This window comes from Diceros bicornis, unplaced genomic scaffold, assembly GCF_020826845.1.
Source record: "Diceros bicornis minor isolate mBicDic1 unplaced genomic scaffold, mDicBic1.mat.cur scaffold_238_ctg1, whole genome shotgun sequence".
Taxonomy (NCBI): Eukaryota; Metazoa; Chordata; class Mammalia; order Perissodactyla; family Rhinocerotidae; genus Diceros; species Diceros bicornis.
Genome location: NW_026691118.1, coordinates 295,122 through 367,210, shown reverse-complemented (window position 1 = coordinate 367,210; position 72,089 = coordinate 295,122). Strand labels below are relative to the sequence as shown.

The following is a 72,089-nucleotide window of genomic DNA, read 5'->3' as shown; positions in this document are numbered from 1 at the left end:
ACAAACTTGTTCCTGCATATCTGCATATAGGTTGGGATTAGAAAGTGCCTTCTCATAGGAATGTGAGATACCTTCTCAGGGTCCGAATGCCAATATGTTCCAAAACATTTAGGTTGGTGATGCTTACGAGCTGGAAGGAAGAGAGATTGGGCACCAAGTTATTTTCAAGAATAGGTGATATATATTTCATCTCTGCTGTAGTAATGATGGCCACTCATATTCAAACTTGCTCCTAGACATTTACTTACAAACCAGGATCAGAAATTGCCTTCTCAAAGAAATGTGAGATTCGTTCTCAACGGCCAAATTGGCATTATTTACCAAACCTCGTTTTGGGTTGTGATCCTTACGTGATTGAAGGAAGCGAGATAAGGCACAAAGTTATTTCCTGGAATGGGTGTTATACAAAATAAAGCTCACCTCTACTAATAATTGAAACTCATATAGCAACGTTTTGCTAGACATCTACTTAGAGCCTTCTCAAGGGAATGTGAGTTTTGTTGTCCAGGTGCGAAATGACAGTATGTTCGAAATCTGGTTTAGGTTTCTGATCTTTATGAGATGGAAGGAAGAGAGATTAGGCACAAAGTTACTTCCAGGAATGGGTGTTATGTGAAGTTCACCTCAACTGTAGTAATGATTGCCAATCATATACAAACTTGTTCCTAGACATCTACGTAAAAGCCAGGATCAGAACATTCTTTCTGAAAGCAATGTGAGACTCCTTCTTAAGGACTGAAATGGCATTATGGTCCAAATCAGGTTTAGGTTTGTGATCCTTACGAGATGGAAAGAAGAGAGACTAAGCACAAAGTGATGTCCAGGAATGGGTGTTACACCAAGTTTGTCAGCTGTAGTAATGACAGTCACTCCTATACAAACTTGTTCCTAGATATCTACTTAGAAGCTGATATCAGAGAGTGTGTTCGCAAAAGAATGTGAGATTCCTTCTAAAGGCCTGAGAGGGCACTATGTTCCAAACCTGGTTGACGAAGGTGGTCCTTACGAGCCGGAATGAAGAGAGTTTGGGCATGAAGTTATTTCCAGGAATGGCTGTTAGTCACAGTTTAGCTCAGCTGTACTAATGATTGCCAAACAAAACTTGTTCCTACATTTCTACTTAGAAGCCGGGATAAGAAGGTTCCTTCTGAAAGGAATATGAGGTTCCTTCTCTTTTTTCTTTGTGAGGAAGATCAGCCCTGAGCGAACGTCTATGCCAATCCTCCTCTATTTGCTGAGGAAGTCTGGCCCAGACCTAACATCCATCGCAATCTTCCTTCACTTTATGTGGGATGCCACCACAGCATGGCCAGACAAACTATGTGTCGGTGTGTGCCCGGTATCCAAAAGCGGGCCACCAGCAACAGAGGGTGCACACTTAACCACTACACCATGGGGCTGGACTCTATGAGGTTCCTTCTCAAGGCCCAAAATACCATGATGTTCCAAAAATGGTTGAGCAAGCTGATCCTGATGAGATAAAGGAAGAGAGATTAGGCACAAAGTGATTTCCAGGAATGGCTGTTATACATACTTTAGCTCCTGTCGTCATGATTGCCACTCATATGCAAAATTGTTCACAGAACAAGTTCCCTACATACAGGTTGGGAACACAAAGGGCCTTCACAAAGGAATGTGACTTTCCTTCTCAGGGCCCAAAATCACAATATGTCCCAAACCTGGCTTAGGTTTGTGATCCTTACTGGATGGAAGGAAGAGAGATTGGGCACAATGACATTTTCATGAATGAGTTTTCTACATAGATTAACTCAGGTGTAGTAATGATTGCCACTCATATACAAACTTGTTCCTAGACATCTACATAACCCCAGGATCAGAAAGCAACTTCTCAAAGGAATGTGATAGTCCTTCTGAAGGTCTGAAACAGCAATATGTTCCAAACTTGGTCGAGGAAGGTGGTACTTACGAGCTGGAAGTAAGAGAGATTGAGCATGAAGTTTTTTTCCAGGAATTGATGTTACTCATAGAATAGCTCAGTTGTACTAACGATTGCCACTTATATAGAATCTTGTTCCTGGACATATACTTAGAAGCAGTGATCAGAAAGTGCCTTCTTAAAGGAATATGAGATTCTTTCTCAAGGCCGGAAATGGCAATATGTTCCAAACGTGGTTGAGGAAGGTGGGCCCTATGATCTGGAAGGAAGAGAGACCGGCACGAAGTTATTTTCAGGAATAGGTGTTATTCATAGTTCATCTCAGTTGTAGTAATGATTCCACTCATATACAAACTTGTTTCTAAGGATCTACTTAGAAGCTGGGATCAGAAAGTTCCTTCTCAAGGTAACGTGAGATTCCTTCTCAAGGCCCGACATGGTATTACATTCAAAACCTTGCTTAGAAATGTAATCCTTCAGAGCTGGAAGGAAGAGAGATGGGGTAGGAAGTTATTTTGAGGAATGGTTCTTATATATAGTTTAGCTCAGCTGTAGTAATGATTGCCACTCATTTAGAAACTCGTTACTAGACATTTACTTCCAAGCCGAGATCAGAAAGTGCTTTCTCAAAGGAGTGTGAGATTTGTTCTCAAGGGCCTGAAATGGCATTATGTTCCAAACCTGATTTAGGTTTGTGATCCTTACGAGATGGAAGGAAGAGAGAAGCACAGCTCTATTAGTGATTGCCACTCACATACAAACTTGAACCTAGACGTCTACATACACGCTGTGATCAGAAACTGCTGTCTCAAAGGAATGTGAGATTTCTTCTCAGGGTCTGAAATGGCAATATGTTCCCAACTTGCTTGAGGAAGGTCTTCATTACGAGCTGGAAGGAAGATAGATTGGGCATGAAGTTATTTTCAGGATCGGGTGTTATTCAAAGAATAGTTCAGTTGTAGTAACGATTGCCACTTATATAGAATCTTGTCCTGGACATCTACTTAAAAGCAGGGATCAGAAAGTGCCTTCAAAGTAGTGTGAGATTCATTCTCAAGGCCTGAAATGGCATGATGCATGAAACTTGGTTTATATTTGTGATCCTTATGAGATTGAAGGAGGAGAGATGAGGCAAAAAGTATTACCTGGAATGGTTGTTATAGACAGTTGAGCTCAGATCTAGTAATGATTAACACTCATATACATACTTATTCCTAGACTTCAACATTCTGGACAGGATCAGAATGTGTCTTCTCAAAGGAATATGAGATTCCATCTCAAGGAGTGACATGGCAATATGTTCCAAACCTGGTTTAGCTTTGTGATCCTTATGAGTTGGAAGGAAGAGAGATGAGGCACAAAGTTATTTTCAGGAATGGGTATTATACACAGCTTAGCTCAGCTGTAGTAACGCCTGCCACTCATATACAAACTTGTTCCTAGACATCTACTTCCATTCTGGGATCAGAAATTGCCTTCTCAAAGGAATGTGAGAATCCTTCTCAGGGCCCAACAAGGCAATATGGTCCAAAACTGGTTTAGTTTAGTGATGCTTAGTGCTAGAATGAAGAGAGTTTTTACATGAAGTTATTTCGTGGAATGGGTATTATAAATCATTTTACTCAGTTGTAGTACTGATTGATGCTCCAACTTGTTCCTAGACATCTACTTACAAGAAGTTATCAGTAAGTGTCATCACAGAGGAATGTGAGATTTGCTCTCAACGACCAAAATAGCATGACGTTCTAAACCTGGTTTAGGAAGGTGATTCTCACTAGCTGAAATGAAGAGCGAGTGAGCACAAAGATACCTCCCGGGATGGGTATTTTATACAGATGAGCACAGCTGTAGTGATGATTGCCACTCATATACAAAGTCGTTTCTAGACATTTGCTAACAAGCCTGGGTCAGAAAGTTCCCTCTCAAAGGAATATGAGATTCAGTCTCAAGGCCTGAAGCTGCATTCTGTTATATACCTGTTTTAGGTTTCTGATCTTTATGAAATGGAAGGAAGAGATAGTGGGCATGAAGTTATTTCCAACAATCGCTGTTATAAATAGTTCAGCTAAGTTCCAGTAATCTTTGAATCTCATTTACTAACTTGTTCCTAGAGCTCTACTTAGAACCTGGGATCAGAAATTGCCTTCTCAAAGGAATGTGATATTCCTTCTCAAGGCCTGAAATGACAATATGTCCCCAACCTGGTTAAGGAAGGTGGACCTCATTTGCTGGAAGGAAGAGAGACAGGGCACGAAGTTATTTCCTTAGTTGTTACTGGCAAAAGTGCCTGAGCAGTGGTATTTTGTCTTTCCATTGAGAAGGCAGCCTCAGTGCAGGCAACGAACCAAAAGGAAGAAAAGGCACTTTCCATTATGATCCTCAAAAACTAAATGGAAATGTTTTTCTCCACAGAGTATGTTCATTAGATGGATACAATAGATATTCTATCCCAGCTACAGTAGAAAGTTTAAAAGCTCTCAGGCGTAGATGTTCCTTAAACGAACTTGTAAGCAGAGTTAATCAAGAACTTGCTGGCGTTACATGGGAGAGAATTCTCTTTTTTTTTTTTGTGAGGAAGATAAGCCCTGAGGTAACATCCGATGCTGATCCTCCTCTTTTTTGCTGAGGAAGATTGGCCCTGAGATAACATCTGTGCCCATCTTCCTCTACTTTATATGAGACGCCACCACAGCATGTCCTGGCAAGCAGTGCGTTGGTGCGTGCCCAGGGTTAGGTAACTGAAAACCCCAGGCCACCAACGTGGAGTGTGCACACGAAACCATTTGCGCCACCAGGCAGGCCCCAGGGAGAAAATTCTTAAGTAAAACTCATTAACAGCAATTTTGGGAGAGGCAATTTTCAGGATAGTCTTCTACAGATGCAAGCAAGAATTTTGCTCCAGACTGACCTTTCCTTTTACAGATGCTATAGATAATATCTCCCAAGTGTACTGAAATTTTAAAACCTCTCATATGAAGATGTTACTTACAATTATTGGGTACCTGTGTTAAACAAAAGTGTTCGTCATGATATGCTAGTGAGACCCTGAATGTAGTTTGAACTGCAGTGTATTCAAATTCTCAAGATGATCCTAAACAGCTACAAGGAGGAGTTTCTCTGAAGAGGCAACTGTCATCGAATGGATGGTAAGGATCATCTGCATCACCTGTAGTGATAGCTCTCCTAGTAAGATGATCCTGAAAACTACTGGCAAACTTGGTTGCTTAGTGGTGTTTTGTCATTCCATTGGGAAGACATCCTCAGTGCAGGCAATGAATGGCAAAGAGGAAAAGGTACTGAACCACATCATCCAAAAATCTACAAGGAAGAATTTTTCTGCACAGCGTACGTTCATGTACTGGATGTTATGGATATTGTGTCCCAGCTGCGGTGGAAAGTTTAAAAGCTCTCAGAGGCAGATCCTGGGGAAAGCTACTTGCAATCTGAGTTCAGCAAGGTCTTTCTTTCATTAAATAGGGAGAGAATTACTAAGTGAATGTTGTTAACTGCAAGGATGCAAAGGAAATTTTCAGGATAGTCCTATACTGATATTAGCAAGAAACTTTCTCTACAATGATCTTACTTTTTATAGATGTTATAGATACTCCCATCTGTACTGAAATTTTAAACCCTCTCATATGAAGGTATTCCTAACAGATATTAGCAACCTGTGTTAAACAATAGTGTTGATAATGATATGCTAGTGAAACCGTGAAGGTAGACTGAACCACAATGTTTTTAATGTCACTCATGAGTATGATTCTAAACAGCGACACGTAAAGATATTCTTCACACGGTACTTTCGTTGAATGGATGTGATAGAGTTTCTTCCCCGGTTGTGGTGACAATTTTAACATCTCATAAGAATGTGTTCCTAGCAGCAACTGGCAAAATAGGTTTACAGTAGTGTTTTGTCTTTAAGTTGTGGAGGAGACCTGAGTGCAGGCAATGAACTGCAGAGATGAAAAGGCACTTTGTAAGATGATCTTAAAAAGCTAAAAGGACGTATGTTCCTCCACAGAGTACTTACATGGAATGTATGGTGTAGATATTCTGTCCCAGCTGCAGTGGAAAGTTTAAAAGCTCTCAGAGGCAGATCTGCTGAAATCTACTTGCCATCTGAGTTCAGCAAGATCTTTCTTGCCTTACCTGGGAGTGAATTCCTAAGTGCAGGTCGGGAACTGCAATGGTGGAAAAGGCAATTTTCAGGATACTCCTATACAGATACAACCAAGCGATTTTCTCCACACTGAACTCTCATTTCATGGATGTTATAGATACTCTCTCCAGCTGTACTGAAAATTTAAAACCTCTCATATGAAGATGTTACTAACAGATATTGGCAACCTGTGTTAAGCACTAGTGTTCATCATGATATGTTAATGATACCCTAAATGCAGGCTGAACTGCAGTGCCTTTAAAGTCATTCATGAACATAATTCTAAGCAAGTACAAGAAGAGGTTTTCTTCACGGTATATTTTCATTGAATGGATTTGGTAAAGCTTCTTTCCGAGGTGTGTTGAAATGTTGAAACTCTCAAAGGAAGGTGTTCCTAACAGCTACTGGCAGAGTAGGTTTAGCAGTAGTGTTTTCTCTTTAAATCAGGGAGGAAACGTGAGTGCAGGCAATGAAATGCAAAGATGAAAATGCAATTGACAATATGATCTGAAGAAGCTAAAAGCAAGTGTTTTCCTCCACATGGTACTTACATGGAATGGATATTATAGATAAGTTCTCCCAGCTGCAGTGAAATTTTAAAAGCTCTCAGAAGATCATTCTTAAAGGATCCTGCAAGCTGAGTTCAACAAACGCTTTCTTGCTTTACTTTGGCGAGAGAGCTGAGTGAAGGCCATTAAATGCAATGAGGGAAAAGGCAATTTGCATGATGAACGTACACAGTTACACGAACGAGATTTTCACCAAACTTGTCTTTCATGTTATGGATGTTATAGATACTCTCTCCCAGCACTACTGAAATTTAAAACCCCTAAGATGAAGATGTTGCTTTCAGATATTGGCCACCTGTCTTAAGCAATATAATTCATCATGAGATGCTAGTGGGAACCTGACTAGAGTTTGAACTGCAGTCCATTAAAAGTCTCTTCTGAAGATGACCCTTAACAACCACAAGCTGGAGTTTCTGTGAAGTGTCAACTTTCTTTGAGTTGATCATAACAATAATCTGCACCACCTGTAGTGATCGTTCGAAAGCTCTCCTAAGAAGATGCTCTGATGGTTACTAGCAAAGGTGATTGAGCAGGAGTGTTTTGTATTTCCATTGGGAAGGGAGGCTCAGTGCAGACAATGAACGACAAAGAGGAAAAGGCACTTTAAAATATGATCCTAAAAAGCTAAAAGGAAGAATTTTTCTCCACAAGATACATTCCTGAAATGGATGTTATAGATATTCGCTCCCCGCTGCAGTGAAAAGTTTAAAAGCTCTCAGAGGGAGAGCCTCCTTAAAGATACTTCCAAGCTGAGTTCAGCAAATATTTTTTACCTGACTTGGGAGAAAGAGCACGGATGAAGGTTATTTATTGCAACGTTGGAAAAGGCAATTTTCAGAATAGTCTTATACACATACACACAAAAGATTTTCTCCATACCTGAATTTCAATTTATGGATGTTATAGATACCCTTTGCCAGCTGTACTGACATTTGAAAACCACTCATATGAAGATGTTACTTACAGATATAGGCCACATGTGTTAAGCTATAATGTTTGTCATGATATGTTCATGAGAGCCTGAAAGTGGATTGAACTGTAGTGTATTAAATATCTCTCCTCAAGATGATCCTAAACAGCTACTATCAGGAGTTTTTCTGAAGATTCAACTTGAATGGAATGGATGTTAAATATAATCAGTAAAACCTTTAGTAATACTTTGAAAGCTCTCATACGAACCTGTCCTTACAGCTACTGGCAAAATTGGTTGAGCAGTGGTGTTTTGTCTCTATACAGTGAAGGAAACATCATTGCAGGCAATGAACAGCAAAGAGGAAAAGGCAATTTAACATATGATCCTAATATCTAAAAGGAGGACTTTTTTTGCACAGAGTATGTTCCCGGAATGGATGTTGGAGATATTCTCTCCCAGATGTAGTGAATTGTTTAATAGATCTCAGAGGAAAAACCTCCTCAGAGATACTTGCATACTGAGTTCCGCAAACATTTTCTTGCATGTCTTGGGAGAGAGATCCTGAGTGAAAGTCGTTAACTGCAAAGAGGGAAAAGGCAATTTGCAAGAAGATTCTATATAGATGCAAGGATGAGATTTTCTCCACACTTGACTTTCATTTTATGGATGTTATAGATACTCTCCTCTAGCTGCAGTGAAACTGAAAAACCTCTCATATGAAGATGTAACCTATGATATTGACCACTTGTGTTAATCAATAGTGTTCATCATAATATGCTACTCAGACCGCGAATGCAGATTGAACTGCAGTAATTAAAAGACTCTTCTCAAGATGATCCCAAACACCTACAAGCAGGAGTTGCTCTGAACAGTCAACTTTTATTGAATGGATGGTAATGATCATCTGCACCACCTGTAGTGATAGTTGGAAAGCTGTCACAGGACATTGTTCCTAACAGCTACTTTCAAACTTGTTTGAGCAGTGGTGAGTTGTCTTTCAGTTGGGAAGGGAGCCTCAGTGCAGGCAATGAGCGGCAAAGAGGAAAAGGCACTTGAAAATATCCTAAAATGGTAACTTTAAGAGTTGCTCACCACAGAGTAGGTTCATGGAATGGATGTTAGAGTAATACTTGCCCCACTGCAGTGGAAAGTTTAAAAGCCCTCAGAGGCAGATCCTCCTGTAAAGTACTTGGAAGCAGAGGTCAGCAAGAACTTTCTTGCTTTACATGGGGAAGAATTCCTGATTGAAGGTAGTTAACTGCAGTGTTGATAAAGGCAATTATCAGGATAGTCGTATACAGATAGAAGCAAGAAATTTTATACATACTAGACTTTCGTTTTATGGATGTTATAGATACACTCTCCCAGTGTTACTGTAATTTTAAATCCTCTCATATGAAGATGTTACTATCAGATACTGGCAAGCTGTGATAAGCAGTAATGGTCATCATGATATGCTAGTGAGACTCTGAATATAGATTGAACTGCAGTGTAGTTAAAGCCACTTAGGAACATGGTCATAAACGCTTACAAGAGGAGGTTTTCTTCATGGTGTCCTTTCATTGAATGGATGTGATACAGCTTCTTTCCGAGCTGTGGTGAAAAGTGGAAACTATCCTAAGAAGGTGTTCCCAACAGCCACTGGCAAAGTAGGTTTAGCAGGGGTGTTTTCTTTTATATCAGGAAGGAGGCCTGAGTGCATGCAATCAAGTGCAAAGATGAAAGGCACCTTACAATATGATCCTAAAAAGCTAAAAGGAAGTGTTTTCCTCCACAGAGAACTTACATGGAATGGATGTTACAGATATTCTCTTGCAGCTGCAGTGCAAGTTTACAAGCTCTCAAAGGAGGATCCTGCTTAAAGCTCCTTGCAAGCTGAGTACAGCAATTAGTTTCTTGCCTTACATAGGAGAGAGAGCTTGAGTGACGGTCGTTAACTACAATGATGGAAAAGGCAATTTGCAGGAGGATCCTATAGACATACCAGCCAGAGATTTTCTGCACACTTGACTTTCATTTTATGAATGTTACAGATACTCTCTCCCAGCTGTAGAGATAAGTTTAAAAGCCCTCCAAGGAAGAGTTGACTTACAGCTACAGGGTTGTTGGGTTCAGAACGGGTGTTCTTTCATTATATTTGAGGGAAAGCCTGAGTGCAGGCCATGAAGATCAATGATTGAAAAGTTCACTCATCAAGATGATCCTCAACAATTAAATGAGTTTTTTTCCACCGTGTATGGTATTTCAATGGATGTTATAGATACTTTCTCCCAGCAGTAGTGAAAAGCTTAAAAGCTCTCATGGGAAGATCTTACTTACAGCTAATGGCAACCTTTGCTCAGTAAGAACATTCTCTCCTATACTGTGAGAGAGAGCCTGAGTAAATGTTGTGAGCTGCAATGTTTGAAAAAGTACTTTCCAGTGCAAATGCTAAATAGGTACAAGCAAGAGTTTTTATCCACACTGTGTTTTTCATAAATGGATATTATAGATATTCTCTTCCTTGTGTAGTGAAAAATTTAAGCCCTCTCATAGGAAGATATTCCCAACAGCTACTGGCAAACTGAAATCAACGATCACATTCTTTCATTCCATGTAAGAGAAAGCCTGAATGAAAGACGCCAACTGCAACCTTTGAAAAGGGACTTTTCAAGACGATCATAAACAGATTTAAAAAAGGAGTTTTTCTTCACACTGTACTTTCATTTGAATGGATGTTACAGATAATCTGTACCAGTTGTAGTGAAAAGTATAAAAAGTCTCATTAGAGTATGTTCCCTAGAGCTACTGGCAAGCTGAGTTCAGCAGAAATGCTCTTTCAATACATTAGATAGAAACCTGAGTGTAGACTATTAACAGGTTATGTGTGATATCAGTCGTGTGTCCTTTGTAAGATTACTCATATATTTATGTGTGAAATCACACCCATTGTTAAGAGTAACATCACATCAATAGTGACATCACTCCCACTGCTCTCTGAGATAAGTGACATGTAAATTGTGACATCACTCCCATTGTGTGAATGTGATATCACACCCAATGTTATGTGTGATGTGATACATTTGTTTATGGGTGACATCACAACCCTTTGTGTGTGCCAACATCCTCATTGCGTGTCACATCCCATCAATTGTGAGTGACATCAACCTTAATTGTCATATGATATCAAACCATTATTATGTGCAGTGTCACTCCCAGTATTATGTATGACATCACACCACTTGATTGTGACATCACTTTGATAGTGTGTTTGACATCACTCCAACAGTGTGTGACATCGCTCACATTTTGTATGTGATATCATTCCAATCGTTATGTGTGACATCACACCCATTTTGAGACATCACACACTTTGAGCAGGATAAAACTAGGTTAGCCTTTCACATCTCTCAAATTGTGTGATATCACTCCCGTTGTGTGAGCGCAGTCATATTGTTAACTTTGATATGACATCCAGAGTTTGTATGAAATCACTCCCAGGTTTCTGTGAAGTCTTTCACATTTTACTCTGACTTATATCCCTATCGTGTGTTTTATGTAACTCTCATTGTTATGTATGAATTCACACTCATTTTCCTTAGAGATACCACTCCAAATGTCCATGACAGCACCAGGTTGGTGTGTGCTTTCACACACTTTGTGTGTCTGACCTCACTCAATGTCTGTATGACATCACACCAATGGTGTATGTGTGATAGTGCTCACATTTGTGTGTGAAAACACACACATTGATATGTCTGACACCGTTCACATTTTTGTGACATAATTCACATTTTTATGTATGACATCACACCTATTGAGTGTGTGTGACAACATTCACATATGTTGACATCACTCCAATTGTGTGTGACATCACTCGAATTTACCATATGAAATGGCTATTGTTAAGTGTCATGTCACTCCCAATATTCTGTGTGATGTCACATTAATTCTCGAGGACATCACTCTACTAGTGTTGTGACATCACTCCCATGGTGTTTCTGTGACTTCACTCATATATTTTGGGTGACATCTTTCTGTTATGTGTGATATCACGCGTGTTGTGTTGTATGACATCAGACCAATAGTGTGACATCACTCCCACATATGTGTGACATCAGTCACATGTCCTTTGTGATATTACTCACGTTTATGTGTGAACTCAGTCTCATTATGTGTGACATCACATCAATAGTGTGACATTACATCCGCTACGTGTGACATCAGTGACATGTTCCTAGTGACATAATTCACATTTTAAAGGGTGACATCACTCCCAATGTGTGCATGTGATATCACTCCCACTATTTTGCGTGGCGTGACCACATGCTTGGTGACATCACATCAATTGTTTGAGTGTGACAACATCCTCATTGTGTGTCACACCACAACATTTGTGTGTGACATTAACCTTAATTCCCGTATGATATATCAACCATTATTATGTGTGGTGTCACTCCCAGTATTATGTATGATATCACACCAATTGAGTGTGGCATCACTCTGATAGTGTTTGACATCCTTCCAATGGATTGTGACGTGGTTCACATTTTGTGTCTGACATCACTCCAATCGTTATGTGGGACATCACACCCATTTTGGGACATCACACAACATGAGTGTGCTAACAATAGGATAGACGGTCGCATCTCTCAAATTGTGTAATATCATGCCCATTGTGTATGATGGGAGTCATATTCTTAACTGTGATGTGACACCCACTGTTATGTATGACGTCACTTCCAGGTTTCCGTGAAATCGCTCACATTTTACTCTGACATATCGCACTGGTGTGTTTTGTGTAACTCTCATTGCTATGTGTGAATATTCACTCATTTTCCTTAGAGACACCACTCCCGTTGTCTGTGACATCATCAGGTTGGTGTGAGCCTTCACACACATTGTGTGTCTGACATCACACCAATGGTGTACTTGTGACAGGGCTCACATTTGTGATTGAAAACATACCCAATGATATGTGTGACACCTTTTACCTTTTTTTGTGACATAATTCACATTTTTATGTATGACATCACACCTATTGTGTGTGACAACTTTCACATGTGTTGAAATCAAACCAATTGTGTGTGGGTTAGGGTTAGTGTTAGCATTAGGTTTAGAGTTTCGGTTAGGGTTAAGGTTAGGGATAGGGCTAGGGTTAGGGTTAGGGCTAGGGCTGGGTCTAAGGCTAGGGTTAGGTTTAGCATTAGGCTTATGGCTAGGGATAGGGTTAGGGTTATGGCTAGGGTTAGGTTTGCAGGTAGGGTTAGGTCTAGGGCTATGTTTAGGTTTAGGGCTAAGGCTAGGGTGAGGGCTAGGTTTAGGGTTATTGCCAGGGTTACGGATAGGTCTAGGGTGTGTTTTAGGGCTATGATTAGGGTTAGGTTTAGTGTTAAGTTTAGGGCTAGGTTTAGTGTTAGGTTTAGGGCTAGGGTTAGTGTTAGAGTTAGGGCTAGGGTGAGGGTGAGGTTTAGAGTTAGGATTACTGCTAGGGTTAGGCTTATGGCTTAGTTTATTGCTATGGTTAGGGTTAGTGTTAGGGTTAGGGTAAGTGTTATGGCTGGGGTTATGTCCAGGGCTAGGATTAGGATTAGGTTTAGTGTTAGGTTTAGGGCTAGGGCTACTGTTAGCTCTAGACTTAGAGTTAGGGCTAGTCTCGGGCTAGTGTTAGGTCTAGAGTTAAGTCTAGGCCTAGTGTTCTGGCTAGGGTTAGCCTTAAGTTTACAGTTATGGTTAGAGCTTGGTCTAGGTCTAGGTCTAGGGCTAGCATTAGGGCTATGGTTAGAGTTAGGTTGAGGGTTATGGTTAGGTTAAGTTTATGTTCAGGGTTAGTCCTAGTGTTGGTGTCAAGGTTAGGGTTCTTGTTAGTGTTCAGATTCAGGTTTGTGTTCGGGTAAGGGTTTGGGTTCGTGTTTGGGTTCTGGTTCGGTGAGGTTTAGGGTTAGGCTTATGGCTTAGAGTCAGTTTTAGGGTTAGAGTGAGGGTTAAAGTCAGGATTAGGATTAAGTCTGTGCTATGGTTAGGGTTAGGTTACAGATTAGGGTTAGGATTAGTGTTAGCTTTAAGGTTATGTTAGTGATAGCGCTAGGGCTAGGGTTAGGGTTAGGTTTATGGATAGGATTTGGGTTAGCGTTAGGATTAATACTCCGTTTAGGGTTACGGTTACACATAGTGTTAGGTGTTGGTTTTGGGCTACAGTTCGGTTTAGTGTTAGTGTTATGGCTAGGGCTAGATTGAGCATTAGGGTTAGTGCCATGGTACAGGTTAGGGCTAGGCTTAGGGTTAGAGTTAGGTCTAGGTCTAGAGTTATGGTTAGGGCTATGGCTAGGATCATGGTTCGGTTTAGGGTCATGGTTTGTGTTAGTCTTAGTGGCAGGGGTACTGTTAGGTTTAGGGTTAACTGTTGGGCTATTGGTTGGGAATGGGAGAGATCGGTTTAGGGTCATGGTTAGGGTTAGGATTAGCATTAGTGTTGTGGCTACGGTTAGGGATAAGGTTAGGGTTAGGGCCAGGGTTCGGGTTAGGACTGGTGTTAGACTTAGGGCTAGGGATAGGTCTGTGGTTAGGGTTAGTGTTAGGGCTAGTGTAAGGGTCCGGTTTAGGGCTGGGTTAGAATTAGGTCTAGGACAAGTGTTAAGTTTAACGTTACACTTAATGTTAGGATTTGGCATAGGCCTAGGTTTAGGCTTAGGGTTGTTTTAGGCTTAAGATTGGGATTTGGGTAGCGGTTTTGGTTGGGGTTGGGGATAGGGTTACTGTTAGGGCTTGGGGTTGGGTTAAGAACTGAGTTCTGGTTAGTCTTAGGGCTAGGCTTAGGGTTAGGGCTAGGGTTAGGGTTAGGGTTACGCTTGGGGTAGGTTTAGTGTTTGGATGATGGTCAGGTGTATGGTTAACATTAGGATTAGGTTTTGGGAAAGGCTTAGGTTTAGGTCTAGGGTTTGAGCTAAGGTTAGGTTTAGGGTTAGAGTTCAGTTAGGTTTATGGCTATGGTTAGTGTTAGAGCTAGGTTTAGTGCTAGGATGCTGGTTAGGGCTAGGGCTGCGGCTGGCTTTAGGCTTATGGCTATGGCTAGGATTAGGGTTAGTGTTAGGGTTAATGTTGTGTGCATTAGAGTTTGGGTTATGGGTAGGGTCAGGGTTAACTTTAGGGTTATGTGTAAGGTTAGCTTTATATTTAGGGTAAGCGTGGGGCAGGCCCCATGGCTTAGCAGTTAAGTGCACGGGATCCGATGTTGGTGACCCAGCTTTGTATCCCAGGTGCACACCCACACCGCATTTCCGGCCATGCTGAGGCCGCGTCCCACATACAGCAACTAGAAGGATGTGCAGCTATAACATACAACTATCTACTGTGGCTTTGGGGGAAAAAATAGGGTAAGCGTTAAGGTGACGGGTAGGAGTAGTGGTAGAGTTAGGGGTAAGGTTAGAGTTGGGTTAGAGTTAGAGTTATGCTTGGGGTAGGGTTAGGGCTTGGGTTAGGGTTAATGTTAGTGTTAGCATTAAGGTTAAGGCTAGGGCTAGGGTTAGGACTATGGTTAGGGCTAGAGTTAGGCTTAGGGTTAGGGTTAGCATTAGTGTTAAGGCTAGTGTTAGGCATAGGGTTAAGGGTAGTGTTAAGGTTAGCACTAGGTCTAGGGATAAGGCTAGGGCTAGTGTTAGTTCTAGGGCTAGTTCTAGGGTTACTGTTAGGGTTACAGTATGGGTTAGGGCTAGGCTTAGGGTTAGGGTTAAGGCTATGTTTAGGATTAGGCTTAGGTTTAGAGCTAGATTTATATCCGTGGTTAGGGTTAGGGTTAGGACTAGGGCTTGTGTTGGGGTTAGGGCTAGGGCTATGATTAGGTCATGGTTAGCATTAGGGTTAGGGCTACTGTTGGGTTAGAGTTATGGTTAGGGTCAGGTCTACATCTAGGGTAGAAGTTAAGCTTATGGCTAGGGTTATGGTTAGTTTTATGGTTACAGTTACGGTTATGGTTACAGGTAGGTCTCGGGTTAGGCTCAGGTCTCTGTCTAGGGTTTGGCTTAGCCCTAGGTCTATGGCTAGGTTTAGGGTCAGGGTTAGGTTTAGGGTTAGTACTAGAGCTACGTTTAGGTTTACATTTAGGGGAAGGGTTAGAGTTACAGCTAGGTTTAGGGTAGGGTTAGAGTTAGGGCTAGGGTTAGGGTTTGATCTATGGTTATGGTTAAGGTTATGGTTATTTTTAGTGCTAGATTTATGGGGAGGTCTAGCGTTAGGGTTACTATTATGACAAGGGTTAGGGTTAGGACTAGGTTTAGGTCTTGGATTAGCCTTAGGTTTAAGCTTAGGGTTTGAGTTAAGTTTATAGCTACAGTTAGTGTTAGGTCTAGAGTTAGTGCTACAGTTAAGATTAGGGCTAGGGCTGGTCTTCGGTTTAGGGTTAGGGTTAGGGCTAGGGTTCGGATTACAGTAGGGTTAGGGTTAGTTTTGGGCTAGGGTTAGGACTAGAGCTAGAGCTAAGGCTATCATTAGGGTTACGACTAAGTTAGGGATAGTGTTAGGGCTAGGGATATGCTTAGGATAAAGGCTAGGGTTAGGATTAATGTTATGGTTATGGTTAGGGATTGTTTAGGTTTTCAGTTAAGGGTAGGTGTAGGGGTAGGTGTAGGTTAAGGGTTAGGTTAGGTTTAGGGATAGTGTAGTGGTAAGAGTTGGGTTAGGGTTAGAGTTAGAGGAGTGGTAGGCTTAGGGGTAGGGTGAGGGTTGGGTTCGGGTTAACGTTACGATGAGTGTTAGGGCTGGTGGTAGCATGAGAGTTAGCGTTAGGGCTCGAGTTAGGCTTAGGGCTAGGATTATGCTGATGGCTAGGCTTCGGCCTAGCATTAGGAGTAGGGTTAAGAGTAGGGCTAGGATTAGCGTTATGGTTAGCATTATGGGTAGGGGCAATTTTTGGGCTATAGCTAGGGTTAGTGGTAGGTTAGGGTTACATTTAGAGTTAGGGTTTGGGTTATGTATAGACTTAGGGTTAGTGTCAGGTTTAGGGCTAGTATCATCTTTAGGAGTAGGATTAGGACTAGGGTTAGGGTTAGGGTTTGGACTTGGGCTAGTGTTGGCATTAGGGTTAGGGCTAGGATTAGGGCAGAGTTAACATTAGGGTTAGGGTTAGGGTTATTGTTGGGTTATGATTAGTGTTGGGTGATGGTTAGTGTTAGCATTAGGGTCACCTCTAGGCTGGGGTTGGGGTTAGGCCTAGAGCTAGAGTTAGAGTTAGGATAAGTTTTAGGTTTAGGGTTAGTCCTAGAGTTAGGGTTAGGTTTACTTTTAGTGGTAGAGTTATTGTTAGAGGTAAGTTTAGTTTAGGGGCAGGGCTAGGGCAATTGCTGGGGCTCGGTTTTTGTTAGGGACAGAGTTACGTTTAGTATTAGTGATCAAACTAAGGTTAGGGCTGTGGCTTAGACTAGGTTAAGTGTTAGGGTCAAGGTTAGCCTAGGGCTGAGTTATAGTTAGGGTTAATGTTAGGCTTAGGGGAATGGGTAAGGTTGGGGTTAGACATGATTTAGGATTTGGTTTAGGGGTAGTTTTAGGGTTAGGGTTAGTGATAGGGCTAGTTATAGGGTTATGGTTAGAGCCAGGGCTATGGACAAGGTTAGGGTTAGCGTTAGTGCTAGGACTAGGTCTAGATTTATGATTAGGGTTAGGGTTAGGGTTAGAGGTAGGGTTAGTGTTAGGGTTCGAGTTATGGCTAGGGCTAGGGCTAAGTTAAGGTCACATCTGGGGCTAGGATTTGTGTTGGGTTAGGGTTAGCATTGAGGGTTAGGGTTAGGGATATGGTTAGGGTTAGAGTCAGGTGTAAGGGTAGAGTTTGGCATAGGGTAGTGTGAGGGTTTGTGTTAGGGTTAGGACTAGTGTTAGGCTAAAGGTAGGGCTAGGGCTAGGGCTAGAGTTAGGGTTAGTGTTAGGGTTAGTGTTAGGTCTAGCACTATGATGAGGGTATGGTTAGGGCTAGAATTAAGGTAAGATTAGGAGTTATGGTAGGGTAAGGATTTGCTTTAGGGTTAGGTGTAGTGCAGGGTCACGGTTAGGGCTGGGTTTAGGGTTAAGGGTAGGGTTAGTGATATGGGTATGGGGATGGGTTTATAGTGGGAAATGGGGATGGCTTTTTACTGTTTGGTTAGGTTCAGGGTTAGCATTAATGTTTGTGCTAGGGTTATGGATAGTGTTAATGTTAGGGTTAAGGTCAGGGCCATGACTAGGGTTAAGGATAGGTCTAGATTTAGAGCTAGGGCTAGACCTGGGTTTATGGTTAGGACTAGGACTATGGTTAATTTCATGTGTAGGGCTGGGTTAGTGTTAGGTCTAGGGCAATGTTTAACGTTAACCTTACAGATGGGGTTAGTGCTAGGTTTAGGGTTACGGCTAGGGTTGTGGTTACTGTGAGCGATAGTGCTAGGGTTAGGGTTAGGTTTAGGGTAGAGGTTGTGTTGGGGTTGGTTTAGGGTGACAGTTAGGGCTCAGGGTGGCGATGGAGTGTTAGTGCAATGGTTAGGGTAGGACTATAGTTAGTGCTAGGTTTAGTGTTAGGTTTAGGGTTAGGGTTAGTGCTAGGTCAGGTTAAGGGCTAGGGCTGTTGTTAGTTTTATGTTTAGGGCTATGGCTAGGATTATAGTTGGGGTATGAATGGGTTAGGGTTAACGTTAGGGGTAGCGTTATGTGTAGAGCTGGGTTAGAGTTCGTGTTAGGTTTAGGGGTAAGGGTAGGGGGGGTTAGGGATCGGTTTGGATTAGGGTTAGGTTTAGAGTTAATAGTAGGTGTAGGTGCAGGACTTGGATTAGTGTTAGGGTAAGGTTTATGGTTAAGGTTAGGTTTGGTACAGAGTTAATGTTAGTTTTATGGTTAACGTTAGGGTTATGTTTGGGGTTAAGCTTGCAGTAGGGTTAGGTTTAAGCTTAGGGTTTGGATTAGGATTAGGGGAGGTGTAGGTGTAGGGATAGATTTAGGCTTAGGGTTAGGGTTTGTGTTAGTGCTAGGACTGGGGTTAAGGTTAGTGTTAGGCTTGGCTTAAGGTTAGGTTTAACAGAGCGGTACATGTAGGGATAGTTTTAGGGTTAATGTTAGCGTTAGGGTTAGGGGTAAGTTTAGGGCTAGGGCTAGGTTTAGGGTTAGGGCTGGGGCGAAGGTTAGGATTATGGCTAGTGTTAGGAATAGTGTTATTATTAGGGATGGAGTTGGGGTTAAGTTTGGGTTAGGGTTAGTTTTATGGTTAGTAGTAGGGTTGGGTTTAGGGTTGCATTCGAGTCTGGCCTATGGTTATGGAGGGGCTAGGGTTTTGATTAGGGTTATTGGTTAGGGAAGGAGTAGGTGTAGGAATAGGTTTAGGGTTAGTGTTCGGGTTAAGGTCAGTGGTAGTTGAAGGGTTTGGGTTAGGGTTAGTTATAAGGTTAGGGTTAGATTTAGGTTTACGGCTAGTGATAGAGTTGGCATTAGGGTCTAGAGCCATGGTTAGGGTTAAGGGTAGGTTTATTGCTAGGGGTAGGTCTGGGGTACAATTAGGGTTAGGGTTTGGGTTTGTCTTAGGTTTAGGGTTAGGGTTAAGTCTGGGTATAGGGCTGGTTTTAGAGTTAGGGCTAGGGTTAGGGTTAGGGTTAGTGCTAGGTTTAGGGCAAGGGTTTGGTTTAGGGTTAATGCTAGGATTAGTGTTGGGGTTAGTTTTGTGGTTGGGTTAAAGAGTTAATGTTAAGGTTCAGGGTAGTATTAGGGGTAGGCGTATGGTTAGTGTTAGGGTTAGCGTTAGAGTTAAGATTAGGGTTAGACTTAGGGGTAGGGGTTAGCTAAGATTTAGGGTTATGGTTACAGTTAGGCATAGGGTTAGGGTTAGGTGTAGGAGTAAGTTTAGGGTTATGATTATGCTTAAGATTAGTGTTAGTGTTATCACTAGGGATTGGGTTATTGTTAGGCTTAATGTTAGGGTTAGTGTTACGGTTAGGTTTGGGTTTAGGGTTGGGTTAGTGTTAGGGTTCGTGTTACCTTAAGTCTTAGGGTCTGGGTAAAGAGTGTTTTAGGGATAGAGGTAGGGTTACAGTTAAGGTTAGGGGTAGTGATATGGTTAACTGTGGGAATTGCGTTAAGTTTGACATTAGGGCCAGGGCTAGAGTTAGGTCTAGGGTTAAGTTTATGACTAGGGCTTGGTCTAGGGCTTAGACTAGGGCTAGGTTCAGTTTTACTGTTAGGTTTAGTGTCAGATTTAGGACTAGGCATAGGGCTGCGTTAGTGTTAGTGTTCGGGTTTGGGCTAAGTTTTCGGCCCAGTTTTAGGGTTAGGGTTACAGTTAAGGTTAGGTCTAGGGCTGGGGCTCGTTTTAGGATTATGGATAACATTAGGGTTAGTGTTAAGGCAAGGGATAGTGTTAGGGGTCAGGTGGGGACAAGGATTAGGGTTAGGGTTGTGACTGGGTTTACGGCTAGGGTTAGTTCAAGACTTGGGTCAAGGTTAGAGTTAGCGTTATGGTTAGAAGTAGATTTAGGTTTAGGGTAAGGGTTATGGTTAGGGTTAGGGTTAGTGCTAGGGTTAGGTTTATGGCTATGGCGAGGGTTAGGGCTAGGTTTAGTGTTAGTTTTAGGTTTATGGCTATGGTTAGGTTTAGAGCTAGGCATTTGTTTAGGGTTAGGCACAGCGGTAGGGTTATTAGGTTTAGGGTTACGTAAAAGGTACAGTTACAGTTAGCATAAGTTTTAAGATTAGAGGTAGGCGTAAGGATAGGAGTGGGGTTGGATTAGGTTTATGGTTATGGTTAGGTTTTGGGTTAGGGTTAGTGTTCGTGTAATGGTTAAGGTTAGGGCTAAGGACAGGGCTAGATTTAGAGTTATGACTAGTGTTATGGTTACTGTTAGAACTAGGGCTAGGGTTAGGATTAGAATTGGGCTAAGATTAGCGTTAGAGTTAACATTAGGGTTGGGTTATGCTTGGGGTTATGGATATTGTTAGGGGTAGGTGTAGGTGTTTGGCTAGGTTTAGGTTTAGGTGAGGGGTTGGTGTAGGGGTAGTGTTAGGGTTAGGGTTGCATTAGGGTTAGGGTTAAAGATAAAGTTAAGCCTAGAGCTAGGGTGATAATTAAGGTTCAGGTTAGGGTTAGGGTTAAAGTTAGAGTTAGGTTTGGTTAGGTCAGGGGTAGGGTTAGGGTTAATGTTGGGTGAAGTTTAGGGATGGGTTAGTAGTAGGGGTAGGTGTTGGGTTAGTGTTTGGCTTAGGGTTAGGGTCAGGGTTAGGGTTAGGGTTATGGTGAGAGTTAGGGGTAGGTTTAGTGTTAGAGTTAGCATTAGGGCTAGAGTTCAGGTGAGGGCAAGGGTTAGGGTTAGGGCTGATAATAGGCCTAGAATTATGGATAGGTTTAAGACTAGGGTTAGGGTGGGTTAGTATAAGGGTTTGTGTTAGCGTAGTTTTAGATCTACGGTTAAGGTTAGTGCTGCGTTAGAGTTATAGTTAAGCTTAGTGTTTGGTTTAGGGCTAGGGTTAGGGTTAAGGCTAGTCTTATGTCTAGGCTTAGTGTTAGGGTTAGGACTAGGGCTAGTGTTGGGTTTAAGGCTATGGTTAAGGTTAGCCTTAGTGTTAGTACTAAGTTTAGGGATAGTGCTATTGTTAGAGTTAGCGTTAGGGCTAGGACTATGGAAAGGGCTAGGGTTATCATTAGGGCTAAACCTAGGTCTATAGTTATGGTTAGGTTTAGAATTTGGCCTAGAGTTAGGGTTAGGGTTAGGGATATGGTCATGTCTGGGGCTAAGTTTAGGGTCAGGTCTGGGGCTTGGATTTGTGTTAGGGTTAGGGCTTGTGTGGAGTGCTATGGTTAGGTGTAGGGTTAAGTCTAGTGCTAGGGTTAGGGTTATGGTTAGTGCTAGATTTAGGGTTAGTGTTATGTGTAGTGCTAGCATTTTGGTTAAGCCTAGTGTTAGACTTAGCAATTGGGTTAGGCTTAGGGCTGATATTAGGGTTAGGGTTAGGTTTAAGAGTAGGTTTAGTGTTCAGGCTACCATTATGTTTAGTGTTTAGGTTTGGCTTAGGGTTAGGAATAGGCTTAGGGTTAGGGCAAGAGTTTGTGTTAGGAGTCTGTCCAGGATTAGGGTTAGAGTTACGGTTGGGTTAGACTAAGTTTTAGTGTTAGGGTTAGGTTTAGTGCTATGACTAGTGTCTGGGGTAGTGGTAAGTGTTGGCTTAGGGCTAGGGTTAGGGTTTGGGCTAGGGTTTGTGTTAGGTTTAGGGTTAAGGTTAGGGATAAGGCTTGGGCTAGAGCCAGGTTTAGGATTAGGGCTAGCATTAGGTCTAGGTTAAGCGTTATTTTAAGGCTATGGGTAACATTAGAGTAGGATTAGGGTTAGGGTTATGGGTAGGGGTAGGCTAAGTGTTTGGGTTAAGAGTATGGGTAGGGATAAGGTCACAGTTAGGGTTAGGTTTAGGGTTAAAGTTGGGGTAATGTTAAGGGTGGGTGATGTCTAGTCTTAGTGTTATGGTTAATATTAGTGTTTGTGCTAGCATTAGGGTTCTGCATATGATTAGTGTTAGGGGTAGGGTTAGGCTTAGGCTTCGGTTTGGATTAAGGTTAGGGTTAGAGTTTGGGTAGGGTTAGAGTTAGTTTATGGAGAGAAGGAGGGGTAGGGTTGGGGTTAAGGTTGCATTCGGTTTAGGGTTAGGATTAGGGTTCGGGTTCCGGTTAGGGTTAGGGTTAAGGTTAGGCTTAGGGTTTGGATTAGGGTTTGTGTACTAGTTTGGTTTAGGATACCAAATGGCAATCTGTGCCAGATGTTTTTTAGGTATTATGTGATCCTTACTAGCTGAAAGGAAGGGAGATGGGGTATGAATTTATTTCCAGGAATGGGTGCTAGACATGATTTGGCTCAGCTCTACTCTGGATTCCCTGTCCTATACAAACCTGCTCCCAGGTTTAAGGATAGGGTTAGGGTTAGGTTTTGGTTACGGTTAGAGTTAGTTTTATAGAGAGAAGGAGGAGTAGAGTTGGGGTTAGGGTTGCGTTAGGCTTGGATTTAAGATTAGGGATAAGGATAAGGTTTCGGTTAGAGTTACAGTGAGGGTTAGGGTTAGGGTTAGGGCTAGGGTTGTATTAGTGTTAGGGTTATTGTTAGGATTAAATTTAAGTTTAGTGTTAGCCTTAGTGTTTAGAGTTAGTGTACTAGAGTTAGCATAGTGTTAGGGTTAGGGTTAAGGTTTGGGCAAGGGCTAGGTTTAGACATAGAGTTAGAGTTATGGTTAGTGTAAGGTCTGGGTTTTAGGAATAGGGCTAGGGCTAGGATTAGTTTCAGCTGTAGGTTGGGTTAGGGCTAGATCCAGGGCAAGGGTTAGGGTTAGGGTTACAGTTAGGGTTAGAGTTAGGGCTAGGGCTAGTGTCAGGGTTAGGGTTAAGTCTAGGACTAGGGTTAGTGTTAGGGATAGGGCTAGGCTTAGGCTTAGTGCTAATTCTTGAATTATTGTTATTGTTAATGTTAGTGTTTGGGTTGGAGTTGTGTTGCGGTAAGGGTCAGGTATAGAGTTAGTGGTAACCGTAGGTTTAGTGTAGGGGTAATTGTAGGTTTAGATTTAGGGTTAGGGTTAGGGATAAGGTTACGTCTAGAGCAATGGTTAGGGTTAGAGTTAGGGCTATGGTGAGAATTAGGCTTCATGTTCGGATTAATGTTAACATTAGTTTTAGGGCTAGGGTTGGGGTTTATATCATGAATCCTAACCCAACTTTAGCTCTAACCCTAAACCTACCCCAAGCCCTAAAACTCCCCCAGCCCTAACCAAATCATATGCACACTCACTGTAACTGTAACCCTAAGCCAACTCTAACCCTAACTTAAAACCTAGTCCTAGCCCTAGCCCTAACAGTAACCCTAACCCTAGCATAACCCTAACTCTAACCCTAGTCTTAACCCAAACCCAAACCCTACGCCTGTTCCTACACTTTCCATTGTCCCCACCCTAAGGCACACACAACACTAATGGCAGACCTAACCCTAATCATACCCCTAGCCCTAACCTCAAAACCCGCCCCGTACCAAACCATAAAAATGAATCTAGTTATAAACCTAAAGAGAATCCTAACCCTAAATATAATAACTAAACTTAGCCCTAAGCCCAGCCCTAACGATAACTCTTGCCATAACACTAACACTATCACTACACATACTCCTAACTCTCACCATAACCCTACATGTAATCCAACCCTAATCCTATCCCTAGCCCTTGCTGTAGCCCTAAACCAGTCCTAACACAAACACTAGCTCTATTCCTAATCATATCCCTACTGCTAAACCCAACCTTAACTGAAACACAAACCACCTCATCTAACTCTAAGAATAACCATAACGTTAATCCTAGCCCTAGCCCTAAACATAACCCAGCCTTAGCCCTAAGCCTAACACTAACCCTACCCAAACCCAACCCTAACCCTAACCCTAATCTGAACACTAACTCTAAGACTAAACATAACCCTAACCCTAACATGAACACTAACAGTAAACCTAACCCAACCCAACCCTAACCTTAAAGCTAGCCCTAAGCATAAGCCGAACCCTAACCCAAACCCTAAACCGGGCCCCAAATTTAACCCTAACCCGAAACCTAATCCGACACTAAACATAAACCTAATCTTATCCTGACCCGAAACTTAAACCTCACCCTAATCCGAAGGCAAACCTCAAAATAAAGCTAAGCCTAAACCTCACAATAACCCTAATCCTAACCCTAACATGAACACGAATCGGAACCCTAACCCTAAACAGAACCCTAGATCTAAACCAAACCAGAACCCAACCCTACCCCTAAAACTAACCCTAACCTTAAGGTGAACACTAACCCTAACCCGAACCTGAATCCAAACCCTAACACTAACTCAAACGCTAACCCGAACCCTAACAATAAACCTAACCTGATACCGACACCAAACACCAACCATAACCCTAAACCAAACACTAACCCTAACACTAAAACTAACGCTAACCTCAACCCTAACCCGAACCAAAACATAACCCTAACTTGAACTCTAAGCCAAAACCTAACCCTAACCCTAACAATAACCCTAACCCAAACCCTAACTGTAACCATAACGTTAAGTCTAACACGAAAAATAACCCTAACCGTAACCCGAATCTGAATCCTAAACCTAACCCTAACTCGAACCCAAACCCAACCTGAACCCAGCCCTATCCCTTATCCAAAACTAACCCGAACCCCAGCCCTAACCCTAAGCCTAAAGCTAACCCGAACTCTAACAATAACCTGAACCCCAAACTTAACCCAGACTCTAACCCGAACCTTAACCCTAACCCTAAAACTATCACAAACACAAAGCTTAATCCGACCCTAACACTAACACCATCGAGAACCCAAACCTTAACTCTAATCCTAATCCAAACACTAACCTCACCCTAAACCTTAACATAACTCTAACAGTAACCTTAATCCTAACCGTCCCAACAAAGCAAAACATAACCCTAACCCTAACCAGAAAATGAACTTGAACCCTAGCCATAACCCTAACCCAAAAATAACCCTGACCTTAAACCTAACCCTAAACTTAACATGAAAATCAACCCTAACCATATAAGCAATCCTAGCCTGAACTGTAACCCTAACCCAAAACCTAATCTTAGCCCGACTCTAACCTTAACCCTAACCAGAACATGAACCTGAACCCTAAGCCTAACCCTGACTCGAACACTAGCCCTAAACATTACCCTAACCTGAACCCTATTGCTAAGCCTAACCATAACCTGAACTCTACACATATTTCTAACCCTAATGTTAACCCTAACCCTAATCCAAACCCAACGCTAACCCTAAACCTAACCCTAATCCTAGACCTAAATCGAACCCTAACGCTAACCATAACCCTAATCAGAAACCAAAACGTAAACCTAACCCTAAACATAACCCAAACCCAACCCTAACCCTAACCCTAACCCTAGCCCTAACCCTAACCCTAACCCTAACAAGAAACCTAAAGGTAAAGCTCAGCATTTTTCGAACCTGAAACCTAATAATAACCCTAATCCGAATACTAACCCTAACCTCAGCATAACCCAAATCCTAACACTAACCCGAACGCTAACCTGAATCCTAACCCTAACAAGAACCCGAACCCAAACCCGAACCCTAACACTAAACCGAAGCCTAACCCAGCCAGAACCCTAAGCCTAAACTGATATCAAAACCAAGCCCTGACCCTGACATTAATCTGAAAACTAACACTAACACTACACCTAACCCTAACCCTAAATCTAACTCGAACTCTAACACTAACCCCAACGCTAAACTGAACCTGACCACTGACCCTAACCCTAAGCCTAACCCTAAACTCTAAAACTAACCCTACACGTAAAACAAATCTGTACCAAACCCAAACCCTAACACTAACCAGAACCATAACCCTAATGCTAACCATAACCCTAACCCCAAAAGTAACAGAAACCCTAACACTTACACTAACCAGATGATAACTCTATGCTAACTGAACCCTAAGCCTAATCTGAAATCTAACCCAAACCTGGCAATCAACCATAACACTAACCTCAACCCTAACCCTAACACTAACCTAAACTCAAACATACCATTAACGCGAATCATAACCCTATCCCTAACTAGAACCATAAACCTGACCCGAACCAGAAACATATACCTAAATATAAACCTAACACAAACCTGAAAACTAAACCAAACCCTAAAACTGACAGTAACCGGAAACCAAACACAACACTAAAGTAACACTAAGAGTACCCCAGGAAATGGTTCTGGGGAGAAAAGCATGACGAAGGGCACGTGCGACGCCTTCTGTTTGAGTGCAGAGGTGCCAGGCAGAGGGCGACAGGATGGCTGGATCGGCTCACTTGCTTTCTCCAAAGGAGGCTGGACAACCAGCCAAACATCCTACCTGGGCCAGGCCACTTCCAGAAGGAACAAGGTCAAGAGGACATAGCCCTGGGGATGGCTGCCAAGTCTCCTGGGGTGTGTGCTGGGCCCCGTCAGAGGAGGAAGCAGCCTGGCAACGGGTGTGCCAGACGTGAGATCAGAAGGCCTCCCACACCCGGGTCCCTGTCCTGCCCAGGCCTCACGAGGGAGGACGATGGTCATGGCAGTGGCGAGTGGGGTGGGGCTGCTGGCTAGCCTGCCCCGGGATGTCCCGAGAGAGGGCGCCTGGGGATGGGCTGCCCCTGGAGAAGTCTGAGGGACCGACCCAGCTCGAGGCCGTCGGGGGCAGAGAGAGAATCCCACTCCACCCTTTCCCTTAAGTTTCTTATGGCTTGCCAAACCGTTAACAAGACAGGTTCGCAAGAGAAAATCATACCCAACTGAAGAATATGAGTGCATGGCAGAAACCTGGGAAAATAAGTCTCTCCACACAAAGGCAGAGATTCTCACCTTGCATCCTCTCCTGAGCTTATGAGAAAGGAGGATGTTGGGGGTGGGCTTGTGGAAGTCAAGACTGGAAGAAGACAATTGTCATGCAGAGGGACATGTAATGTCTTGTCTGAACCATTTCCCCTGCACCGGGGTCAGGTCCAGAAGGGACAGCACGGAGGTAACCAGCAACCCACCTCTCTGTGGTGGGGCTGGCCCCGGGGCGGGCGTGGGGGTGGTAGGTGGAAGTGGGATGGCATGTGAGTTGGTACCAGCGGTGGAGGCAGCAATTCAGAGGTCAGGGATCTCTCTTTCTCTCTCTCTCACTCTCTCTGTGTCTCTCTCTCTCTCTTCTCTCCCTCGGAGACATGAGGAGAGAAAGGTGGGGCGCCCTACCCACCTCGCCTACCTATCCCATGGTCCCTTCTTTCTCTGGCAGCTCTCGGAACCATGTGGGCTTGGGTTCAACCCCCTCAGGCCAAGGGTGCATGCTTGGCCACCCAGGACTAGGTCTGGCCTTGGGGGTCCTCAGTGAAGGCCCCATCCTCCCGCCAGGATCTGACCGGCTGGGGCATCCCTCGGCGACTACCAGCTGCAGCTGAAGGAACCCCACCCTTCTTGACTTGGCTTCAGCTGCTGTCTCCCTCACCTCCCACAATTCCTCACAGATCGCAGGCCTCAGCACTTCCTTGGAAGGGTGGGTCTGCCCAGGGTGGCCACAGTCAGACTGGGGTTCGAGCTCAAGGTTCTTCCTAGGCCAGTTGCTTTGTCCTGGGGCTCATTTTTTTCTGGAAAGACAAAGCCATGGCCTCACCCCATGCCTAGACTTGGCGACTGCATACAGGTGGAGGAAAGGCTCTATGGAGACAAAAGAGCTGAGACAGGCATATGGCAAAGCAGGAAGTGCGGTGCCAGCAACCCGTAGGCATTTGGGAGCCTATGCCACACTGGGCAAGCCCTTCCGGGGTCAGTTCCCAGCCTCCTCTCTGGCTTCGGGAAAGCCTGGCCTTCCTAGGGCCCAGGCCATGGTTCTGGGGAGAAATCCGCGATGGAGGGCACCCGTGAGGCCCTCTGCCTGAGGTCGCAGGTGTCACGCCCAGGGCAACTGCAAGCCTGGCTCTGCTTGCCAGCTTTATCAAAAGGAGTCTGGCCAAAAAGCCGAACCTGGCACCTGGGCCAAGCCCCTTCCGAGGGGACAAGTTACGGAGGACGTAGCCCTGGGGACGTCTGCCAAGTCTCCTGGGGCGTGTGCTGGGCCCTGTCAGAGGAGGAAGCAGCCCAGCAAGCGGTGTGCCAGACCAGAGATCAGGCGGCCTCCCACACCAAGGTCTCTGTCCTCCCCAGGAATACCAAGGGAGGACGATGGTCTTGGCAGCGGCAAGAGGGGTGGGGTGGGCGCTGAGCCTGCACTTGGATGCCCCAGGAGAGGGCGCTGGGGGATGGGCTGCCCCTGGCCAGTTCTGAGGGACCCACACAGATAGGGGTTGTTGGGGGCAGAGAGAGAATCCCCCTCCGCCATTTCCCTTCAGGTTCTCATGGCTGGCCAAATCATTAACAAGACAGGTTCAATGGCGCAAATCAGACCCAGCTGAAGAACATATGTCCATGGGAGAAACCCGGGAAACTGAGTCTCTCCACACAATGGCAGAGACTCTCATCTTGCATCCTCTCCTGAGCTAATGACAAAGGTGGATGTCGTGGGTGGACCTGTGGGATGGGAGAAGGGAGGGAGACGATTGTCATGCAGATGAACATGTAAAGGCTTGTCTGAACAGTTTCCCCTGCAATGGGGTCAGGTCTGGAAGAGAAGGCATGGAGGTGACCAGGAACCGGCCTCTCTGTGGTGGGGATGGCCCCGGGGCGGGCGTGGGGGTGGTGGGTGCAAGTGGGATGGCGTGTGAGTTGGCACCAGCCAGCGGTGGAGACAGCAACCCAGAGGTCATGGATCTCTCTCTCTCTCCCCCTCGGGGACCTGAGGAGAGTAAGGTGGCGCCCCCTGCCCACCTCGCCTACCTCCCCCATGGGCCCTTCTTTGGCCACTCTGGGAGCCCTGCGGGCTTGGGTTCAACCCCCCACACCCCCGCACAGGTCAAGCGTGCATGCACGACCGCCGGGGCCTAGGGCTGGCAGCGGGGGTCCTCAATGAAGGCCCCGGCTCCCGCCAGGCTCGGACCGGCGGGGGCGGACCTCTGGCGCCACCCTGCTGCAGCTGTTCCATCACTGCCCTTCTGGACTTGGCTTCAGCTGTTGTCTCCCTCCCTTTCCCCACTCCCACTCAACTTGAAGGCCGCTTCCCTTCCTTGGAAGCATTGCTCTGGCCCTGATGGCCACAGGCACACTGGGCTTCAAGCTTAAGGCTCTGCCTGGGCCAGCTGCTTCATCCAGAGGCTCATTTCTTCCTGGAAAGACAAAACCATGGCCTCACCCCATGCCTGAACTTTGTGACTGCAGCCAGGCCAGGTGTAGGAAAGGCTCTGTGGAGTCAGAAGGGCCGAGACAGGCAGATGGCACCACAGGGCTAGGGAGCCAGGGCCAAACTGGGCAAGCCCTTCCGGCGACAGGTCCCAGCCTCCTCCCTGGAGTCAGGAAGGCCTGGCCTTCTTGGTGTCCAGGCCACGGCTCTGGGGAGAAATCTGCCATGGAGGGCACGTGTGAGGCCCTCTGCCTGAGGTCGCAGGTGTCACACCCAGGGCACTGTAAGTCTGGCTCGGCTTGCCTGCTTTCTCCCAAGGAGGCTGGCCAGCCAGCTGAACCTGGCACCTGGGCCAGGCCCCTTCCAAGGGGACGAGTTCCGGAGGAGATAGCCCTGGGGATGGCTGCCAAATCTCCTGGGGCGTGTGCTGGGCCCCTGTCAGAGGAGAATCAGCCTGGCAAGGGGGGTGCCAGACCTGACATCTGGCAGCCTCCCACACCTGGGTCCCTGTCCTTCCCAGGCCTCCCGAGGGAGGACGATGGTCGTGGCAGTGGCGAGTGTGGTGGGGCTGGCGCTGAGCCGGTCCTTGGATGCTCCAGGAGAGGCACCGGGGGATGGACTGCCCCTGGCCACGTCTGAGGGACTGACCCAGCTCGGGGCTGCTGGGGGCCAACCACAGCATGTCCACAGCCCTCTCTGCAGATCGAAGCACCAGGCAAGCACCTGCCATGGCTGATCCCATTAGTCCCTACAAGATCACCATGAAATTTATCCTCTCCCCCCAACATTTCAGAAGAGCAAACTGAGTCTCAGAGAGATGTGGGGATTTGCCCAAGGTACACAGCTGGCAGTGGGCAGAGTCACCACTGTGCTGAGGGGTGAGTGACTACTCACCTAGTAAACAGCTGGTCCAGGACCCGGTGGGATGTGTCTGAGGCTGAGTAGTTGACCATGAAGGTGGTGAAGCTGGAGATGTTCCTACTCAGGAAAGCTGGTGCAATGGACTCTGTCAGCTTCTCCATCATGCCTGCCTGGAGGCCACGCATCCTGCAGGCCTCATTTAAATTCACACCTTTCAGAACCTCCTAACACAGTCTCTACCATCACATATCTCACATCCAGAAGAGCATTACATGATTTCCTCCTCCTTCCTCCCATTGAGATAAAATGAGTGCATGAGGAAGGGCAGTCTGTTTTGGCTGAAGCAAAGGCAACTCCCTCTGGTTATAGCAGGCACACGACTATCTCTTCCAGGCCAAATTTTTCCCACCAGGAGTCCATTGTTTAAGGAAATCATCATTCCCTCTCTTTCATGGGTCTGGTTTCCCCAAGAACACAGTGAACCATCCCCTCTCCCTGTGCTGCATCACCATAAACCCACAGCCAGAAGATAAGCACCAGGTTAAAACACCACCAGATCCTGAATTCAGTCACTGCTGAGACCCTCCCATCAATGTTGTCATTCAATCGTGACTCCTGAGGACAGCTTTCCCCTGAGACCCACTCCCAGCCTGTCCTCAGCTTCTTATAGCAACACTGAGATTTCCTCAGAGTCCTCCCAACCTGGGCAAGAAACATTCTGAAATGTTCTCTTTATTAATTTTCAGGGACTGGGGACATAGGTAGATGTAATTTGAGTGTGTATGTGCAGTAGTTTCTACGCACATATTCTGTTTTTCAGACAGATAAAATAGTGTGGCTACTCAATGCACCAAGAAAATGGATAACTGATCAAATTTTTTCATGATGTGAAGTCTTTAGAGAGTAAATGTCAGGGTTAAGAGCACAGACTATGGAGCTAACACCTCACGTCCAAATTCCATCTCAATCTCTTATTAGATATTTGTATTGACTGAGTTATTTACCTGATTGGTGCCTCAGTTTCTTCATCTCTCAGTTGGCAATAATGATCAGCATACCTATTTTGTAGGTTTATGGAGAGTATTAAAGGAGTTAATGTTTGAAAAATGCTCAGAACACCTAGTGTATTACCAGTGCTGTACCTATATATTAGAAATAAAATTTAGAAATTCTTCTGACACTGCCTGTGAGCCCCAGAGGGTGAGACTGTTGCCTGGATGTATGTAAAGAATGCACTCCATGACATACGATGAATAAATGAGTGAACAACATTGGCGAATGCATTACCAATGTCACCTATGTCACCCTACAGGCATTCCCAAGCCGAACCACACACAGACATTCCTGCTCTGTCCTGCATCACAGTTCTTGGAGGAATGACTGCGGTTTCTTGGACCCTGGGAACCGTGCCCACTAAAGGTTCTTCTCTGTCAGCAAGCACCAGTCTTTGTCCAATTGCTGCAGCTCACACGGTCTGCGCTCTGATCCTTGTCTTCACTCGAGGGAGAAGTGCCATCCCCAGAGCTGGGCACACGCAGAGGCTGAGCCTTGGAGAAAATGATTCCCTGGCCCTGGGGCAGGTAGAAGAGCGCAGGGACAGAGTGGGACTTGGGGAAAATCCTCCAGGTGTTGTCAGAAGGGATGGAGGCAGGGGATGTGTCAGCAAGGACTGGTCTGGTTGGTGGGCCTTGGTGGTTAAATAGTAGGGGGGCTGGGAAGTTTCATAGCTTCTAGCATAATACAATCAATATGACGGTCATGAAATCAGAATCAGCCTAAGTAAGGCCAAATTAACCCAATGTCAGCTGTTACCTGACTCTCTAATCCAGTAGTGACTTATAATAAGGGTATTCGTGTTCTATCATCTCCTTTTCATTGATTGGCTAGAGTAATTATTCTTTACATAGCCTGTCTATTTTTACATAGTAAAGAAAAAGTGAGTTTTAAAACAACCCTCCTTGGAAAAGTCTCCCTAACATATTGAATTAATAACAGAAGCCACGACAGGAAATTCACCACTTATTTTGAGCTTTAGTCTCTGGTTTTAGATCTTCCTAACTGGTAATTTACCTAGACTTCTGTCTTCTTTCTTGAGATTAGTCCACATAGGACTAAGTAAGAGTGCAACCTCATACCATGTGAGAAGTGGTGGGACTCTAGGAAGAGGTTTGTTTCATTCTATCAGTGTGTGTGTGTGCGTGTGTGTGTGTGTGTGTGTGTGTGTGTGTGTGTGTATGAGACTTTTTGCTGCATCTGGCAGTGTGGGCCAGTTTAGACTCCTTTTCTAGGGAAAAAATTTCCCTAATCACTTTCTCTGGACTTTCTTTTCACTGATGGCTTCACCAGCACTGTCCAATAGTAACATTAAACACTCTATATTATGGAATTTAAATATTTTTTAGTAGCCACATTTTAAAAAATGAAAACAAACAGGTGAAACTAATTTTAATAGTATATTTTAACCCACTATAACCAAGATATTATCAATGTGGGTGCAGTCTATACAAAACTTAATAATGAGAGAGTTTACATTTTTTTCCTGAGTTTCATAAATCTAGTGTGTACTTCCCACTTACAGTACAATCTCCATTTGTAAGTTGAGTTTTTTCAGACATACATTCTCTGCACTGAGATTTAATGTTCACAGTTGTCAAACAAGAGTCACTAGGAGTGGGGTGGATGATAATTTCACTACTGATTTAAGCTCTAAGGGAGCTATGAACACCAACTGGTCAATGGGTTAATCAAATGAATAGTCATATAGTATAGAAGAATGGTACGATTTGGGATTTAGAAAAAGACTGGGGACCATGTGTCCTGACAGGGAGCTCCAAGGATTTTGTTGTTGAGAGTGACAAGGACAAAAAGAGAATAAAGTCATACACATAAGTGTCTAACAACATGGGGGGGAAGAAATGACCTGCCGTAGTCCTGAGTTTTGACCTCGTGGTTTTTTTTCTTGACCCAAATCTCTTTGATGATGTCCCAGGACACAGGTCAGATTAATCCCCACAGTGAGAGAAGGAGAGTAGAAGTACAAGGCATCTGACATAATTGTCCTGGGAAGGAAGGCTTCATTTACAACTCTGATCCACTTTCACAATTTATTTTTATAGGGTAAGAGGAAAAGAAGTATGATGGTCCAATCATCACAGAGGAAGTGAAATGATTGTGGAAAGCAATCTAAACCAAAGCCTGGTTTGAGCATCTCCATCCCTTTGAGGATGTCCAGTTACATATTCAAGAGGCCAGTTACTAGAATCACATTCTATCTTGGCAATGAGGTCAGATGCCAGCAAAGGGAGGAAACCTTGGAGCAGCCCCAACTCTGCTGGCAGAAGAGACTGCAAGGTCTCCAGGCCTGCAGAGTACAGGAGAACTGTTAAGTGCTTTGGACCTTGCCAAAGCCCTGCCCAACCTTGCACCTAGTAGCACAGGTGTATCCCTGTCAGGTGAGCTCGCAGGTGTTCTGAACTCCAGTCCCATGCCCACCCCTGCCTGGTCTTCAGATTCGGCAGAGATGATCCCAGGAGCTGGTCTGTACATCCCACAGCTCCTTTGCAAATGTCTTCTGGTGACTGAGGAAGATATCAGGAAACAGGAAGGGAAAGTGAAGACGGCAAGAGACAGACTCGCGGTAGCACTGATGCAGACAGACTCGCTAGCCAGGCAGGGAGAGTGAGGGGCCAAGAAGGACATCCCGACAAACACGATGAAGAAAACAGAAGACGGCGCAGATGACATGGAGCTCATACTACTTTAATGCCTCTGCAAGGGTCCTGATGTCTTCTTGCTTTGAGCTCTTGAAACTTTAATATATACCAATAATTTTCTTTTCTTTGATTCATTTGCATGACAGAGAAGATACAGACAGTGATCCTTCGGAGGTGAGAGATTGGGTTTCAGGTGAGGAGAGAAAGGAGATCTTTCCTTCTCATTTTGTTCTCTCATTTTCCTTTACTGAGTGTTATCTATTTGTATTTTAAGACCAAGAGTTATCACAATCAGGGGATTCCTTAGAGTTTTGCCCTCACAGTCACAGAGAAAACATACCTAGTCCAAATGGATTGTCCTTTTTGTGTAATATTGCAATAGATTCCAACATAATATATCACTGAAGAGCTGTTATATCTGTCTTCTCAAAAAAGACACCTACTTCTGGGTCTCTATTTTTCTGGTATTTGTTGCATGTTGAATCACAGTTGCATATAATGAAATATTGGATTGTCCCTTTTTTTAGATTTATATGTGTTGGAAATTTGATTCATGAAAATTGATATGCCATTGTGGTATGATGCTGTCAGGAGAACGACTGTTTTCAGCATCACAAGTCTCACAATAAGCCAGTGTGTTGGGATTGTCTATTTGACTGATCGAGTATGTTGCACTCTTCAAATCCTCTTTATCATTACTTACTTTTGTCCCACAGATTTATCAGTTTCTGAGAGCAATGTGTTAAACAATAATAGAGTATCTTAGTATTTATATCTTCCCTAAAAAATGAGTTATCTTTTAGCTAAATCTTCTCTCCTCTATTCTTCCATGTGGTAATCATCTGGAATTTTCATTCGAATGTGTTTTTAATGTCTTGTTTTAAAACTAATACTAAATTAGACAGACGGTTTTTTCCTTTCCTCATGACTCCTGTTATGTTTTCCTGGGTTCACATTTCTTCTTCCTGATGTACATTCTTTACAGGTTCTTTCACTGCAGGCCTGTGAGAGGTCAACTTTGAGTCTGTTTGTAAGTCAGAAAACGTCTTTCTTTCTTTGACACATAGTTTGAATAGGTGTGTAATTTAGCTTTGGAGTAATTTTTTTCCTTCTTTGTCAAGTTATTTAATATTTCTGAGCCTCCACATCTTTATCTTAAAATGGGAATAAATCTCTAAAATTGTGACTGTAACTGAGATAATACATGCAGAGCTTTCCAGTCATGTTGCTTAGAAGAAATTGGTCAATAACGATAACTATTATCAATCATTATAATGATATTATAATAATTAATATATAATAATATATTAATGTATAATGATAATTATACATTAATTTATAATTATAATGTACAGTATATAATGTATAATGTATGCAATGTATAATAATAATACATTAATATTATTAATCATTAGAATCTTCATAGTGTGCATTCTCGGAGAATCACTGCTTCAGATTGAGAATGTGAAGCTCACACACAAAAAGTCTGAGAGAGTGCCATGACTGTGACTTTAATTCTCAGCCCTTGGGTATCTTCAGCTGTGGTCATCTGCACAGTGTGTACAGATAATGTAATCTGTTCCCACAGACCCACTGCAGAACAACGCAGCCTGCCTCATGCCTGGAATGCTCTGGGTTGCTTGTTGGGGAGCCTCTGCTGTGAGGCTAGTTGGACTCTGTACAGAGAAAGATGGAAAAAGGCTCTTTCTTTTCCCTCAGATTTCTCCCACCGAGTATTATTCACTTTTACATCCAGAGCAGATACTCTCTTCCCAGAGCCTTGGTGTTTCTCTGGGATTCAGACTTCCCAGACACCTAGTCATTTCAGCTCCCAAGGCCCAAGGTGACTGCAGAGTCATGTCTCACCCACTCCTCCCATCTTGGTCTGTTTCCCGTCATGGAGGACCCATGAGTGGGGAGAGGAGCCATTGAGGGAGATTGATCTGGAAGTCCTGGTGAATCTGAGCTTCAGAGAATGAAGCAGAAAAGGGGAACCTGAGACTGCCAGGCCTTCAGTGGGTGAGGAATATGGAGGAACCGAGAGGGGTGTGATGGCTGCACAGAGTGAAGGGGAGGGATGTTCCAAATTTTCCTAAGAAGGGAAACCTTGCACTGAAGTGGGGATTCGATTTTACATGATGGCAACGTCTGTGCTGGTTTCACCAATTCTTGTGTCCCTGAGGGATGAACTGGTGTGACACCACAGGACAGAAGTTGCAGTCACTTTCAGGACTTAAGGAAGGTGAAACCTTTCAGCTTAGTCCCCTGTGAGCCAGTCAGGGGCCAAGTCTAGAAAGGCTCGGAACCTGTGTCAGTCCAATGTGGTTTCGTTCTATTCCAGTCAAGCTCCTCTGGACACCAGCTGGGAAAAAAGGACCTCAGATCTAGTCATATCTAGTTATCACAGCTTCTGTAGGTCGCCATGAGGCAGGTAATAGCCCAGGCATCGTCACTGGGACCTCATAGTCGCCCTCCTTCTTCTGCTGGCAGACAGTGACTTGTGAGGTGAGGAGAGCACATCAGAATGGTCCAGTCAGCTGCCCAGTATGGGAGACTCCAGGGGAAGGAGATGCCAAAGCCACAGAGACCCGATGCCTCCTGTGTCTCCCTCTTCCTTTTTTCCACTTAATTTTCACCCTCAGTCCTTCTATTCCTTCCCTTTTCCCTCGTTCGGCTCTCTCTCCCTCTCTTTCCCCCACATGTTCTAGCTTAATTGAGGTGTTAACGACATACAGAAAACTGCATACATTCAAAGTGAACAATTTGATACATTTTGATTATAACTTATTGAACCATCACCACAATCAAGAAAAGGAACGATATCTACCCCAAATTTCCTCATGCTCATTTTAATTCCTCCTTCCCTGCCATTTGCAAACACATTCTCATTCCCAGGCAATGAGTGATCTGGTATATATCCCTATAGATTTTCCTAAAATGTTTATAAATGGGATCATATACTATGTACTCATTTTTTACTGGCTTCTTTCACTCACCATAATTATTTTGACATTTATGCTTGTCATTGCATGTACTATGAATTCATTCCTATCCCCAACCCTTCCCTGGCAGCACTGTGCACACACCCGAGCACTTCCCAGGTTGGTGTGAGAGCCAATAGTAATGCTGCATCCCCAAAAGTAGGAATGTGCCTTGGTGCAACTCTGGGAGGGGTTGGCGGGAGCCCTGGACCCTCACATGAATGCTTTCCTGGATGGTTGGAAAGCACACTGTGCCACTGCAGTCCCAATGATTGGCCAATGCTCAGAACCCATGAAGAAGCCCCAGCCACCAAGCACAGAGGCTGGCATGAGCATAAGGAAAGGCAGCAGCAGATATACACGCACATGTAAATGCTTTCCCAGGTGGCACAAATACCCATAGTAATGCTGCGGTCTCACAACTGTGTACGTGCCTTCATGTGGTGGCAGCTCTGAGCCCAGTGGGAATGCTTTCCCAGCGAGTGGAAACACCCACTGTACGCACACAACTTCCAGCATATGGGGTGGGATCAGAAACACAGCTCATGCTTCCCCCACAGCAGTAGCAGGTGGAATCTACGACCTGATACTACCACAAATACACAGGCAAAAGATTAGTTCATCAAACACCATAAGAAACTACAGTAACAATTCAGGGCAGAAGGAAATGACAAATTTCCAGAAACGAAACTTGAAGTCATAGAAATTTACAATCTAAATGACACAGTTCAAAATAACTGTCATAAAGAAACTCACAAAGTTACAAGAATGTTCAGATAGTTTGATGAACTCAGGAATAAAATTAATGAGGAGAAGGAATACTTCATCAAAGAGACTGAAGCTATTAAAAAAAACAAGCTGAAAATCTGGATATGAAGAACATAATTAAAAAGATAAAAAAGAATCTAGACTCCTTAAAAAATAGAGCTGATATCATGGATGAAAGAATTAGTGATTTAGAGGATAGAAATATAGAAATTCTTCCAGCGGATGAGGAGAGAGAACTCTGATTTTTAAAAAAGGAAGGAATTCTTGTAGAAATATACGACTCAACTATAAAAGCAACATAAGAATTATACGTATTCCAAAGGGATAAGAGAGGCAGAAAGGAGCAGAGAACTTGTTCAAAGAAATAATAGCTGAGAACTTCCCAAACCTGAGGAAGAACCGGACTTACAAATACATGAAGCCAACAGAATAACTAATAACATCAACGCTAAAAGACCTTCTCCAAGGCATATAATAGTAAAATTGGCAAAAGCCAATGACAAAGAAAAAATATTAAGGGAAGCAAGACAGAAGAAAATAACCTACAAAGGAACACCTATCAGGCTTTCAGCATATTTCTTGGCAGAAAATTTACAGGCAAGGAAAGAATGGAATGATATATTAAAAATACTGAAAGACAAAAACTTTCAGCCAAGAATACTCTATCCAGTGAAACGATCCTTATGATACAATGGAGAAATAAAAGTTTTTCCAGATAAACAAAGTCTGAGGGAGTTCAACGCCACTAGATCTCCCATACAAGCAATGATCAAGAACGTCCTCATACCCGAAATAAAAAGAAGGCAAATGTCTACAAAGCTTTGAGCAAAGAGATAAATAGACAGACAAAATCAGAAAGCTACAGCTCTGTTTCACAACAGGGTAGCAAATAATTAATTATAACTTAAAAGAAGAAGGGAAGGAAAGCATCAAAAGTAACTATAAACACTTCAACTTAGTCACAAACGCACAAAACAAAAATGAATAACTTGTGACAACAATAACTCAGAAGGAGAAGAGGAAAGGGATGGAACCTGCTAAGGCTAATGGAGATAAGTGGCTATCAGAAGATGGACTATCTCATCTATGAGATCTTCATACAAACCTCACAGTAACCAGCAAACAAAAAATCAGAGCAGAGCCATAGATCATAAAAAAAGAGAAAACCTCCATGAAAACCCCCAAAGTGAAATGGTAGTCAGAAACACAAAGGAAGAGAAACAATGAAAATATAGATTAGGTGGGATTAAGCCCTCAAGTATCGATAATCACTCTAAATCTAAATCGATTGAATTCTCCAATCAACAGACACAGAGTGGTGGGGTGGATTAGAAAACAAGACCCAACAATACTCTGCCTCCAGGAAACACATCTCAGCTCTAAAAGCAAACAGGCTCAGAATGAAGAGATGGGAGAAAATACTCCAATCAAATGGCAAATAAAAGAAAGTAGGTGTTGCCATACTTATATCAGACAAAGCAGACTTCTAGATAAAAAAGACTATGAGAGACAAAGAGGGGCAGTATATAATGATAAAGGGGACTTTCCACCAAGAGGACATAACACTTATAAAAATATATGCACCTAACACAGCAGCACAAAAGAATATAAAGCAACCCTTAATAGACCCAAAGGGAGAAATTAACATCAACGCAATAATAGCAGGGGACCTGAACACCCCACTTACATCCAGGGATAGATCATGCAGAGGAAGGCAACAAGTCAATAGTGGAATTAAATGAAACATATGATCAGATGAACTTAATCGATATACATAGAGCATACCCTCCCAAAACAGCAGAATACACATTCTTCTTAAGTGCACATGGAACATTCTCAAAGATAGACCATATGTTGTGAAACAAGGCAAGCCTGAATAAATTTAAGATTGAAATCATATCAAGCTTCTTTTCTGACCACAATGCTATGACACTTGAAATCAACTACAAGAAAAAAGATGGGGGAGTCACAAATATGTGGAGACTAAAGAACACACGACTGAAGAACCATTGGATCAATGAACAAATCAAAGGAGAAATAAAAAAATACCTGGAGACAAATGAAAATGAAATGACAACAAAACAACTCTTATGGGATGCAGCAAAAGCAGTTCTAAGAAGGAAATTCATAGCAATACAAGCACGCCTCAACAAACAAGAAAAATACCAAATAAGTAACCTTAAACTACACCTAATAGAACCAGAAAATGAAGAACAAATGAAGCCCAAAGTCAGCAGAATGAGGGAAATAATAAAAATTAGAGCAGAAATAAATGAAATAGAGACTAAAAAAACAGTAGAAAGGATCAATGAAACAAAGAGCTGGTTCTTTGAGAAGACTGAAACAAAATTGACAGACCCTTAGCCAGACTCACTAAGAAAAAAAGAGAGAAGGCTCAAAGACATAAAATTAGAAATGAAAGAGGAGAAATTACAACAGATACCATAGAAATCCAAAGGACAATAAGAGAATACACTGAACAACTTATATGCCACCAAATTGGATAACCTAAAAGAAATAGATAAATTCTTAGATTCACACAACCTCCCAAAACTGAATCAAGAAGAAATAGAGAAAATGAACAGACAAATCACATGTAAAGAGAACGAAATGGTTATCAAAAACCTCCCAAATAACAAAAGTCCAGGACCAGATGTCTTCTCTGGAGAATTCTACCAAATATTCAAACAAAATTTAATACCTATGTTTCTCAAACTATTCCAAACAGTTGAAGAAGATGGAACACTTCCTAATTCATTCTATGAGGCCAACATCACCATGACAGCAAAAGCAGGCAAGGATAGCACAAAGAAGGAATATTACAGGCCAATATCGCTGATGAACACAGATGCAAAAATTCTCAACTAAATATCAGCAAATTGAACACAGAAATATATTAAAAGGATAATATACCATGATCAAGTGGAATTTATACCAGGGATGCAGGGATGTTTCAACATCCACAAATGAATCAATGTGATACACCACATTAACAAAATGAGGAATAAAAATCACATGATCCTCTCCACAGATGCAGACAAAGGATTTGACAAGATCCAACATCCATTTATGACAAAAACTCTCAATAAAATGGGTATAGAAGGAACGTACCTCAACACAATAAAGGCCCTATATCACAAACCCACAGCCGACATCATACTTAATGGTGAAAAACTTAAAGCCATTCCTCTGAGAACAGGAAGAAGACAAAGGTGCCCACTCTCGCCACTCCCATTCAACATAGTACTGGAGGTTTTGGCCAGAGAAATTAGGCTGGAAAAAGAAATAAAAGGAATCCAAATTGGAAAGGAAGAAATGAAATTCTTGCTGTTTGCAGATGACATGATTGTAAATATAGAAAACCCTAAACAATCCATCAGAAAACTATTAGAAATAATCAACAACTACAGCAAAGTTGCAGCGTACAAAATCAACTTACAAAAATCAGTGGCATTTCCATACTCTAATAATGAACTAACAACTAACAGAAAGAGAACTCAAGAATACAATCCCACTTACAATTGCAACAAAAAGAAAAAGGTGTCTAGGGATAAATTTAACCAAAGAGGTTAAAGACCTATACAATGAAAACTATAAGACATTATTGAAAGAAATCAGTGATGACCTGAAGTAATGGGAAGATATTCCATGCACATGGATTGGAAAAATAAACACAGTTAAAATGTCCATATTACCTAAAGTAATCTACAGATTCAGTGCAATCCCAATCAGCATCCCAATGACATTCTTCATAGAAATAGAACACAGAATCCTAAAATGTATATGGAATAACAAAAGACCTTGAACAGGCAAAGCATTCCTGAGAAGAAAGAACAAAGCAGGAGGCATCACAATCCTAACTTGAAAATATATTACACAGCTATACTAATCAAAATGGCATGGTGCTGGCACAAAAGCAGACTCATAGATCAATGGAACAGAACTGAAAGCCCAGAAAGAAAACCACACATCTGTGGTCAGTTAATCTCTGACAAAGGAGCCAAGATCATACAATGGAGAAAGGAACGTCTCTTCAATAAATGCTGTTGGGAAAACTGGACAGCCACATGCAAAAGAATGAAAATAGATAATTATCTTCCACCATACACAAAAATTAACTCAAAATGGATAAAAGACTTGACTCTAACACTTGAAACCATAAAACTCCTAGAAGAAAATATACGCAGTACAGTCTTTGACATCGGTCTTAGCAGCATCTTTTCCAATACGATGTCTACTCAGGCAAGGGAAAGAAAAGAAAAAATATACAAATGGGACTACATGAGACTAAAAGGCTTCTGCAAGGCAAAGGAAACGATGAAAAAAACTAAAAGACAGGGCCGGCCCTGTGGCTTAGTGGTTAAGTGCACGCGAACATCTACTTGCGGCCCAGGTTCGGATCCCGGACGCGCACAGACGTACCGCTTGTCCAGCCATGCTGAGGCCATGTCCCACATACAGCAACTAGAAGGATGTGCAACTATGACATACAACTATAAACTGGGACTTTGGGGGGAAAAAAAAGGAGGAGGATTGGCAATAGATGTTAGCTCAGAGCCGGTCTTCCTCAGAAAAAAAGAGAAGGATTAGCACAGATGTTAGCTCAGGGCTGATCTTCCTCACACACACACACACACAAAACGAAAAGACAACCCACCAACTGGGAGAAAATATTTGCAAATCATATATCTGACAAGGGGTTAATCTCCAAAATATGTAAACAACTCATACAACCCAACAACAAAAAAACAGATAATCCAATCTAAAAATGGGCAGAGGATATGAACAGACATTTTTCAAAAGAAGATATACAGAAGGCCAACAGACACATGAAAAGATGTATAACATCACTAACTATTAGGAATATTCAAATCAAAACTACAATGAGAGATCACCTTACACCTGTCAGAATGGCTATAACTTCCAAGACAAAAAATAACAAATGTTGGAGAGGATAAGGAGAAAAGGGCACCCTCACACACTGCTGGTGGGAATGCAAACTGGTGCAGCCACCAGGGAAAACAGTATGGAGATTTCTCAAAAAATTAAAAATAGAAATATCATACCTTCCAGCTATCCCACTACTGGATATTTATCCAAAGAAACTGAAATCAACAATTCAAAGAGATTTATGCACCCCTGTGTTCACTGCGGCATTATTCACAATAGCCAAGACATGGAAGCAATCCAAGTGCCCTGCTACAGACGAACAGATAAAGAAGATGTGGTATGTATTATATACAATGGAATACTACTCAGCCAGAAAAAAAAAGACAAGATCGTCCTGTTTGCAACAACCTGGATGGACCTTGAGGGTATGATGATAAACGAAATAAGCCAGACAAAGACAAATAGCATTATTTCACTCATATGTAGAAGATAAACATATCCAGGGATAAAGAGAACAGATTAGTGGTTACCAGAGGGGAAGGGTGCTGGGTGTTGAGTGAAAGAGTTAAAGGGGCACATATGCATGGTGATGGATAAAAGTTAGACTACCGCTGGCAAGCACGATGCAGTCTATACAGAAATTCACAAATAATAATGAACACCCGAAATTACACAATGTTAAAACCCTTTATAATTTCAATAGAATAATTAAAATAGAAAAAAAATAATTCATTCTTCTTTATGGTTGCATAGTATCCCACTGTGGGGATATACCACACTTTGTGTATCCGTTCACCAGTAGATGGACATTTGGGTTGTTTTCCATTTTTATCTACTGTAAATAGGTTGTTATCAACATGTGTGTACAAGTCTGTGTATAGACATATGTGTTTATTTCCCTTGGATGGATTCCTAGGAGAGGAATGGCTGGGTAGACGTATGTAATTTTTAAAGACGCATCCAAGCTATTTTTCACCAGCACTCGATGAGAGTTTCAGTGACTTGACATCTTCAACAACACTTGCTATAGTCAGTCTTTTTAATTTTAGCCACTCTTAAGTGTGGTGGAATCTCATGATGACTGTCACTTACATTTCCCCAATGACTCATGTGGTGAAGGAGAAGGCAAGCCAGGCACAGACTGGGAGAAAACATCTGCAAAACATATCCCTAGAAAAGGACGTGTATTTATAATATATAAAGAGCTCTTACAACCCAATAGTAAGAAGACAAGCAACACGTCATGTCTTACCAAGACACAGCAGATCAGGCCTGTGATGAGCACCAGGAGTCCCGCCAAGCAGATGAGGATGAGGGCCCAGAAGGGGAGGTCTGGGGAGACATGTGGTGGGGTAAGCCACATCCTGTCATCACCCCAGGGCTCCTGGTGACCCCACTGTGCCTCAACCCTCCTTGACAAGGGTTGGCCAACTTTCCTCATCATCCAAGACCCTGTGCGCATGGTTCTCTTCGATGAGGCACAGCATGAAGATACTCGCCCCCTACCATGGGCTGGGGCTTCCTGCAGGTTTGCCAGGCTTCTCAGTCAAGGCATCATCTCTGTTGGGAGAATATTCTGGAAGTGAATGAAATGGAGAGTGCATGTGAGTGTGTTTCACTCTTTTTAATAAAACTTTTTAGACACAGAAAAATAAAGGGAACAGTCTCATAAACATCCATCATCTAGATTTAACAATGTATATTCCATCTAATTAAAACAATATTGCATCAATGTATAAATTATTAACATTTGCCACCCTTGATTCATCCCATGTTTTCAATGAAATATTAAAGTCAAGTAGACATCATGATGTTTCACCCCATTTTAGTTTCCATCTCTAAAAAGTGAGCATACTTTGCTACAAATACAAGACCATTATCATAGAACAAAAGTGTAATAAACTAAAACAAATTCCTACCTCTGGGCACAGAGGACTGAATTTGGGCTGGACTTTCTTATGACAGCCGGGGGCAGAATGGGTCATCACAGTTGGCAAGCCTATGGGATCTCTCTAAATTTGTAAAATCCAACTCAAAAGTGTTCTTCCGTGCCTAGAAACACATCATCCCCTTCTCCTTTATCTATTTGCTTCATATTCATTTTCTAGGATTAACCTACAATGTAATTTCCTGCGGGAAGTCTTCTCTGATTTCCACCTGCAAGTATGAGTTTGTTCACATCAAATAATTGATAAGCTTCAATTCTCTATTCTTGTTATTCCCAGCTACAACATAAACTCCAGGAGGGTAGGACACACAGCACCCAGTGGGCAGGGGGGAGGGGTGATGGTCCCCCTACTTGTACCTCTACCTAGACAACCTCTTAGAGGTGTGCTGTCTGATATGGAGCAGCAACAAGTCTCTTTTTGAATTAAAATTAATTTTAGTTAAATAAAATAAAAATTCTAGTACCTCAGTAACATTAAAAATCAGTAACAATAAAGACCAGTCACAATACCATCCTTCGAGTACTCAACAGCCACATGCGGCTGTGCACTGGAGAGCACAGATATAGAACACTCCACCACTGCAGAAAGTTCTAGCGCATTGGTGATCATCTAGAGCGGGACTTGGCAAACTATAGCCTGTGGATCAGAAACTACATCCACACCCAAACCTGTAAGTCTGCTTCACACACAGCTGGAGGCCCTCACTGACCATCTGATCCAGTTGCTGTCAGTGCAGAGATAAGGAAACAAAAGTCCAGAGAGGGGAGGTGACTAGCTTTAGGTCACAGAGCTGTCTAGGAGAAGGTGAGGGCCTCCTATATTACACTGGTTTCCTTTTCTCTCTCAATGGTGGGTAAAGACTAGGGGACTACACCACCTCCTGCCAGCCTGAGAAAGTTCAATGCTCTCTAAGCCCCAGGCATCCAGAGTCCCTGGAAAGGCCTCACTTTCCTTCCCAATCACCAGGGAGCCTTATCATCCCCAAGGATACGCTTCCTGTCCAGGGTCAAGTTCTGCAGTTGGGTCCATTCTGGGTCAGGCGCAGGAATTCCTCATAGATGGCAACTCTGTCCAGTCTCTGTGTCAAGGTGGCAAGGTACACAGGGAGTCTGCTCCAGTGTGGTTACTGTGGGTGTCAGACCTCGAAGGGCACAAGGGATGAATAAGGGTGTCTAGAATTCTACCCTGATTCTAGATTCCCTGCTTCAGGGTCCTGTCCAAGAGAACTTTCTGCAATAATGTAAACATTTGTCTGCACTACCATATACACTCATTATTAGCCCCATGTTGTTATCAAGCACTTAAAATGTGGCTAGTGTATGTGAGTGAGGAACTGAATTTCTCACATAATTTCATTTAAAGTAATTAATTTATAAATAAATAACTACAGGGAGAACATTTTTGAAACTTTGGAGTAAGGACTTCTGCAAATGCATAAAAACAATGAGAACACTGGTAAAAATGGTCAAAATCAACTTTTCAGAAGTCTAGAAATTAATCAATGGTTTGTAAGAATCTGAGGAGGGTTTAGTGAAGAAACATGGTGGAATCTTGATAAAGGGAGCCAACTTGTGGCACTATAACTTGCACTGTCCCATCCTGCTCTCACAATATCCTCCATAACTTTGAAAACAGTCATTCTCAGAACTATAGTGGCTGAGACATCCAGCAGCCCAGCAGCCATAATGGGTTTGGAGCTCTGAAAAGACCCATCCACACCGAACTGTCACTAGCTGACCTGCCTGGCATCTCCCTGAAAAAGCCCCATGTTCAGGGCTTGTCGTTACTTGACTCAGAGCTTGCCCAGGGAGGAAAGTCCGTCCCCAGGGCACTTGCTAAAAACAATCAGGGCTAATTGTTTTCTATTGTAGTTGCCTGAGGGAGTGATACCAGCTGAGGCAGGCAAGAGGTGAGCCAAAATCTTAGAAGAAAAATTGGGAGAATGAGATGTCCACAGGGGTCTTTGAAAAGCTCCAGTGTATTTGCGGGCATCTAGAAGGCCACAAGGGCTCAGGGCTGTGGCACGCCCAAGAAAGACTTGAGAACATCTTAATCTCTCACCTCTAGTTGAAGGGTTGGCTTAATATCTGAAAACTTGATTATGTAATACACCATATTAATAGAATAAGGGCCAATACCACGCAATCTCAACCACATATACAGAAAGGAATTTGACAAAATACAATGCCCTTCATGTCAAAAAAAGTAAACACTCAACAAATTAGGAATAGAAAAAAACTTTCCCAACCTACAGACAGCATCGATGAAAAACCCACGGCTAACACCATATTCAATGGTGAAAGACTGAAAATTTCCCCCTAAGACCAGGGACAAGACAGTGATGTCTTCCCTTATCTCGTATTTTAATCACAGGTACTAGAGGTTCTAATGAGGGCAATTAGGCAAGAAAAAGCAATAAAAGAAACCCAGATTGGAAGGGAAGAGGTAAAACTATTTGTTTTGCAGATGAGAAGATATTGTATATAGAAAAACCTAAAAAATACACTCCTCCCCACACACAATATGTGAACCGTATCACAATAGGTGTATAAAAAATTTAAATTGCCCCATGTGGTTAGCGGCTCCACTATTGGAGAGCACAGTTAGACTGCTGATATTTGTTGAAAGTCTCCAGAAGAGGAGGAGGAGCAGGATGCTGGAGGTTGGTGGCACCAAGTGTTAATGCTTTTCTCATCCCCCGAAAACCTATGGAAGGAGATGTTAGGATTAGCTGACAAGGATGTGGGGCAGAATGGACACGATGTAAGTGACTTCCAGATCAATGATGTGTCACGGGAGCTCAGAGTCATCAGCCACCATCTCAGCCAATGCTTCCAATCTAGTCAACCTACATCAAGTAGGTGACCAGGCAGGAGTGGAATATGTCTCAAAGCTGGCTGCCTCTGTAGAGCTTGGTGACCTAGAACAAACACGAGGGAGAGTGGGTGAGATGAAGGTCTCCTGGGGACACAGGGGGCCACTGGAGCCAGTGAAAGATCACAGACCTTGGGGCAAGGGAGACCTGACTTCAAATCCTGGCTCTGCCCCTAGCTCACTGTGTGACCTTAGGCACAATACTCCCCTTTCTGAGCTTCAGTTTACCCCTGTGAGAAATGGGGAAGGCAGCTAGGACATCACCTCTGGACACTGAGAGAACCCAGACATGCAGGGAAAGTGAAGGGTTGAAACAATCACATAACAGATGTAAGTCAGATGGAGGAATGACGGTGCCCTCAGGGCAAGGAGAGACGGGAGAGGGAGACCCCACCTGGTCCTGGGTGTCTCTCAGCAGGGCGGTGTACTCCGAGGATGTGAGCTCCGAGTTGCTGAGGTTCCAGCTGATGATGCGGAAATGTAGCTGGTGCTCTCTCTTGATGGATAAACTCTGGGCTGCAGAGCCTGGAGCCACCGAGAGGAAGAGCAGACAGGTGGAGACACTCAGCTCCCAGCACAGAGGCATGGTGGTCCACGGGGTCAGGGTGGTGGGTGCAGACAGCGTCCACACAGGTGGCTGCCCCATCCTTCTCAGGCCTGGGGAGAGAGGGATGTGGGGACTCTAGAGAGAGGTCCTGAAACCTCTGGGGTTGGGGGCCAGAACAGGAAGGAGGAAATGGGAGGACAGTGTGGAGACAGAGAGGGATGGTCACAAAAGTGGTCATTAGGGGCAAATGCTCAGGGGAGGGTCTCACTTGAGGGAGACCAGTCAGCAACTTGAGTAGAAGGGACCCAGGCTGCTCTTCTTGAACAATGATCCAGCTGGGGAGGAAGGAGGAGGAGGAGGAGCAGGAGGGACAGGGGTTGGAGGAGGGGCTGGGTGGGATTTAACCCACCAGGAGCTGCTGGGACCAGGGTCTCACCAGGCTTTGCAGGACCCTCTCAGTGAAGTTGAACGTGGCCTAGCCGTTGCTCATGTCTGATGAATACCAGAGGGTGGAGATGGTGACGTTGACTGTGAGGGTCTTCAGGTTGTGCCCCAAAGCTGCAAGACGAGAGGGATAGTGATGGCCATCTCTAAAAGCTGGCCTGAGACCAGATCAGAGTCCTGCACTCATTGTAATCTGTCGTCTTCTGTCCCAGTGGCACCATCACCCACCCGTGTGGTCACCCAAGTCAGAACCAGCATATCTGCTCAGCTCCTCCTCCCTCCCAGTAACACCCATTCACCTTGCACACTGGTCCTCACATACACTCCCTCTCTCCATTCCTGTCCTAGCTCAGGTCTTAACTTCCTTCACCCGGACCAACACCCCAGCAGGCTCACTGGATGCTCTGTCTAAAGGATGTTCTACATGGACTACTAGAAGAATCTTTCTGAAATGAATACTTCACTAGGGCCACCACTGCTCTAGTACCACCCATGGCTCCCTATGGCCTTCAGTGTTTAGTTCAGCCCTCTTGACCTGGCACTCAAGGCTCTACTCAATCTGGCTCCTGCTGACCTTTCAGTCTCATTTTATCCATCTACTGCGGGTTAAACATTATGTTTCATGCAACCCAAATTCGTTTTAATTCTCCCCATACGGCATGTTGTTTTGGGCCGGAGCCTTTGCTCATGGAATCCTCTGTGCCAGGAAAACCCTTCATCCTCTATTTGCCAGGGTCCCTCCTACATATTCTTAAAGACTTCATTCTGGTGAAACTTTCTCTAGCAAGCTCCTCCCCTCCAAATTATGCCAGGTGCCTCTCCCCGAAATATTCCACATTGTATTATAATGGTGTGTTCATTTCACAAGACTAGGGGCTCTCTGAGGGCTGGCCTTAGACTGAATCGTTGGTATAATCTTTGTGATCAGCATGATTGCCCTAAAACCAGAATTTCACACCCTGGTTTCCCAGCTCCTGGATCACACCTGGCTCATAGGGAGTGGGGCCAGAGAGCTTCTCTTGGGAAGGAAAAGGGGCCCCCAGATACCTGTGGTGGCTTCTGGTGGCACAGGTGATGATCAAGTATGCAGGGACGTGGTGGCCAGCTCGGGAGCTGTGGAGAGGGCTGTCATCAGGGAGGGACAGAGTGGGAGGAGCCCCGAGGCTCACACGGGCTCCAGCACTGGCTGTCTCAGGACCACCATTCACAGGTGAAGCATAAATGAGAGTGAGGGGACGGGTGACTGTGTGAGTAGAGGGATGAGCAAGCCTGTGGATGAGAGAAGCCCGAGAGAGAGATAGGTGAACAAGAGTGACTGAACTCGGAGGAGAGACAGATAGGCAGAAAAATGGGCAGATGGATGGGATACCTGGAAAAGGAGGACCAAGGGCGGCGCTTTAGCAGAATTAAAGTGAAAACCACTTGGGGTCAGAATGTGGTGGAGAACATGTCTGTGTCTAAGGCTTTCTCACACTGGGCTGGGACTCTCCACCAGAACCCGGGAGGGAGAGAAGGGATGAATTAGGGCCCTTCCAGGTCCTTCCCTCACCAAGGACAGCAGGTGAAGGAGAACAAGTGCTCCCAAACTCCAAATGCAGATGGGACCCAGGAGATCAGGGCCAGGAATACTCACTGTTGGTAGTCGGGGCCACGGCTCCATAGGTGTAACCTGTGGAGAGAAGGCGAGAGGAGCTGAGCAAGAGTTGGGGTGAACATAAAGAATTAAGGGAGAGGAAGGATGTAGGGACCTTTGTGGGAAAAGCAGAGAGGAAAGCAGCGGGGACGAGTGGAGGGGTGTTCAGGGGGAAGGCAATGAGATGGAAGGTGGCTGGACCCAGTGATCACACAGTGATGAGAAGACTGAACCCAGACCAGGAGGATAGAGAGATGGATCATAGCTCACTTTAGAGCAACGGAGGGAACACAGAACTCCGACTGGGAGAGACAGTGTGGCTGTAGCACAGCCCCTCACCACTGACGTAGAGGCTGTCCCAGTCCAGGGTGAAGGAGCCCAGGTGGGTGACGCGCTGAGTCTCATGGCTCAGCTCCCAGTAGAGTCACTCTCTGTCCAGCCCGGGACATGCTGGGGTCAGAGTGGACGGTGCACATGATGTCCACCCCAGTGGCTGCCCCACCCTTCTCAAGCCTGGGGGAGGAAGATCATGGGGATGTGGAATACTGAGCAGGGTCGTTCTGGGTGTGGAAAGGGAGAGAGGGGAAGGGAGGAGGGTAATGGAGATGCTGAAGGGGCTGCTCTGATGCCTGGAGGGGCTCTCCTAGGTGTCTCCCGTGTGAGACAACCCCCGCACAAGTAAGGCCTGACTTCTTTTAGGATGTGGAGGAGGGGCCTATGAGTTGCAAAGAGGGGTGAACACACAGACCTGGGTGAGGGGGCGCCTGCAGGTCTGCACGGACAACAGCGAGAACAGTCAGTGCCCTGTGCCATCTGACACATGCAGGCAAGAAAGTACCGTTATGTTCTCTCGGTTCTACACTCCAAGGTCTTTTCTTTCTACTTCTTTCCTACTCCACAGCCATCACCCAGGCCTAGGGAACAATCATCTTATTCCTAATCTTATTGCCAGCACCTCCCATCTTGCCTATTAAGTCTTCATTCTTAACCATGAAGTCCATTTTAACCCACATGCTTAGACCAAACGATAATCACATCATCCTTCTACTCGCATCTCTCCAGAGGGTTCCCACTGGTCTTAGAACAGAGTCCCAGTCACCCTTGATCTGGTCCTGCCTGTCCCCCCTCGCCGGTGTGGCTCACACCCCTACCCCTGTGTTGACTCGGCTCAGCCATCCTTCTTCTCAGTTCATGGACACACCAGGCTCTCTGCTTCAGGGGTGTCCTCATGCGGGTCCCTCTGCCTGAAACGTTTTCTTGAACACACTCCCACACCCTCACTCCAGTCTAACCCTCCAACCAGCTAAATCCAGTCCCAACTCCAGCTCTCAAGCTAAATATCAGCCCTTCTCAATAGGGCTTCTCTGCCCCCTCAGGTTGATTCCCCTTGTGCCAAACTCCCGCATCACTCTCATCATTAACTTTTCAAAATCCAAATTCCCAAATACAATATAAATTCCATGGAGGTGGGACAAGGTCTCTCTGGTTCTCCAGGTCCCCATGCATGTGGCCCAGGGCCTGGCTCATGAGATGAGGAACCATCCCGGTTTGTCTAGGACTGTCCTGGTTTGAACACTAAACGTCCTGTGTCTTGGAAAACCCCACTGTCCTGAATAAACGAGGATGGTTGGTCACCATTAATTATACACTCAGAGACTATCTATTGCATGACAAGCACACATTGCCCTCAAGAACATCACAGGAAAGCTAGAATGAAAAAGGCACACACACATACACACACAATTAGTAGAGGCCAACAACTAAATACAAAATTACTTAACAAGATTCTCTGCAACATGAATCACCAGACCGTTATTTCAGAAAAGTTTCAAGAAACAAAGTTAATTCCCTTTAGAAGGCAAGGTGGAGAGGACAGTCTTTTTGGAGACTAGCGCCCTTCCCTTCAATCTACAGTGTTGCTTAGTACTCCTCCAAATGATTTGAAATGTCATAAAGAAAAAAATGCTCAAAATGAATCTGGTTACTGGCAAATTCAATTTTAAATTTGTTATTAATACAAAGAAGTTCCAATCATCTTTTTCCCTGAATGCTCCTTTATTTCAAATTTATGTGGAGGATTTATAGGACTTTAGAAATCAAATTGAATGGGTCTAAGGAATGTTGCTGAGTATCCCTGCTAATATTTCATGGGATGTCTTCTAATACTACATACACACGCAAAACATTTCTGTAGTTATATATAAATCCTGACTTTTGAGTATTATGCAATGCAAGTAAATCTATATTTTCTACTATAATACACATTTTCAGTTATTTAGGTTTGTTTCATGTGTTTTTATTTGCATATAACTGTACTTACTGAAATATTTACCACACAGAACCACACACAGCTTACCATTTTTCCATCCATCAAACATCAATAATTTTTCTCAAGATACCTTCACTCTCAGTGACTCCATGTGGTGACAACCCGAGCCCAGGAAAGCCCACTAGCAGGTCTTCTGCACAGCGGAGGCTGCCGGAACCTGTTGGTACCAGGTCCACAGGGTACTCACCTGGTCACACAGAAATCCATGGATCAGCAAGGACAGGTGGACTCTGAGCCTGGTTTCACCTCAAACTTGAGCTCCACGGATGCTTTTCGTGTCTGAGGGGGGAAAAAAGTGCAAACAAGCTTTTGAGGCCTTTTATAGGGTGTTGGATGGAAAGGCCAACCCCATTCACTTTTCTTTTTGTATTTACTGATTTAACGGTAAGTGTTGGCCGTGGCTGGATTTTCCCGATTCCTATCCAGCCGCCTGCTGCTCCCCGAGATGGGAGAAAGCAGCTTCGTGCTGTGTGCACTTGAGTCACTCAACTCACTTGGCTGGACAGAGACTTTTTCGTGACTCTGGACCCTTTAAACAAGCTTGTCATTTAGGGACCCTGTAAGGGACTCGCTGACTTGTCAACAATTTCCACACTTCATTCAGGGCTCGGGAGATTTTCAGGCCCTGGAGCAGGTTTCCCAACCTCGACACCACTGACATTTGGGTCCAGATAATTCTCTGTTAGGCCGTCCTGGGCCGTGGAGGACGCTGAGCAGCATTCCTGCCTCTCCCTCTAGATGCCAGGAGCGCCCCCATTAGTAACAACCCAAACATTGCCTCCAGAAGCGGCTAAAGCCCCCTGGGGACAAAATCACATGGAGGACGGTGACGGGGACTCGGAGGAGGGGACGGTGGCGCCCGGAGCCAGGAGGAACAGCAGCCTCGGGGGCCCTAGCGAACAGCCCTGGGGAAACGGGGCTCCGGGAGGAGGGAGGGACGCCAGGCCCTGACAGGGCTGCCCGCCGCCCAGGCCCCTCCCTGGACCTCGACTGGAGCCGGGACCGCCCGCTGCTCACCGAGCCCCCCCCCTGAGGGCGAACATCCACGGGAATGCGGTCCGCGCCGAGAAGACAGAACACACCGCACAGAACGCCCGCTCCATCCATGCCGCCGCCCGCGCTTCCGGTTCCGGTCTCGGGTGGGCGTTCGGGGAGGATGAACGTTTGGGGGCTGCGGGTTGAGGCGGCGGGCGGGGCGAGGCCGTGCACCCCAGCCTCACGGGAGGTGTCTAGTTTCTAGAGTGAGTGAGAAGCTGGAAAGCGGGCTGGGTCAGCACCAGGGACAGGGACAAAATCTAGGGGCGGGGCTGTGTGCAGGAACCAGTTCTAGGGGCGGGCTGTGGGCGGGACAAGGCTGTGAGTGACAGCAGGCCGGGGAGGCAGTTTTATGGGCGGGAACAAGGGTGCAGGCAGGGCAATGAGCCGGTACCAGGCTGTGGGCGGAGGCAGGCCCAAACGTTGTGGGCGGAGACCAGTTCCAGGGGCGGGAAGAGGCGGGGGTGTGGCTGGAATAATTCAGGCAGACTTCACAGGGGGAGGAAATCAGCTCCAGGGGCGTGGCTGGAGGCGAGGCTTTCCGTGGACCCCTAGACTGTACAGGTAGCTGGATGTTGAACAGCTGTTCTTCATTCCTTTCCCCACCTTTACACAGCCTCATAGAATGATGTGCCCATATTCAGAATTCTAAATTTTTTGTGTGTTTCCTGTTCTTAATTTCGTTAAAAAATTGGATCATATATTCACATTTCTCTACAACTTGCTGTGCCAAGCCAGTAGATAAGGATATAATGCTATTTTAATTTTAAAAATCTGGGGGGAGGGAGGCCTACATTGTAGGTGCACGTATAGGAAAACTTCAAAGAGTGGTGCAAAGTCAATAAAATATTCTCACTCTACCACTGTCTCCCGGTACTTTTGCACAGAGATAAACATCCTTTCCTCCTCTATCCTTCCAGACATACTGTGTATATGTGGGACTGTGTATATGTTCAAGCCCAAAAGGGATGTCCCCAAGCAAAACCTGAAGCCCATGAATTGTCTCATGCATCAGAAGTTAATGAGAAGAGATTTAAATTTCTGGTGGAAGGAGATGAACCAGTGATGAATCCATAGGAAGACAACAAAGAAACAAGAGAATTTTACCATTTAAAAGGTCAAAGGAAAAAGTGAGAAAGAAAATGTATTCATACTATCTGACGTCACACATCTCTGGATAAGATTCATATGCTATAAAATAGTAAACACTTATGTCATAAAACAGTAGACATTGAATTTTGATTTATCCTAATTCATTAAATAGTTATATTGGGCAAGGGGAATTATGTTTTTAACATATGTAAGAACTCTTCGTGCTGATTTTTTCAGAGAAGAAAGAAACTATAAATAGTCAAAAGCTGAAAAATGAAAAAGCTGTATGAGTAGCTAATTTAGAAACATAGATTTTCAACCAGAAAATTAAAGAAGTTGTTTTTGGAACCAGAGTCAAGAGTGGGGAAGGTAGCTTTTCATTATAAGGCTTGGAGTATTATTTGAGAGATGTGCGTATACATACACACAGACGCACACACACGGGAGCCTGAATTTGTATTCCAAAGGGATCATCAAACTCTACAAAGAATTTGTAAAAAGGATTCACGTTACAAGAGTAGAACGTATTTTGAAAACTACAGACTTCAAGCATTAAAAAAGCTGTCATCATCCCGGTGGAAAAATAAATGGGGCATCACTTTCCAATCCACATGTTGATAAGCATTTTACATACATTACTCTTGAGTATTCTCACAGCAACCCATAAGGAAGATGGTATTATCTATCTCCATTTTGCAGATGAGGAAATTGGTGACAGCATATTGCTAAAATTTTCATATAAGTTCTCAATAGATATTGTTTTATGTTAAAATTGTTTATTGAATTTTCTTTTCATTAATAAAATGATATGTGTCACTCTTACAAATAAGCAAAGGCTGTGTAAAAACAATTTAGCAAAACGAAAGTTTTCTTTTGATATAATTAAATATAGCAATCACTTTATTATTTTTCTGCTGTCTGCCTCACATCTACGAAGATGGTTCCTATCCCAAAGGCTTACTAGAAAACTCTACTAAAAATCAAGAATCAGGCAATACCCATATTATGCAAGGTTCCTGAATACATGCAAAAAAGCCATTATAACAAATTTTTGTACAAAAATCTTAGATCATTCATGAACTGATAACAACACAAATCATGATTAGGCAAGGTATTTCTGTAGAATGAAAAATATTTAAACTTTAGACATTTAGAAAGGTAGTTCATTACAGTAACTAATGTGTATAAGAAGAATTTTTTCAAACTCACTAAGTGCCAGGAAATCATTTGACAAAATGTACTGCAATATTATTCACAATAACCAAGAGATGGAAACTACCTAATTGTGCACCCGTGGGTGAAAGGATGAAGAAAATCTGGGGCATCTATACAATGGAATATTATTCAGCCTTAAAAAGGAAGGAAATCCTGTATTCAGAATTGCTTGCCTGGATCATTTCAGTAGCCATGTGCTTTCTTCCTTAGTACCCTCTGATCCATTCGCCAACCAGGAACCAAGGTGATCCTTTTACAATGTAAGTGCCACAACCTCTAATGGATCCCAAAAAGAGATTTTGGAGGTGGACTGCCTGTGTACCAGCTGTGTGACTTTGGTCAATTATATAACCTCTAATATTCCTCATCCATACAATAGAGGTTAATAGTATTGTCTCCATGGCATTGTTGTGAGGATTAAATGAGTGAATACATGTCAGATGCCTAGAAAGTGCCTGGCACATGTTAAGGCATCATGAAAAATTTAACTGTAATTATAACCAAATTAAATATTGTGATGGCCTATTAATTATGTTGAACCATATGAAATTTCTAATATTCAACCATTTTGACCCATTATTATTGTTGAATAAATGACAAAAGTCTAGGCAGGTTTGTTAGAGTCAAAAAGGATTGGATAAATGAAAATATTATTACAAAGAATAAGCTGAAATAGATTGTTTTGCAATTTACAAAGCAGTTTCTCATACTTTGTTTCATTTAATCTCTATAGAATGCTTTTCAGGGTATTATTACCACTGTCTCTGAAGGAGTAACTGACTTTCCCCAAATCAAACCACATTAAATAACACAATTAGAGTGGAAACATCATTTCAAGTATAAATCCCATATGATATTTTTTTCCCTTCATAATATCATCGGTCCTCTCAAGAAAGTGATGAAATAATGCTGATTCATAGGAACTTATTCTTAAAGAGACATACTCTCAGATGATAAACACTATGTCTTTGAAACAGGGGTGTTGCGAGAAGAAAGTTGGGACCCACGCTTTCTGGGTTTTCAAGTCCATGATTAGACTTCTGGTAAACAGTCAAAGAAGGGAAAGGGTGAATAATAGTCCAGAATGAAAAAAGTTTGACGTATATGTAACTTTATTGATCACCTCAAGATTCTCTTTTTGTTTATGGTCTGTGTCACCCTACTAGAATATAAATGCTCTTAGGGTAGATCACTGCTATCGTGCAGCAAGTGGTAGGCGCTGAGTAAATATTTATTAAAGGAATGAAAGTGGCCTTGAATACATCTGCTGTTTACTCACCAGAGAACAGCCTCATAGCAGGCAAATGGCATCATTAACAAAATTTTAAAAATCATATCCTTATTAGCTTGTAACCATGGATACAAGGCTCCCATTTATTTCATACTTTCTAAGTACTTAAGCATTCTGGTGTATTAGGGAGTGTTTCTACAGCCTTGCTGTAAAATAAAGCAAGACTTTTTGGCCCATTGATTGCTGTTTCCAGCAGGGCCCATCTCTATACTTACCTCTAAACAATTAACTATAGATTTGTTATCCCAATGAACAGCGATTTGGTATGGAACCTGTTTTATCAGTGTCATGCGAAAGTAGACATTTGATATGTCTTTAAGGGGTGATATGGATAATAATGTTGATGCAGAAGAAGACAAGTGAAAATTCTCTCTGGTCTTTGTCAAGTGCATCTGGGTGAAGGGTATCTTGTTGTCACTGGATTTCAGAACTCAAAAAGACTCGTCCAACTCTTCATGTTACTGGTGAAGAAACTGAGGTCTAAAGAGGTTGAGAGATTTGACCAAGACTAATTCCTGGGACTAGAGAAAGATCCTCTGATTCTCAGCTGGCCACATTGTCATAAGATCTCCAGCTCCAAACAGCCAAGAGAAGCAAGTCTGTTGATTTCCAGGAAGAAATGATTCCCCTTCATGTTTTTACTTTTTCTCCCTTAGATGTCTGCTCTGCCCTGACAAGGAATTTATCTGATATTTACACTACACTTAAGAAGAGGAAAATGCTCCTGGCAAACACTTGTGATTCAGTGTGGCACTGGAGAGCACAGTCATGAAAAAATGAGAATCAACAGAATAAGAGGTAAATAATATTAGAGAAGAAGAGAAAATCTATTATTTTAGTGGGACATAACTTATAAAGTTTAGAACTGGTAAATAAGTGCAGTAATGTATAAGGAAGCTAGATTCCTATATGAAACATCAAAACTACTGTTACATGAGCAAGAATTAGTTTAAACATGTAAATAATTATTCCATTCATAAGAGCAATGAATGATTTAAGAAGAGTAGTTAAAATAATTGGAACTACACATTAGTTATATGAAGAAGATTATAAAGAGATACAAAGCGTGTAAAAGCTCTGATTAAATGGAGAGATATACTATACTTGTGATTGAAAACAGTGTTTCAAAGATATCAATTTTCCAAACATTATTCAGATTCCATATGCTTCAAATCAACTTTTAAAATGATGTAGTGTTTGTTTTATAGACTAAAAGATATCCATTTGTAAAATAAAACATTGGACCATCAACTAACATTATTCACAAGTAAATCATTCCAAATGGATTATAAGGGCTAAAATTAAAAGTAAAAATCCCCTGCGTATAACAGTGGTGGATGACAATATAGAAGAATATCCATAATCTTAAAATTAGTGAAGCTATTCTTAATATATATGCTTAAAGATGTTTGGTTGAAAAGAGGAAGGAGAAAGAGTAAGATGGAACATGATATGGTCTCTGATTTTCTTTCAGAGACTTAATCTAGAGAAAAATATTCCAGTCTATGATATTTGATAAAGAAATAGAAATCTGTGATAATTACACAAATAATGAGAGGACATATATAAATGGTAGAATTATGTATCAGTTAGCTTCTGCTGTATAACAAACCAACCTAAAATTTGGTGGCTTCAAATAAGAATAGTTTATTTTTTCTCAAGATTCTGTGGGCTAACTGGGCAGTTATTTTGATCTGGACCTATTGGTGGCTCAGCTGGGATTGGCTGGTCTAGGACGGCCTTACTCACATATCTGATTGTTGACTTGAAGTCACCTGGAGTAATGGAGATGTGCAGTCTATCTAGACTCATTCACATATTGATGGCCTCAGGCTTCCCAAGGGCAGACAGAGAAGGACAAGGACCAACAATGAGCAAGTGTTTTCCATGCCTTTGTTTATGTCATTTGCTAATGTCCCATTAGCCAAAGCAAGTTACAAGGCCAAGTCTACCCAGAGTCAACGTGGGATGCTACGACCAAACAGACAGTGGGAGAAGACTAATGTGTGGCCATTTTCGCAATCTTTCACACATAATTTTAGAGGAGAATTAGTATGAATGTTTTTGTATTTTTTCATTTGAATGCCCGAGGAAAATTGTACAAAGCCAAAAGAAACGTAAAGCAAAAAATTAAGTGGAGATATAAGGTAAGTTTAGTTGGTACTTAAAGTGGATCTGCAAAAATGTGGTAGTTTATTTTTCAAGTGCAGGCAAGTTCTTGTGACCTATGAAAATAACTTACATTTCGATTATTTTCTCGCTGAATGTGTTTTATTCGTTAACACATTTGATGTGTTTCTCTCTGGCCTTAGGAAAACAATGTAGCACTTGGGAGTAAAGATGCAGCCTAATAGCCCCACACTGGAGACCAAGATGGAGCGGACATCCACAGCCACCATGACCTTGCCCTTGGTGCTGTGGTAGATGGGGAGGAAGGTGACCCAGACACTGCAGAACACCAGCGTGCTGAACTTCAGGAACTTGGCTTCATTAAAGGTGTCAGGCAGGTTCCGGGCCAGGAAAGCCACAGTGAAGCTGCCCAGGGCCAAGGAGCCCAGGTATCCCAGGACACAGTAGAAAGCAGTGACCGAGCCCTTGTTGCACACGATGAGGATGTGGCGGTGTTCAGAGTGTGCATCTGTGTCAATGAAGGGAGGAGAGGTTCCCAGCCAGATTCCACAGAGACTCAGCTGGATAAAGGAGCAGATGGGAATGATGAAGTTAGGTTCCTCTGCCACCAACCACTGCCTCATCCTTCTCCCTGGTGCAGTGACCTTGAAGGCTACAGCCACAGTCATAGTTTTGGCCAAGACACTGGAAACAGCCACAGTAAATACAACTCCAAGTGTGATTTGTTGAAGAATGCAGGTGGCTGTCTTGGGACGACCAATGAAGAGTAATGAGCAGAGGAATCAGAGGGTGAGGGAGATGAGCAGGATGTAGCTGAGAGTCCGATTATTGGCCTTGACTATGGGAGTGTCTTGGTGCTTCACAAAGACCCCCCGGACCACAGCTGTGAGGACAGAAAAGCACAGAGCTGTGCAGGCCAGGGCCATGCTCAAGGGGTCCTCATAAGCCAGAAAGGTCACAGCTTTTTTGAGGCAGCAATCTCACCCTCTGTTGACATACTGATGATCTGGACACTTCACACACTGATCCATGTCTGGGGAGAGATGCAAAGTGTCCTCAGTCCAGGTTCAGTCATTCTCTCTCATTTGCATGCCCCCAAAGAAGGCATTGGGTAAGTTTAGCCAATTATCTTCCTTTGTTGCTCCAGGCATCAAATAACAGAATGCTCTACAGAGAACCATTCCCAGTTAATACTGCCCATCTTATTTATGATTAAGTAAACAAAGCTATTATCCTTCTCAGTATTTATCTTGCATATTCATGAAAGCACTTTTTTCTCAGCAGAAAACCAAATGTCCTCCCTGTCTCTCTGAGCTATACCCCTGTAAGCTATGGCCTAAATTTACTCATTCAATGAGCAAGCAGTTATTGGAAAACCTCCATGAGCCAGATAATATGCTACATTCTAGGGAAACAGAGATGACCAAGTCATAGACCTCATTCCTCGGGAGTTTCAAAATGAGACCATTTCTACCATCTAAAATGATCTCCAAAACATTTCATCTTGATTTCACTTCCACCACTTCTGTTAAGATTTTAGTCACTTCTCTCCTATGTTACCACAAGATCTTTTTACTCTGGTTCCCTGCCCTTGTCCTGCATCACAAGTGATACTTTTACATGTAAGTGGGATCATGTTTATCCTCCATTAAAAAATCCGACAAACTCTTAGGAAGACCAAAAAGACTGTATAACCTTGGTCTTGCCTACCTCTACTACCTCTGCTCTGATTTTTAAGATTCCCAAATCTTCATGTGGTTCTGAAACTGTTCCGTGCCCACTCATCCTTGCAGGTATCAATACATGCTTTTTCCTTCTACAGGGGCATTGCTCCTTCCTCTTTATGTCCCTTTAAATTCTTTCACTTTTCACTTTTAGAACTACAATCTGCCTGATAACGTTTTCTGTGGATGGTGTGAGTTAGGGTTGGCGAGTCATTGCCTTCTCCATGAAGACAGCCAATTTACCCAACATGGTTTATTGAAAAGGCTTTCATTTTCCCACTCATCTTCAGTGTTTCCTTGTAAATCAGACGTCTATACGTGAGTCCCTATATGAGCAGCTTGTATCTGAACTTACCATTTGGTTCCGTTGATTTACTTGTTTATCCTCTTGATGAACCTCCTCTATTGTGATGCTATAATACTTGATGTCAGGTACAGTAAGTCCTCCCACTCGATTCTTTGTCTTCAAGATTTTCTTAGCTAAGTTTTTCCTTTATCATTTCCATAAGAATTGTATCAATTGTAATTTCCACAGAACGGGTCAGCATTTTAGCTGCAATTTTGTGGAAGCTGTAGATTAATTTGGACAGTTTTGATATCTGTAGAATTTTGAGTCTGTTCAGTCACGAATTTGATTTATCCCTCCACTTCTTTCAGCCTTCCTCCATTTTTCTAAATGCTGTTCTATAAATTTATGGACAAAAATATTTTGAAAGTCTCATTAAAGTTATTTCTAGGTACTTCATACTTTAAGATGTTGTAAATGTCATTTTTCAAAATTTGAATTTTGAATGCTTATGACGGGTAGATGGAAGCAAAACTTTCTATATTAACCTTGTACTCAGCCACCAATAAACTCAGTTAATACCTTAATTTATATGGTTTTTACATTTATACTATAATATCATCTGAAGATAACATCAATTTTACTTCTTCCTTTGAAGTAAATTATTCCTTTTATTTCTTTTCCTGCCAATATTGTATCAGACAAGACCTCCAGTCTAACGGCTTATAGAGGCAATGATGTTGAACATTTTTCTCTTATCCTTGCTTTCAACAGTGCACCATGAAGTTCCATTCTGTGAATACTGTGTATGGGAGTAAGAGAGTTTCCTTCTGTTCCTGATTTGGTAAGTGTCGTTTCTGTTGTTGTTGTTTGTTTTAAAATATGAATAGGTGTTTAATTTTACTAGTTTTTCTTACAGTTATTGAGATTATTATTTCTCTTTTTTCAGAGATTAGTGTACTGAATTACATTGCGTGAACCTAATTTGGTCATGATATGTCCTTCTTATAAAATATGGCTAGATTTGGAACCTTGATTTGATTTGATTTTTTTTTTAGTATAAATGAATTTAATCCAAGAAAGAGAGTGGCCTGTAATTTCCTTTCCTGCAATGATTTTGTTAGATTTTGGTAGCAATGTTAATCTCGTCTCTCAAAGTGAGTCAAAAAGTTTTCAGTTTTTCCTATTCTCTGGAAGAGTTTGAGTAGATGTATATTATTTTTTTCTTGAATATTTGGGCAGATTCATCAGCTTTGTACCAAATAAATAGCTTACAATAAAAGTTTGTAGAAATGTTTTAAAGGATGGTCTCAATTTCTGTAATAGGTATGGCAATATTCAGATTTTTCATTTTTTCTTGAGGCAGTTTGGTAACTTTTATTTGCCTAGAAATTTGTGAATTTTCTCTAAATTTTCATTGTATCAACATGATGTTATTTATGTTTTCTTCATGTTAAAAATTTTCCATATGATCTGCACAGATTACTCCCTTTTCAGCCTTGGTATTATTTTGTTGCAATTTTTCTCTTTTTTTGAACACTAGTACTAGGATTTTATTGAGCATATTTGTCATTTATTAGAATCTAATTTAGTTTTATTTATCCTTTTGATGTTTGTCTTTTATTTTGTTAACACTTCCTCTGATATTTATCATTTTGTGCTTTCTCTTTTCCTTGTGTTTACTTTTCTGCTCTTTTTATAGTTTGTGATGAATGCTTAGAACTTAGAAATTCAACCTTTCTTTATTTAAATATACACAATAATATATAAATATATATAATCTAGGATTATACATTTCTCTTTAAGGATAGATTTAACTCCACCCCATAAGATTTGATGAATAGTATTTTTAATTGGAAATACATTCTAATTTCCATCATAGTATACTCATTAATCATCGGTTGTTTACAAGTGTATTTATTAATCTCCAAGCATGTAGGAATTGAAGTTAGTGGATGTAGTGTTCTTTAGATGTGCATATGGAACATATACCCAAACTTACCACACGCCAAATGTGCACGTGGAAGCTTTATCCAAATTGATGATATGCCAGACTATATCATCAATCTCAGTACATTTCAAAAAAATTGAAATTATACAAAAGATGTTGTGAAATTAAGCTTCACATCAATCACAAAAATAAAATTAGATAATGCCACCATTGAGGGGATTCCAGTATTGCACCATTTAATATCATAAATCTGAGTAATTCCAAGATGTTAATTATTGTATGAAAAATCTTCAGGGTTGGTTTTCTGTCCCTGTTCTACTTCATGACCCAACTCCCAAACCCACATTGTCTGTGTTCTACACATGTTGAACCTTTTCTCAGTTCCCTAGAATATTAAATGCAGGGCTAATTTGCCAGTTTCTGCCATTTCTAAGAATTCCACCAAGAATTGAATTCGCCTTCATTAGTCTGATATAATACTAATGCTACTGCCTCTATGAAGAAGTCCATGACACTTCCCTCCCCACAAACATATATACTATCACTTATTTCATCCCATGGGTCTCTGCGTACCTATATTGCAGCCCTATGTCACCACCTTGAATTCACATCACTGCATGTTGTCTCCCCTACTCACCTGTGAATTGGAGGAGATCAGAAAACAAGCTGTACCATAAGCTCATTGTACACCATGGAAATACTTACTTCTTAAATCAAACACAACCTTTCTGAGCTCCTGCTCTGTGCCAAGAACAGCACCAGACACTGGAAAAATAAGGATTTGTTCAATGTGATCTAAATGTAGCTTTAAAGAAGATGAAAATTAAGGACTTAGAATACCATGTGTTAGATTCCATGAGAGAGATTTAAGTTAGTTACTGTGGAGTGGTCGTAAAGGGTTTCCTTGAGATCATAATGCCTGCAATGATGCTAAAATGAGACAAGCAAGCTAGTTCAAGGTAGAGAGAGAGAGTATCATTTTGGGAGGAAATATTATTGGCTATAAAAGTTAAATTACTAAATGGAGGAAGGCAACATTTTGACACTGCAGTCCTCATCAGAGCTTTTCCATTTCTTTGGGAGAACCGTGCATACAAAAGAGAGGTGGAGAGCCAGCCCTGATAGCCTAGTGGTGAAAGTTCAGTGCTTACCACTTCGGTGGAGTATGTTGGTTTCCTGGTCATGGAACCACACCATCTCTCTGTGAATTGCCATGCTGTGGTGGTGGCTCACATAGAAGGACTAGAATGATTTATAACTAGGATATACAGCTATGTACTACAGTTTTGAGGACAATAATAAAAGAGCAAGATTGGCAACAGATGTTAGTTAGCTCAGGACAAATGTTTCCCTTCAAAAAAAAAAATAGAAGTGGAGAATGTCGCTGCAAGGCATATACTCACCTATCTCATTGGAAGTCACATTCTCTGGGCTGGGAATGCAAGCAAAACAACAGGCAGAATTGCTCTCTTGAGGGCTCTTCCTGAATCCCGGACTGCAACTCTCACTGCATGCAGAGTGTGGAGTTTGGAGAAAATCAGACAACACTTGGTAACAGCTGTGACTTTTACCTAATTTTCAAGTAACTAGAGTGTTTTAGAGTATTGGGCCTTAACAAACTTAATCTTGAAATACCTAAATCCAATTCATTGGTTGGACGCCATGCTTATTGTATGATATAAAACACTGGTACACCTCAGAAATACTGTGGGTTTGTTTCCAGAGCACCGCAATAAATCAAATATTGCAATAAAGTGAGTCACACCAGTTTTTTGATTTCCTAGTGCATAAAGAAGTTATGTTTACACTATACTGTAGTGTACTAAGTGTGCAATAACATTATCTCTAGAAAACATCTACATAACTTAATTTTTTTTAAAAAATTATTCCTGAAAATTACTAACCACTTTCTGAACCTTCAACAACTTGCAATCTTTTGCTTATGAAGGTCTTGCTTCCATCTTGGATTGTTGGTAAATGAAAAAATTACTTCAGTTGGAAGTGAATTGTTAAATTCCCATATGTGGCCCTTTATGAAGCTCTGAGGGGACACAAAACTCCAACAAGATTTTGGTTATTCATGTGTGGTGTAAGTAATTGTGATTGGGTTCAAGCCACCTCAGTAATTCCCGTGTCCCACTCAATCCCCTCCTCAGACAAAGACAATTCTTGACCACGTGGAGCATGTTGGGAATATTCTCCTACTTTCACCTTAAGTCCTAGACCTTCTGGAAAATTCCAAAAGTTGAGAATGGTTTACTCTGAATCTGATTTTCCTTCATCAGCCAAATTCACTGAGTCACCAGCAGGATTGTTAAAGTCTATGTTCCTCAGAAAGGGGTGCAGCTAAAAGAGACACATCATCCTGTGGTGAAGTGGGCCCGGGTGTTAAAGAGAAAAACCCTGAATTGCGGACAGCCTTTCATTGTCTGTAATCCTTGCTTCATAATGTACCTTTATTACAAGTATCCAATGAAGTAAAGCAAATGAAATCATATGGAGAACTACAATATCACAATGTTTCTAAAATATCAGTTAGTTTCAAGAGAAAATGCCTAAAGACAAGAATATCAAGATGATCAGTGGTGATAGGATTCAGACAAATCTTGAGTACAAAGTCCAATCTAGCCACGCTCATACACTCTCTGAATTTTCCCAGACCATCAATCTGCAAAATGATGTTAGCAATACCTAAAGTTGTTTCAGAATTAAATGAGATCATTTATGTAAAGTATTCACTATGATGTTCAGCACCAGATAGGCACATAAAGGACAAGTTCTCTTCTTCTTGTCATTGAGGAGCTTCATGGGAGAAGACAGGATATTCCCTATTGAAACATTAGGCAGGCAAGATGTTGGGATACTTTGTAACACAAAGCATTGATATTGACTCATAGCTCACTTCCTCGTTGCCACTAGAACCTTCTTGTAAATGACTTACTACCCAGGACTAGATATACATCCTAGAGAGTGAAACAAGTATAGAAACTCTTGTGCTTTTCTTGGAGAAAGAATCCTAACTGCTTGGTTTGAGCACCTGTGGAACCATAAGAAAGTCACTTTTACGAGCGTACATTCTGTTAAGTCGAAGAGACTTTACCTGCCAGGGACAAAACACCAGACCTTCCACACTTCGCATTGGCTGCATTTCTGCATGTTGAAGAAGCATCTTGTGAAGGTTCCAGGCCACAGCATACACAGCATTTTACATACTGTAACTCCATTCAGTCATGCTTGTGTCAAAAATCTGCCAAGGCAGCCATCCTAAGGAGGCATTAGGTGGACAATTCTCCAGTGTTTTACAGTAAGACTCAGAAATTGTGCAAGGAATAAAGGGAAACCACAACATAGTGAGGTAAATGTCTTCTGGATATTTGGAAGTGTTAACTGTCTGGATAAAATTTTCAAAGCCAGGGACCTCACTACGGTGGTGTGAAAAAATGAGAGTCCCATGCAATGAGTCAAGGATGAAATCGCTCTCACTGTGGATATAATCCCACTCTGATGTCGTGACCCAGACTTTCCATATCACTAAATACTCCCAAGTAGAAAAGCTCAAGCTTATGAGAGAGTTGGCATCACCATAAATGATAACCACATTCCCTTCTGTTTCCTCTACTTGCAAATCCTATGGCCATGTCCTTGAGTAATATGACCTTTCAGTCACAGGAATCATTTCCACAAAGGTTGCACAGATTCCATTCCGGTCCATCTCTCCTCTCAAGTCTGAGAGAAACTCAACACCTTTCTTGTCTTCCGTGATGACCAGCCCCACCCAGATCCAACTGAAATGAAGCAGCAAAGAGTCCATGCCAATGGCTACAGATGTGTCCCTGGGGGCCATCTAATAGAGAGATGGAAACTGCTCATCATCATTCAGGGTAAGATCAAAAGGACCATAGGTAAGCTAAAAGGAAAAGACAATTGGAAGCAATATGAGGAAGGGGATTGGCAAAAATCACACTCTCAGTCCTGAAGGCTGTTCAGCAACACCTGGAGTGGTAGAAGGGGACAATTGCTCATTTCATTTTCTAATCATTTTCCACTCCCTGAAAGCTTTCTATAAAATAAGATCAGTCAGACTTCCAGGAAACTGCTTTGTCTCCTTCTCCCTCAACCTTCTCTCTACTCCAAATAAAGGAAATGTCATACTCCATCGAGGTGCTGTACACGGACCCTTTGAGATCATATCCTTTGAGAGATGCACAAACCCAGTCCCCTCCTCTCTTCCTTTTTAAGCCCCTGAGAATGGCACCAAAGGAGACGTGGTTTCATCTCTCCCCATCCCACCCAGTCTTACCTGTGGAAATTTGTACAGTTCCAGCAGTGTTCCAATCTGGGCAGAAATTGCCCAGGTGGTTCCTGTAAGGACCGCTAGAGACTTACTCTCTCTCCTGCAGTCGTAATTAGGGATGTTCTTGCCCAACCCTGAGAGCCAAATCAGGGAACTCTCCAATGTCTTCCTTTCACTGGGCAGGGCATTATAGAGATCAAATCCCAGAGACATGTTGGGCAAGATATAGGGTTCCTGTTGATTTCCTCAATGGCAAAAACCAAGGACAGAACATACTGGTAGTTCTTGTACTGAAACCTGCATAGAAGGATAAGGATCCTTAGGGAAAATACTCAAAATGATTTCCTTCAAACGCAATACAATGACTTTATTAAAATGAATTTGCTATTGACTCGAATGTCTGTGGCAACAGATGGCACTCCTGAAGCCTTAGAATTTATAACTAAAGAAAATAACATGACTCCAGCTGTGGAACATCCTTACTGAATTCCACATTCATGAAAGAAACGGGTTAAATACACAGAAGAAAGTCCAATGGATGGAAAAACAGATCACATTCAGAGTAGACTTGTAAATGGCTCTTTGGTTCAGGATCCAAAATGCTTGTTTATATGAGCACATCATTAAATCCTTTCTAGAAGAGCAACAATATCAGCATGATATTGGAGAAAGCTCTGGAGAGGAAGAATAATTGCAACTAAAAGATACATGACAAGCATAGACGCATGACGTGCATGATGAGAATGGTGCAACAGAAGGCTGTCAATCAAATTGCCTAACCTCTGTCCCCTCAAACCTGTGCGTCTGCCACCATCAAAACCAGGAAACTAAGGTGAACTTCAGAGATCCAATGAAGGAGGAATCATCAACAGGCAGGAACAATTGAAAGAATCAAGAAGGACTGAAAGGACTAGCAACACTTAGGAATCTAAGAGAGAGAGCATTGTAAAGTTTAAAAAGCTTCTCATCCATTTCTTATTTTAAAAATATAAAATTAAAATTAATCATTAACATCTTTAACGGTACCTATTCCTGATAGCCCATATTGTCTTCATCTTTTCTACAAAATTTCTAAACACAAATAACACCTAAGACAAAGAAAATTCTCTGCATTTCTATTGCCTGGGATTTGTAATAGCATCAAGAATAAAATAGAGCATTCACTTGTACTTATTTCAAGTGTTCTATTATTTGAGGATTGATTAGTACCCTAGTTCATGCTCACTGCTTGTTAATGCTCCCCGTGTCCCTGTGAAGAATAGGTGTTCTTCACTTGTTGGGTATAGGGTTCGATGTGTATCCATTAAATCCAACTTGCTAATTTGTTTTTCAAACACTCTATTATTAGATATATGTTATTCTTTGTCGCAGAGGAAAGTTGAAATTCTTCACTATGATGATATATTATGTCTAACTCTCCTCTTCCTCTGCCTCCTTCTCCTGTACTTCCTCCTCCTCCTCTGACTTTTTCTTCTTATCTTCTCCTTCTTCTCTTCCTTCTCCTCCTTCCTTTCCTAGTTGAGGCTATATTATCTTCACATGACATCGTGTGTAGTATAACGACTATATCTTCATGATAAGTTGAACTTATATACCATTGGGGATTAACCACTTAATTCCTAATGATGCTTTTTTCCTCATCTGTTTTATCTCATATTATTATAGCTACCCTGGGTTGATTTTTGATTGATATTTTCCTAGCATATCTTTATATCTTCTATTCTGTTTTGAATTTCTAGTTTTCAATGTATTTTAGTTTTCACAAGTCTTGTAAACAAGATACAGCTAAATTTATCATTGTCGCATCAAATTTAACAATCTGTATTTAACTCGAGTATTTATTCCATTTACATTTGTTGTGATTATTTATATACTTCTTTTGCTCCCACTATCTATATGTTTTCCTTCTATTTTTTCCACAAGTTTTATTATGTTATTTCCATTTAAAATTTATTGATTTATACTTGTTTTCCATATTCTATTGTATATCCTCTATTTGGGTGAGAGTTATACTCTCTACTTCTATTGTACCACCAGCCCACATTGCCTGAAGTGGATATAGTTTCTCATCTCCTGAGAAATTTATAGACCATTTAACTTTCAGTTTTACCCTCATGACTCACTTGTTTTTGTTGTACAGTACTTTATTTCTCCTTTTTCTTTACTCTCTCTCATCTCCATATCTAAATTATCTTTCATGTTTTTTAGTTCCTTGTCTTTCTATGCTGCATTCTATTTCCTTCAGAATTCAAATTTGGTTTTATATTCTCTCTTCTGTTGTAGAACCCATCTATGAAGTTTTAAAACTCAACAGTTATGTATTTTTAATCTCTTAATGTTCTATAAGGACCTCTGCCAAATATGTCATATCATTTCTAGAGTCTCCTGTTTGATTTTGTTATTCCATTTTTGTTGTTCCATTTTTTATACACAGTTATTTTATATCTTGAAGTTGGTAAGTCTAATAGTGAAGGTTTTAGTGTTTAAATCTATTGTTTTATTTTTAATTTTCTTATGTCTTATGACTCTTATCGACAATGGCATGTATTCCTTATTTGTTTGGAGAACTTTGATTATGAGCTCATATTTGTCTGATTTTAATGTGTACAGAATGTAAGGCTTTAGTTCAGATTCTTTCCTCCAGAGAAGAATGTCACTGGTTTCTGCTCACAGTCATGTGAGTTGACACCAAGCTAAATGCCTTTTTTGTGTGACTCACAACTAATCTGTGAGTCCCAGATTCATTCCCTCAAGTCACTGGTGACTCAAAGACAAATCCTTTCATTAGAGGATCATACTGGCCTTTGACCACTGGGTGAATCCAAATTTGTCTAGTGCTTACAATTTCCTTCTTCTGTCCTTTGAGACTTGGCTTACATCATGTGAACTCAAGAATGTAATAACATTATATTTTATGGAAGATAGTGTTATGTGGAGGGAAACCCCTTTGAGGTATCTAGTCCTCCATACTCCTAGTATTTCATTCTTTTGGATACTTCTTTGCATTTCTTTCTTTTAATAAAAATTCTTTCTTTAACTTGAAAAGAAAATAAATTTTAAAATCAAACGTGTGAGTTTGGGGGTATAGAAATAATTTACACGCTATTCAACAAAATAAGTTTAAGATATAGAAAATTTTACAGTAATGTATGTATGGATTAGGTACATTTAACTGAAACTAAGAACCTCTATTTAGAACATATTTAATCAAATTTTAGGAGAAGAATCATTGAGATGCACACTCCAGGAACATTCTGTTTCTGTGAGGTGCACACATAGTACACATATACCTGATCGCCATGTGACAAGCCATGATATGGCCAACTTTAGTTCAACTTAGTTCAGGTGTGATATGATCAATTAAACTTGAAGAAGGGAGAGTGTCCAGAATGTCCAGAAGCCCCATGTGTTTCCAATGTTAGAGCATTAAATACTGAGAACAAGGAAGGATGGTGCAGGTGTTGTATAAGTAAATTGCAGGTGTTGTATCAGTAAATTGCAATGTCTAAAGAGCAGAAAACAGCATCCACATTAAACTTATTGCAGATTGTGTCACATTTCTCAAAATAAAGCACTCCTTTCAGAAGAAAAATGAAGAATGTTTTTGTGTCAGTTGGGGCCTCCAAATGCTGAGGTGGAGTTAGGAGTACAAGAAGATTATTGTGGCATAACACCTGTGAAAAATCAAAAGATTGGGTAGGGACAGGCTGCACACTCAGATACGGATTTTACTGCCTCTGAAATGAAAAAAATAAGGAATGTTAGGCAGAGGAGCTTTGAATCACAATGTGGAGATGCTAGTCTCCACCCAATACCTACTGAATCAGAATGTTTGGGGTGGGATACAGCAAACCTTCTGTGTTTTAACAAGCCTTCCAGATAATTCAGATCCATAATCAAGTTTGAGGTTGATGGGTTTCAAAAAAAAGCGCTGTAGCAAAGAAGTGAACACTGAAAAATTAAAACAGTTGTCTCAGCACTTTGTGTTATTGTGATTTTTAAAAAATGCAAAACACAAACTACTTTAAAGAATGTGCATAAAATTTAAAACAATCTTCATCCAAGAGCTTAATCTATACTGGATTAGGAGAAAAGAGACACTGGATTTGGAGAAGAAGAAAAGAAGTAAAATACTAATTAATTTTTCATCTAACATTGAGGAGGCAGTGAGGCAAGACTTTAGATTCTGGGTTCTTCTTATTTCTCATATTAAAAATATTGTAAAATAAGGGCCAGCCTGGTGGCATAGTGGTTAAGTTTGCACGCTCTGCTTTGGTGGTCTAGGGTTCGTGGTTTCGGATCCCGGGTGCGGACCTCTGCACCACTCATCAAGCCATGCTGTGGTGGTGTCCCATATAAAGTAGAGGAAGATGGTCATGGATGTTAGCCCAGGGCCAATTTTCCTCAGCAGAAAAAAAAAATCTAAAATAGAATTTGAAAAAGATGTATATATCCAACATCGTGGAGAAAAGTTTACTAAGGAAAATTACTTTAAATGGAGCAAAACAAGGAAAAAAGAAAAAAAGCAAAGTACAAAATTTTAAAATAGAACCACAGAGATAATGCTACATATAGCAGTTATACTATACTGAAGTTAATTAAATCATTTTTTCAATATTGTATTTTGCTCTACATTCCACGAAGACATAGGAAACTAACACTGAACATAGACGCTGAAAGAAAGGAGATTGTCAGTGATATTCCATACACGTGCTCACAAAAGTAAAGCCACAACTAATATGAAACTTTTATATATGAATGTGTATAATGGTACACATATCTGAAGGCAAAATATTTAGTGACTAAAAGGTGGTTAG

General features: G+C 42.4%; 1 long non-coding RNA gene across 2 annotated transcripts; it reads right to left on the bottom strand.

The window, feature by feature from the left end:
- Nucleotides 1–48,297: 48,297 nt before the first annotated feature.
- Nucleotides 48,298–52,545, bottom strand: LOC131402712 (uncharacterized). 2 transcript variants are annotated; one of them, XR_009218916.1, is made up of 3 exons: nucleotides 52,442–52,545; nucleotides 49,926–49,961; nucleotides 48,298–48,406 (listed from the first exon to the last, which is right to left on the bottom strand). It is a non-coding gene; the product is annotated as an uncharacterized LOC131402712 (long non-coding RNA). The 2 variants fall into 2 exon arrangements; XR_009218915.1 differs by lacking the exon at nucleotides 48,298–48,406 and adding an exon at nucleotides 49,437–49,561.
- Between the last annotated feature and the right edge of the window lie 19,544 nt (nucleotides 52,546–72,089).